The 72,089-nt window shown below is 33.7% G+C and overlaps 5 protein-coding genes across 5 annotated transcripts; 4 read left to right on the top strand and 1 right to left on the bottom strand.

The window, feature by feature from the left end:
* Positions 1–4,486: 4,486 nt before the first annotated feature.
* LOC131607234 (uncharacterized) lies at positions 4,487–8,637 on the top strand. Its single transcript, XM_058879253.1, has 9 exons — positions 4,487–4,730; positions 4,827–4,936; positions 5,044–5,162; positions 5,277–5,374; positions 5,774–5,861; positions 5,948–6,085; positions 6,203–6,323; positions 7,498–7,631; positions 8,295–8,637. The coding sequence occupies exons 1-9, from the start codon at positions 4,669–4,671 to the stop codon at positions 8,337–8,339; spliced, it is 915 nt and encodes a 304-aa protein (XP_058735236.1). The 5' UTR covers positions 4,487–4,668; the 3' UTR covers positions 8,340–8,637.
* A 4,490-nt stretch (positions 8,638–13,127) lies between these two features.
* Positions 13,128–15,398, bottom strand: LOC131607233 (probable O-methyltransferase 3). The gene is made up of 2 exons (XM_058879252.1): positions 14,603–15,398; positions 13,128–13,552 (listed from the first exon to the last, which is right to left on the bottom strand). The coding sequence occupies exons 1-2, from the start codon at positions 15,395–15,397 to the stop codon at positions 13,259–13,261; spliced, it is 1,089 nt and encodes a 362-aa protein (XP_058735235.1). The 5' UTR covers position 15,398; the 3' UTR covers positions 13,128–13,258.
* Positions 15,399–31,415: 16,017 nt separating this feature from the next.
* On the top strand, positions 31,416–32,439 carry LOC131608266 (uncharacterized). The gene is made up of 2 exons (XM_058880177.1): positions 31,416–31,760; positions 31,855–32,439. The coding sequence occupies exons 1-2, from the start codon at positions 31,416–31,418 to the stop codon at positions 32,437–32,439; spliced, it is 930 nt and encodes a 309-aa protein (XP_058736160.1).
* A 501-nt stretch (positions 32,440–32,940) lies between these two features.
* On the top strand, positions 32,941–33,975 carry LOC131605346 (protein ALP1-like). The gene is made up of 2 exons (XM_058877717.1): positions 32,941–33,406; positions 33,494–33,975. The coding sequence occupies exons 1-2, from the start codon at positions 32,941–32,943 to the stop codon at positions 33,973–33,975; spliced, it is 948 nt and encodes a 315-aa protein (XP_058733700.1).
* Positions 33,976–51,000: 17,025 nt separating this feature from the next.
* LOC131607232 (MLO-like protein 6) lies at positions 51,001–56,179 on the top strand. The gene is made up of 13 exons (XM_058879251.1): positions 51,001–51,123; positions 51,231–51,488; positions 53,606–53,722; positions 53,826–53,886; positions 54,053–54,141; positions 54,229–54,303; positions 54,489–54,583; positions 54,654–54,703; positions 54,788–54,828; positions 54,988–55,161; positions 55,246–55,281; positions 55,360–55,488; positions 55,608–56,179. The coding sequence occupies exons 1-13, from the start codon at positions 51,001–51,003 to the stop codon at positions 56,007–56,009; spliced, it is 1,650 nt and encodes a 549-aa protein (XP_058735234.1). The 3' UTR covers positions 56,010–56,179.
* Positions 56,180–72,089: the final 15,910 nt, after the last annotated feature.

Below are 72,089 nucleotides of genomic sequence, written 5' to 3'. Positions count from 1 at the left end.
TGATATTTTTGAGAATTATTGAGTGTTGGTGGAATTATTAGAATTTTTAATTAATTTTTAAACAATATAATTAATAGAATATGTGAGATAATTGGTATTGGGGAGAAAATAGAAATATAATGAATATTAAGGAGGAGTGTAGGATTAGTGAGAAATAAAGAGAATAAATAGAAAAAATAAAATTAGATTTTTTATTTATTTAAATAGAGGATTTGTGAGAAAATTGAGTCAATACGTGTTTTGGATGGAAAAGAGGCAGAAGAGAGAAAACCTCATAGCCAAAGCTTCATATATGCAGTAAATTGTAGGTAAGAGGAGAAATATCCATGTGTTGGTGTTTAGGTAGTTGCATAGGGAGGGTTTCTTACCCTCCTACCTTCTTCTTTTTTATTCTCCATCTTTATCGCAGTGACCTAAGAAAGTTTAGCCAAAACCTCGTGAGACGACTGTTGTGATATTATTTTAATATGTTCGTACTTGATCATCGGTGATTTTGTTTTGATAACCTTGTTGATGCATTTTGATAAGGCAGGATTGATTGAATGAATAATGGTTGCGCCTTATGATAAGACAAACATATATGAATCTATATATTTTTCTTTTGAGTTCTATTAACCTTGGTTAACTTGTATTAAGATGACTAGAAGTCAAATAGGCGAGGCGAGTTTAGATTTGTTCAATAGGGAGAAAATGGAGAAAATTGCAAGTAAACATAAAAGGGGATTGACCGCCTTGTTTCATGCGTAACTTTAGTTTCATAAGTCCGTTTGAGGTGTCGTCGGTTGCGTTAGAAAGCTAATGGGATAATCTTTTTGGTGAACTGGGGAAATTGGGTCTAGGAGCGCTACAATAGTAGTAGTTCTCTGGTTTTTATACCAGAGGCATAGTCAAATTACAATCATGCGTTTGTCATCTTGTTTCACACGTAACTTAAGTTTCGTAAGTCCCTTTGAGGTGCAGTTACTTGCTTTAGAAAAAGGCTTCAACGATCTTTTAAACTGGAGAAATTCATAGTTTATCATAAGTCCATAATTTTTGTGATATTTTGAAGTCAGGCATTATGATTTAGAGTTTGTGCAAAAAATATTGTGATATAGCTGAATTGAAACGAATATAACTGGAGTTTTGTAAATTCGATCGAGATGCAACCAATTGCGTTTGAAAGAAGGTTTAAAGAGTTAAGTCGAGAGTTTTAGGAAACCCTTTATCAATTTTAAGGAATTGAATATATTTATAAATAACTTTAATTAGAGTTATTTGTATGGATCTATGTGCTTGCAGGTAATAAAGACTAGTATATGAAGTTTTAATGATGACAACGCGTGAGGATCTAGGTGCTTGCACAATAGGACTCAAAATCAAAGTGACTATATAATCAGATACTATCTAGCAAGAGTCTTGAATCCTCTTTGGGGAAATGTGTGAAAGCTCGACAAAGTCATGTTTGTCAGTCAGTCCGAGTGAACTGAGTATTGTAAATATAAGGTAGTAACTCAAGAAGTACTAAGGGAAATATCACACACACAAAAACATTTTCAAATATATTTTATCAAGACAAAACCTTTTTAAAAATATCTTGAAGTTGTGCCAGATGACTTAGGAGCTGTAGAAATTACTAGAGGAAAATATTTGAGTTATCTAATTGATTGGGACATTGGTCTAATCGATTAGATCAATTCAAACTTTAGCCCCAAGTCATTTGGACAACGCCTTAATGATGTACATCAACTCTATATCCAAACATTCCCTTTTGGGCATCTTAACAGGCATATTTGAAGTATCTAACTGATTAAATTTGTTAATTCAGCCCATGGATCGTTGATTTTTTGGGGATATAACCTACTATATAAAGGGAGATCTCCCTCACTTGAAATCGCGTCACTTTCTGATATTTTCATATTTCTTTGGATTTTTTTCTTCTCCTAAGTTTTCTATTTCACCGTTGGTTGCCTAAGTGCTATTGAGCGAAGCTCTATATGTGAGGAGAATATTTTTATAAGTGGCTGTGCTGGTCGTTTATAGTCTTAAGGGTGCGATACCTTTAAGAGATTGAGTTTTGGTTTTTGAGATCAACCATAAATCTCGATTATTGGTTTATTAAGCTTTGCCGGAAAAAGCTTTGTTTTGGTTAAAGAGATCATCCATAAATCTCTAATTGTCTCAATAGAATAAGTTGAGGTAAAAGTCGTCTTTAGGTTGGAGATAAGTTTATTCAAAATCTCAAGATCCTACTGTATTAAGGTTCGTGGGCATAACCTTTAAAGCTCAAAAGTGTATAGTGAAAAATCTTAAAAAGACCTCTTAGGAACAGGACCAGGTCAACATTCGGCCAAACTTAGATAACTCTTTAGTGCAGTCTTTCTATCCTTATCCTCTTTATTTTCAAAAATTTACTTTCATGTACTTTACTTCCGCAATGCTTATTCACTTATAAACTTAATAATACTTTCTCAATCGAGAAAAGCTAAAACTAATCACGTTTTTAAATATCAAAATTCATACCACTCTTGTGCTTGAGGTTACTTGTTTAACAATTTGATGTGTTAGAGTTGAGTTTGATATGTTTTAGAGTTAAGTTGAATCAAGAAGGTTGAATTTTGAATTATTTGACTAGTTTAGAGTCATATTTTTATTTGTTTAAATTGTGCCAATAGAGTTGTGGAAAAACCTTAGAATCACATCAAAACATTTTTAAAGTTTAGGGCGAGGATTTTTGAGAAACCCTTGACAAAGACAAAATTAGAGTTTTTGGGAAACCCTGAAACAATTAAGGAATTTTGAGTTATTTAATTTATTAGAGTTATGTTTGAGAATTAAATGAGTTGGATTTGAGTTGGTGTAGTATTTAGAGTTAAAATTGACGTGTTTAGAGTTAGAGTTAAAGGTAATTGATAATTAAAAGTTGAGTTTGAGTTATGTATAACTAAAAGAGTTAAATTGTGAGCTATTTGATGAGTTAGTACTCAGTTTGATAATCAAATGATTTGAATTTTGTTTAATAGAGGAGTTAGAGTTGAGTTGAGTTGAGTTGATTTTTTTTAGAGTTGTTATGAGTAAAGGTTAGAGTACACCTTGTAACTCTTTAGTTTTTTGAATAAAAAGTGAAAGAGTTCTTATGAGTTATGTTCAGTTATGAGTTGACCCTATTGAATATTGATGCTTGTATAATGTTGTTTTTACCTTGTTGGTGAGTATTATTGGATGATTATATAATTATAAATATTGTTGAATTGTAATTATATATCACATTGAATTATAATGAGATAATTAGTTCAGAGAGCAACTATTATGGTGGCCTTATGTTGGGATATGTAGTTCAGAGAGAAACTACAATGGTGACCTTATATTATCGATGTTGTGGATTCAAATAGAACCGATGATGATTATTGTATTAATATTGTTTGTTGCATTACATGCATAATGTATATTAGAGATAGGTGGAACTTTGGTCCAGTGATGATCACAGATTCAGAGAGGAATCGTTGGTTCATAGAGGAACCAATAACTGGTCTCAGGTTCAAAGAGGTTGGTTCAGAGAGATATCAAAGGCGATGGAATCAATCAATAACATAACTCTGACATCCAAACTTTGTTACCATATGCATTGGAGTGGAAAAGAAGAATTGCATTGCATTATATATCTGCATTGTGATTGACTATTATTGTGAATGATCTTTGTGATTGGTGAATGATATTTTTGAGATATCCTTGTTGTTTTATGCACCATTAACATTTTTGAATGTATTCTCACCATCTGTTTGCTTCACGTGGTGTTCTTTACGCTTGTGATATAGATATTCAGGTAGAAGAGTCTTAGTTGTTGTCGTGTTTGGAGGATGACATAATGTCTTCTTCGTGATTTATTGATTTTGAGTTTATTTTAGTTTAGTTGTCGCTTTGATAGTACAATATCGGGATGAGTTACCTATTTCTATATTTTGTGTTTGAAGTTTTGAATTAGTTGTTAAAAGGAAGTGTTTTGTATTTAAAACAATTAAAAATATTTTTGATATTTGAAATTTTCGTAGCCATGTTTTATAATTTTGTTGAATAAAGATGTATGTTGAGAATGTATAACAACAATTTTTTAATTAAGAATGTCTTTTTATGTCATTTTATATTTATCAACTAGTGCAATGACTAATTTACCAAACACTTAAATTAACTTATCAACTTCCCGTCATCAGCTATAAGTTATCGGTCATCAACTACCAACTACCTATTATCATCTATTAATCAATCATCAACTCTCGACTATTAACTATCAGTCAATCATCAACTACCAGCTATCAATTAATTTTATCAGACAGAGCCGTAATGTCACTTGTTGAATTAATTTTGATGGGTTGAAAAATTAAAAAAAAAAATGATTTTTTTTTTTACAATTTTGTTATCGTATACAAAAAAGGTAAATTATTATTTGGATTTAAAAAAACCTAACGAAACGACATCGTTTTATTGATAAAAAAGAGAGAGAAGCGCAACATAGTGTAGCTGTGTAGAGTAGCAAGGTTTTCAAAACCTAGCTCAGTTTCTCTCCTTTATACTCCTCGTCGGCCGTCGCACTCGCCGCTTAACACCCTCAGCCGCACCGCCCTCCACTCCATTCCGTTTTCACCCTAAAATCTCACCCCCAAAGTAAATAACCCTAAAAATTTCATTCCAAAGATGCAGCACGACGAGGTTATATGGCAAGTTATCAGGCACAACCATTGCAGTTTCATGGCAAAGTAATCACGCTATTCATATCCATTCCTTTTCTTCTTTTTCGTTGTTTTTGCCACCACTTCCAATCGTCTAACGCCTCTTTTTGTTTTGTTTTGTAGAATTACAACAGGTATTTTTTGTAGAAACCCTTACAGCATCACCGGAATTTGTAACCGAAGTTCCTGTCCTTTAGCTAATAGTCGCTATGCCACCATTCGTGAAGACAATGGTACTTTTACTTACTCATAGTTATGAAATGCTTATGGAATATGAGAAAAACTGCGTAATTTATGGTAAAGAATGCGAGTAATGATGCAATTGGAATATGTGTTGTAGGTGTGTTTTACCTTTACATGAAAACTATTGAAAGAGCTCATATGCCGAAGGATTTGTGGGAAAGAGTTAAGCTTCCTAGAAATTACGAGCAGGCGCTTGAAGTCATAGACAAAAATCTGGTACTGAATTACATGTAGTCTTTGCAATGTTTATATATTTGATGCTTTGTTTGTAAGTAATTGCCGAGATTGGTTGCTTACCTCACCTTTCCTGCACTTTTCCTGCACTGACAGATGTTTTGGCCCAAGATTCTTATACACAAGATAAAACAACGATTGACCAAAATGACCCAGATGCGTATACGTATGAGGAAACTTGCTTTGAAAACAAGGTTTGTGAGTTTATTCTCTTTTGCTTCATGTTTTGTCTTGTTAAGCAGTGCCTTACAATTCTTGAAGTTGCTTGTGAAACAGATTCTCTAAATTGCATATTGTTTGATTTCTAACACATTGTCTTATTATGATCTGACGTTTGGTGTATTTTGATCCTTTTCTATCTGTGTATTTCTATGGGTGCATGTCAGTAGTGTTGCTTGTGATTTTTGTAATTCATCATTTTTTGTTTACAGTATCTATATTTTACACTAACACTATTATAGATTTACATCCACGTCACAATTCTCCGTCTCCTCTATCTACTATAATTTAGGATGTAGTCTTCAAAGAAAGTTATTATCAGTTTCTCTTTAAAAGTAGTCTGATTGATCATGTTGGTTGTTGTTGTTTTACAGGGAGAAAATCACGACGCTGCCAAGGAAAGAGGTTAAGAGAGAAGCTAGAAGAGAGGAGAAAGCCGAAAAAGCAGCTGTGCTAGAAAAGGTTATAGTTAATCCCAATGTTACCTATGTGCATAAAACTGTATGTTATCTTTGCTTTCCTCATTGTTGCTTTTGAATATTACGCAGTCTATTGAGAAAGAGCTATTGACACGCCTTAAAGAAGGACTTTACAAGCAAGATGATATTATCAACTATCCTTTTGAAGAATACAACAAGATTATTGAAATGGAGAAAAGTCAACCTGCTGAAGAAGAGGATGAAATGGTACATCTTTTATATCAAAAATGCATTTTGCTATTCTGTGTTGTCTAATCAAAAGTTTTAGTAACTTAACTTGGTAATGTGTTGACCTTGTTTTTTTTTCTTTTTTAAATTGAATAGGAAGAAGAAATAGAATATGTAGAAGGTCCTTATGACGAACTTGAAGAGGAAGATGACATAGAAGATTTTGGTGCTTATGCAATTGATGAGACACAGGGCAATGACCGCGATGATGAAAATGGTAACATTTAGTTTAGAAGCTTTACAATCTGCATGGAGTATTTTTTTTTTTCATGCTAAAATATATGTGAAATAGGTTATGAGAATGTTTCATGAAATATTGCTTCTCTCATCAAGGAATTTGCTTTTGCGTAACCAAAACCAAAATACAAAAGATTCTGAATTAGATGTGCATGGTATGATAGTTAAGTGTGTCACTGATATTGTTTAATTGTTTACATTGAGCCGTGTCTCGTGAAATCATTATCTCTGAGCTGCAGAAAGTCTTGGATGCAAATTTTATTTACTGCATATTTTATAATCTAGTTAGTGTCATCTTTTTCAGTTCTAAATACTGCAGTCAGATCTTCCTATTCTTTGTACTTTAAATGTTAGTATTACAAACACGACTCAATAGTCTTCTGGTAGTTTCTAGTCATTCATACAAATAGTTTCACATACTATGGATTATTTCATCTTTACTTTGTTTGGTATGGTTGAAAACGGGAGAAGGGAAAGTTTCTAATTAGAGAGGAATGTACAGTTTTTTTCTCTTGTGGCGTTGGTGAGAAGAAATATTAAGGGAAAAAAATAATGTGAGGCCCAGATTGAAGTTTTTTCCCTTAGAGTGAAGAGAAAACTCAAATTTCGAGTCAGTGTTGTAATATCAACCATGGTGGATATAAGTGAGATTTTGGAAAACCGATATGAATAATTTGTGAAGGACGGCGGCACCATGGCTCCACACACGGATATGGTTGCGCCATATGTCATCCTGTATGTCGGATTTTTTTGGCTTTTTTCTATGGTCTGTCATCAACAACATTCTTTTGAGTTGGCAACTTCCATTCTTACCCATCTATTTACTTTTGATTCTTATTTATTACAGTTGAAAGATATATTACATCAGTTATTCACTTTCACTTTTTTTTACTGTCAATCCAACCTAACAAGCAAAAAAGAAGATTATACTTTCTCATTTTTTTTTCAATTCAATCCAACCTATCGTTTTCTCATTTACTTTCTATCCATTTTGTTTTCTTCCATTATTTTTTTGCATTCAATCCAAATGAAACATATATGTTCGAGGTGAGACCATGTCACGTGAGAAGAACGCTCTCCTTGTTTGTGGTTTTGGAATAAAATGAAACATACACATTTAAGGAGCAATAACATGATGACATCTACTATTGCAGATGGAAGTGCTGAAGATGAAGAAACTAAAGCTCGTGATGAAAGAAAAGCCAAAAGGAAATCGACTTTAGCTTCAAAGAAACTTGAAAAGGATGGCCGTGATCCTAAATCAAAGAAAACAAGGGTCCTCGTCGAGGTAATTTAATACTGTTTCCTTGTGTAAAAATCTATCTGTTCTTGTAAATACTATTGTGTATTTGTCTTATACTGCTGTGGGAATTTTGGTGTATACAATTGTCAATATTTTGTTGCAATTTGAAGGTTCCTGTTACTGATTGTAAATATATATGATGCTTTAAACTGAGATTTCATTGCTTTGAACTGTCGAGATAAAGGATGTTTGCTAGAGTGCAGAAGTATTTTGTTTGAGTTTGAAAATAAAGCAGATGCCTCCATTTTTATATGTTGACCACAAAGCCAGTCTCCCATGACTTCTGTTTTTCTTTCTTGATGTATTACCTAATTTTGATTCTGTGTTTGGCTTACCAAAGTTACATTCTAAATAACAAATAATTATTCCAAGCACACACTGTTGTAACATTTTTATGGTTAGTATTCTCGTGTTTGAAATAAATTAGAAAAATAAGAGGCTGCAATCAATTCCAACCTTAAATTTAGGGTTAACTTAAAAAAAAAGTTATACTAAAGTGACTGCTTGAGTTCTGTATGGTGTAAACATAAATAAGTTCGAATTAGAGTTTTCTTCTTTGTTTGATGGTTATGAAGTTTAGAGATGTATGAGATACCTAAATTTGTTTGGTTCTAAAAGCCATATAATCTTGATTTTCATTGTTTTCAGGTGGAACGTGACGATGCTGGTGAAAGGCAAAGAGCAGTACTGTAGTTGCATTTTGGATTAGTTAGTGATAGGCTGCTAAATGAGAAACCAAATTTTGATTGTCATTTCTTTAAATTATTTGTACCTGAAAGAAAAAAAACTCAAACCATTTCAAATTACATACAGTTTATTTTTCATGTTTTTTTCCTTTTGTTTGGAAGAAGGGCGGTGTCTGAAAATGCAATGTTTGGTTTGGTTGAGCGAGATCATCATACTTAGTTTGAAGATTGTGATTGTTCAAATTTTGTATTCCTTGGATCTTCTGGAGTTAAGAAACATTATAATATTTTTCTACTGTTCTTTACTTAGATTCATGATATTTAAAAGAGGAATGCTACATTTACACCAAATTATGACACCTATCAATTTTACACCGTAGCTGCAAATGTCATTTTCACTTTGGCTTGAATTTTAATGCTCCATAAAATAATAAAATAAAATAAAAAGTGAATTGAACCGTACATACATATGGTGTAGTGTCAAAAATAATTGTAAGTTTAGCATTCCTCTATTTTAAAACTCAAGTTTAGCATTCCTCTATTTAAAAACTCAGATTTAGACATTGTATTTCATCCATAACAGGGGCGAAGCCTCATCCATAACAGGGGCGAAGCCAAGGCTCAGCTAGTCTGGGTAGGCGGCGTCTGGGCTTAACCCCTATTTTTGTTATACTCTCTTAATTTAATAGTCGATTTTTAGACAAAATCTTTGTCTAAACTGCATAAAATTTTTGGCTCCGCCGCTGATTTATAACACATACTAATTAATGTCTTTGTCATCTATCATTTGATTTCATATATTTTTAAGGTTTGAAAATACACCGAACAATAAAATAATAAAGGACTCCTTTTGGTGTTATAATTTTTGAGTGTTCACTTCACATGTCATTTCTCTTTTTCATTAGTACTAAGTTTATTAATATATACTTCCTCTCGATTAAAATATAAGCAAATTTATAAAAAAAACACCTTTTTAGAAGATTGTCTCAATGCATTTAATTTTTACCATATTTTTAATTTTATCCTTATTTTTTGCTTTGGAAATTGTTACAAGCATTTAAAATATAAAAAATTATAGGGGTATATTTAGAATAGTGATATTGATGTAATAAATATTAATTTTTTTTGCTTATATTTAAAATTATAGAATTTTTTTTGTTGCTTATATTTAAGATCGGAGGGATTTTTTTTGTTGCTTATATTTGAGACCGGAGGAAGGGAGTAGGCTCCATTGTTGTATGTTGACACTTTGGATCTTGCATAATTGAATCAATGGTTGCCTATTTTTTTTTTTTTTTAACTTCATTAAATTAGAAACAAACTTCAAAATTCAAAGAACGTCAACACAATTATTTTCAGATTACCTATTAAAAACATCACATCAATAACAAAAGTTAAATTAAAAAACTTTCAAATGAACTAACTTTTTATCAATTAAGCTTAAGTCAATTTTCTTTGATATATTCTAAATAACTTCTCTTTAAATTAAATCACATGTAAAATGTATTCCTCTTTCAAAATTATATCCTCTGCCGCATAATCTAAGCAATGTGTCCCATCCAGATTTTTTCGAAAAAAGAATGTCCCATCCATAGATTTTCCATTACAACCACTCCAGTCTCCAGCCATATCATGAGTAACCAAACCCACCATGAAATGCAAATGACGTGGAAGACAATTGCAATTGGTCACGGACATTAAAAAATCTCACAGGATTTGTCAATTGAATTCAAAAGTAATCTGTAAAAATAGACACGCTTCTATTCTAGTCTGTTTGAATATACCCCATTCATTTCAAAATAAATGTCGTTTAAAATTTTGCATACATATTAAAAAGTTAATAATATTATAAAAAAATATTGTATTTTTACCAAATTAATCTTATTAATATATTAAAAGTTATTAATATATTGAAAATTGTGTACATAGTAATAATTAAAGGACATAATTGTAAAAATAACTATCACTTTTACATTGAAAAGTAAGAATGACACTCATTTTAAAACAAAATTTTTCTTATAAAACGATACTCATTTTAAAACGGAGGGAGTAAGTTGCACCATTAATATATACTTTAAGTTCGATTTGATTTTTCTTTTAGCTTATACTTCCTCTATTTTAAAATGAGTGTTATAAGTTTAATATTTTTGCCCACAAATTAAATAATGTAAAAATATTGTAATGAGATATTTTATTTTTATCAAACTCATTTTTTTTTTGGAATTAATGTACAAAATAATAATTAAAGAATAGAGTTGGAAAAATAACAACAATTTTTATTTTGAAAAGTAAAAATGACATTCATTTTAAAACATATTTTGTTCGTTAAAACGCCATTTATTTTGAAAACGGAGGAGCACTCATGTGTTAGAGGGTTACGAAATGTAGTTAGATATTTTCTTTGAAGAGTGTTGGTGTATTGGGGACCGAGGAATGTTTGAAGACAATCTATATGTTGTAATAACTTTTATAATATTATTTGTGGCTTAATATCCTTTTTAGTTTGGTAGGTTAACTTCGGATTTATTTTGACCCCTTAACTTAAAAAAGTCCATATTAATCTCTTAACTCTTCATAACGTATCATTATAGTCTTTTTTTGTATAATTAGTGACCGAAAAATAAAAAAAAAATTGAATGCTAAATTCGTTGCTAATCAGACAAAAAAACTAACATGATACATCTGAAAGGTTATGAACCTCGAGGTTAACATATGAGACCAAAAAAGATATTAAAAAATTATTTGTTGGTTGTAAGGGTCGTTGATTTTTCTTCATATTATAGAATTTTCACGCATGTCATGTCATTGTTTTGTAATTGTGTTCTTTAATTTATCAATGCTCATTTACAAGTGGTACCAGAAACCTTTGTCTCTCTTGATGAGAGAATGATTATGTGTTGAATCCTGTTATATTCCCTCTGGTCCCATTTATAAGAAATTTTTTTTTTAGATACCTTGAATAAATAATATATCTGGACAAAATATTGTTCAAATACATTATTTATTCAATGTATCTAAAAAAAGAATCTTTTCTTATAAATAGGACCGAAGGTAGTTAGAGATAAAAACTCACACTTACGAGGAGGATTTTTGAATTTAACTGTGAGTGGTTATGTTTCAAATCTCATATGAATATGTGAAATATTGGATTTATAAGAAAAGTGATCCATACATCTGACGCCTTAAGATTTTTGATAAAGATGTCATGTCTCCCTTTCTTGTTGACCTGCAAAATTTGTTGCGTTGTTGTTCCCTCTTTCCTTGGTCTCCCCAACAAAAAGGTCACACAACGTGTAGTAGCTACACACCTAGCCAACTGCAGTTGGATCCCAACCTAATAGGTGATACAACCAAAACGTACTTTAGGATGCAACTAAAACCCATGGATATACCTATGTATACTTGAAGCATTATTTTGAGTGGGTGCATAAATTAATGCATTTTCCCGAAGACAATGAAGTTCTTGATTTTTCTCCCTTTTTTTGGGAAGATGGAAAATCAACTATGTAGTATATAAGACGATAATTCTACAATATGGTGAAGGAAACAAAAATGAATTAAAAAACCACACAAATTCTCGTTATTTTTAATAATAACAATGTTTATGTGGAATTTTTCTCTCCCACCAAACTCTATACAAAGCAGAACATACACGAAAAAATGTTTACACAATAAGTTTTATTAACCTCAACCTAAAGTGACATCAACTAGTAAGATGAATTTGAAGCTACAAATGGATGAATCACTTGGTGACTTTGAGAAAGTGCTTTGTCCATTTCTCTAATTCTGAGTATGCTTCAATGGCCAATGGTGGCATGCACCCTCGTTTAAGTGAGAAATTGGTGGGCACAAGCCTTCCACGATTTGAATGAATTTCCCAATCTTTATGTATTGAACACTAAGTTCAAGAAAAATAAAATAAACATGTTATATGAGGAAAAGATCCACACCCAATCTCCATCATAAAACATAGATGATTTTGATGGTGACATGTTAAGTGATTCCATGACAAATAAAAAAAAAAAATTGGTAACATGTAATAATAGGTGATATTATTATTTTATTTCAAGGAGTCGTTGCACTGCATTGCATTGCAACGGTTGGTCACGTTGGCCAACTCCAACAGATGAAAAATAAAACATTACGTTGACCACTTTGAAAGACAGTGAAAAAACATCCGTTGGAGACACTCTTAAAATTCATGAGAAATTGAAAATTTTTTTGCGATAAGTTAATTTCTCGAGGAGATTCATGACCAGCATAATCCCAAAACGCAACTCCATTAGTTTCGAGAAATTAACTAGTCGCAAAAAGATTTTCAATTTCTCATGAATTTTAAGAGTGTCTCCAAGCATTCACTAGTCATATAATCCTATTCTCATTCACATCATCTTAAGCCGAAGGTGACATGTCATCTATTACTCTCATAGTCCCTATTCAGGGGCGGAGCCAAGGCCCAGTTAGCCCGGGCAGGCGCCAGGGCTCAACCCCTATTTTCTTTGTATTCCACCTAATTTAATAGTCAATTTTTTTGACAAAATCAAGGGCAAACTTAGGAACAAAATTAGTAAAAATAAGGTGTAAATATTAAAACAGATGAATAATCAATGGTATAAAGTTTTTGCCCAGACTGCCTAAAATTCCTGACTCCGCCACTGTTCCTATTAGAAACCGAGTTGGGATCAAAGCGCAAGAATTTTAAAAAGTAAAAAATAAACCAAAAGATCCATTTATAGTATTATAACTATACCTTCTTTTAACGGATAAAAAATGGGGCTTAAAAATGTATCAAAAGAAGAAAGGAATAAAGAAACCCAAACTGTGCTCCTTTTTATTTCCATTATTGCAACATACACAACATACACACTGCAAAAAAAAGGACAGAACAAACACACAATTGTACACAAGAAGTTTAAGTTACAAGTACTATGGGAAAACCTCAATGAGAGACTTAAAACCAAGACCATGAGTGATCTTGTAGTTACTAAAACCAGCGGAGAAAAACAAGTTAGACCATTCTTTCTCATTTCTCTCTTTTCCATTAACCAACACCATCATCTCCAAATCATAGAATAACTGTGCTTCAATTGTTTCATTCTCTTCCTTCTCACTCCCTATCACTGCATCTATGATTATCACTTTTCCATTGCTCATTATTGCTTCCTTGCATTTCTTTAGTATTTTCAGACATTTCTCATCGCTCCAATCATGTAATACACCCTGCATGCAATGGAATAATGAAATAATGTTAAATTGTTAACAACAATCATAAACTAAAAATAATCTGGTCTATTTTCTCCCAAAGGTTTGCTTGGTGGTGAAGACTCATGTTCTGAGAGTGTGTTTCTCTCAAAATCTCAGATTTAAATTCTATTAGGTGATAACAATACTCCAGGGCCGGCCCAACACATGTTGAGGCCTAAGGCAAGTCTTAAAATAAAATATTTATAAAATATTTGAATAAAATTATTATATTTCTATCTAATTTTTTTATAGTTTATTTAATATCTTTTTATTCATAATAAAACTAATCTATTTAATCATTGTTGAAATATAATAGATTCTAAAGCTTCAACTAATTTCACTTATTTTTACTTTCTTTTATTTTTGTAGTGTTTTAAACATTTCAATTCAAAATTTTAAGATGAGATTTTACTAAAAAAAGCAATAAATATACACAGCAGACACAAAAAAAAAGTATAAACTAAGATTAAATGAAAAATATTAAAATTATAAAACTGAATTTTGAATATATTATTCTACATACCAATATATTTTAAATACTAGATGTATTGCTTTGCCAAAATAAAATTGTTGACTAAAAAATTGTTAAATAAATATAGTGGAAAATAATATTTTTGAAAATGTAACTAGTTACTTAAAACAAAATAAAATACTAACTACATAACAATATTATACAAGATTAAAACTTACAAAGATAAACAAATAAAAATAAAAATTATTTGTTTACCACTATTGACTATAAAACTAAGTTATAACTCAATTAAACAAATGTACAAGAGCGAGCACAGTGACAACCACACAACAATAAATATAATAGAACCTCAAAACTGTGCGCACCTAAAATTTTAATGATATAAACATAGTACTAATTTTTTAAAGTAAGTACTAATAGTTAATATTTTTACATGTATGGAGGCTGATTAAAATTAGAGGCCTTAGGCAACTGCCTTTGTTGCCTTACCCAAAGACCGGGCCTGCAATACTCAGACTCTATAATTATTGTAGTGACAAGTATGAATATTTTACCTTGAGTAAAATTGAATGAGTAGGAGGAATAGCCTCAAACATGTCCCCTCCAACATATTTCAAGTTCTCACTTCCTTGCAATCCACCAACAACATGTGGAAGATCAAACACAACACAATCAATATTTGGGAATGACTTAGCAATAGCCTTAGACATGGTCCCTACACCTCCACCAACATCAACCAATGATTCCATCTTTTCAAACACCTCTCTAAACTTCCCCATCACAACACTACAAGCCATTCTAGTTTCACAAGCCATAGCTTCATTAAACAACTCATTATGTTTAGGGTCATCACCAGCATAATCCCAAAAAGCAACTCCATTGTTTTCAGTGTGAAAAGGTGAAAGGTCATCATTTTTGTACCAACTAGAAAGTTGATGCCATGGTTTACTCAAAATTGGACCAAGTATAAGATGTAACAAAGATGTCATACTATAGGGATGATCCTTAAGCAATAATCTAGATGCATCATTAAGCTCATACATTACTTCTTCAACGTCATTATTTTCAATGGCGTTGAAGAAACCAGAATGTGTTAAAATTCGCATCAAACGATGTATGTCACCGGTTTTGGAATGGTGAATTGGTAATTTAGCAATGAGTTGTGAAAGGGGGATAGGTTGACCATAGTTTTGTATGATATCTGGTATACTCAATTCAATTGCACATTTAAGGGACATTGAGTTTATGAAACTGAAAATGTGATTGAAGACCTTGGTTTGAGCTTGAAGCATTTTTGTAAGATGGTCTTCGCTTTGAGACCCCATTGGTTTTGATTCCTCAATTATCATTCTACATAGGTTTATTTATAAGTGGAGCATTTTGCCACAATAATTTTTTTTTTTTTGAATGGTGCATTTTGCCACAATTTATTATTGAAAGAAAAAAAAAAACATGTCACATGGAATTATTATGAAGAACGTTTCTTCAATTTAGAAAAACATAAAGCTGCCAAATCATATACTACTTTTTACTATTTGAGATTGTGAGGGATCAGACATATTTGATATAGTAATTTAGAATAGGGAAAACAATTTTAGCGGGAGACATTAATGGAAAAATTCGGTGAAAGATAAGACATAAAGTCAATAAAATGAAAGAAAAATTTGTTGGTATTTGAACTTTAGTTGAGCACTTATGTACATTTAATTTTAAATTTAAATTAGCTTTAAAATAATCAAATAAAAATGAAATGCAATTATTAGTCTTCAGAATACTAAACATTTTTTCTTTCATAGCCCTTAGGGTATTTTTAATATTTTTAAATAACTAAGACCAATGAAAGAAAAAATGTTTTAGTATATTTGAATAACTACCTAAGACTAATAATTGTATTTCATCTTTTCCCACACAGGTCTTGCGCATCTGAACTTTGCTACTGTGTTTTAGAAGATTCTATGATTAAAGGTCGGATCATATTTTATTATTATTGAGTTAACAATATGATTATATGATGGAAAATGCTTATTAGTAAGAAAGTGGAAAAACAAGAAATGCAAGAATAGATCCCAACCATCCATTATCACCATAACCCTCATGATCCCTATTAAAAAGGAAGTTAAATTTAAAATTAATTTAAAATTTACCACTAAAATAGTGACACATACTCATTCTTGCATTTCTTCTTCAAATTGCTTCGTACTAAATAGCATTACTCTTATATGATTTGTTGGACAACGGTGAAGATCAAATCATATTTAAAGAGATTTAAATTTGAATTTGTAACAAAACAAATCATATCTCTTTTTTGGAGATATTCAAGGAACAAATCAAATATCCAACATAAAATGCATTAATTTAGGACGAAATCGAATCTCAAATCCATGAAGAAAAACCAGAAGAATTATGCTATATAAAAAGCTCACAACCTGCATTGAAATTCAAGCATCCACATTCAAGATCTTTGAGTGCTAGATTTTGTGTCTTGTATTCCTTACTAATGCCTAAATAGGATTAGTGTAAAATTTATATGTACACCTCTATGTTTCAATAACTTAACATAAAAGGTTTGTCTAGTTGAGTTGTAAAATTCAACATCATTCAACTTGTTGATTAAAGTTGATCACTAGGGTTTAGTGGTTATAATCACCTATCACAAGTTGTGTGATAGTGAAGAAAGTGAGTAGGTTCTCAGATTTAGGGGGAGACTCTAAATAAAAAGTCATTGAGTTGTGTTAGGAAGAGACATTGAACAACACAGACTTGCTATTTCTTGTAAGACTAATAGTACTAAGCTACTAATAGTGAATTTCCTTTGTTTGGGTTGTGGGCTCAACCCTCCAGACGTTGGTGTGGTTTCACCGAGCTACGTTACAAATTCTTTGTGTTATTTATCATTTTTCAGCTCCATCAACTTGTACAACTAATACTGTTATAATTATGAGTTATGGTTTAACTTGTCGAACCTATTGTCGGAGCATCGTGCTCGACATTTGTCCCTTGAGAAATAAAATATCAGCTAGTCTACTTAAACATTAGTTGAATTACTTATTTACCTATGTTTAAATGAAGTAGACTTTTAAATACGCTAAAAGGTCAACTAGACATTTGAAAAGGCCAGACCCAAATCAAAAAATAAGCCTTTGGTAAACTACATGTCAGATCATTATAGTTATTGAATCAATTACTTGAGTGAAGAATGATAAGTTAGTAGATTCAATAAATTTCACTTTATTTGTCGTGAATAAAATATATATGATATCATGATATGTGAAGTTATACTTGATAAATAGAGATTATATAGTCAATTGAGAGGTTGCATTTGATGAGTAAGTGATAAAATCTAATACCAAAATGTCTTCTTATTTGTGATCTTAATGCATTTTCAATTTGATTTCAATTGTAATCTGAATTTTTTTACAAACTCTACTTAAAATTATATAAATTATTTAAGGATTATAATATATCATAAATCTTTGTGGAGTCGATAATACTTCAACTATATATATATATATATATATATATATATATATATATATTCATTTGATCTATATTCACTTGTTGGCCGATCCCAGGTGTTAGTTGTAGAATTTTCTTTGTTTATGCGAGATAAAACTCTAATTGATCAACTTCTTTTTGACTCGAAGATTGAAAGAAAATTCAAGACAAGGAAGAAAAATAAACACGCTAAGTTGAAAATCCCACTTTAGAAACCATGGAAATAAAAAACAACAAAAACATTGGTGTTAAAGAAGCCAACATCGGATGTGGTGCTAACTTTTGGGAAAATAACAACAAAAAATTTATACGCTTGCGGAAGCTTATCCATAAAAGAAGAAAAGAAGAAAAACAAATTCAAAACTAAAACTCAAAACTACAATTCAACTTCTAAATTTAGAATGACATAATTACTACTCCTCTCACATAATTGCAATTTTTAAGGAGAAAATTGCAAACCCTCAAAACTATAATTTTTAAGGAGAAATTTGCAAACTCTCTCTCAATTGAACGAAAAAATTGCGAACTTTTTCTCAATTGCAACTTTTGAACGGAAAAATTACAAACCCTCTCTCAATTGCAATTTTTGGACGGAAAACTGCAAACCCTCTCAACAAACTATTTTTGAACAGAAAAATAGAAAATCCTTTCAACAAACTATTTTACCCTATCCTCTAGAAACACAACTACCAAAATCCCCAATACACCCAAAAGATTGCATTTTGTTGTTGCGTTTAAAACACAAACTAACCACCTCTACTTATATTAAATTCTAGTTTCTTCCTACTACTTGATGTGAGACTTGGATGAATATACTATTTAACCTAACACTAACAACAACAAAGCATATTTTACACCTACTAGTCCTTATAAGAAACTTAGACTCAGACACTGACACGAGATACAAACACGAGGATACTGTTAATGTAAAAAAGATATGACACAAACACGACTATATATATATATATATATATATATATATATATATATATATATATATATATATATATATATATATATATATATATATAAGAACTACGAACTTTTAATAATAACCATGCGATTTAAAATCAATGCTCAGATATACATTTATGTGATATGTATTTAAACTAGAATCTATCTATTAATTATTGTCTCTTAAAATTTGTGTCAAATCTGAAGCATTAGTTTTAAATCGTATGGTTATCAATAAAAGTTCACAGTTCTTATAATAACTATAGTTCTCTCTCTCTCTCTCACACACACACACACAAGCTAAATACCCTTTTTGGTCCCTTAGGTTTACCTCGGGGTCCATTCTGGTCCCTTATCTTTAAAAAGTTCCATAGTGGTCCTTTAATTGTTCAAAAAAGTCCACGTTAGTCCTTTCCGTCCAAATTTCTCAAACGGCGTCAAATTTTGACTAGGTGGCATCTGATGTGGCACCTGTTCGTACGCATGGCAGTTGTTCATCATCAAAGGTAATCAAAATTTTCAAAAAATTCCAAAGTTTTGTCTTGAGCAAGGATTCGAACCCAATACACTTTGGTTGCTCCACATCGTGCTTACCACTGGGCCAATTTAAATCACGTTAATTTAATTTACAAATAATATATAACTTTCAGAACATGAAATAACATCCAATCCATAATTACTGAAGTATCATTCAATCCATACTTAACTACCAGAACATAAAATAACTTTCCCAAACCAATATTTTCTCGTTGAGCACAAGCAGCGAGCAGACACGGAATGTGCATCTCTATTGTCACCATATTTAACATACATATTCAAAAGAAAAGTAGCCACCAAAGAATTAATATCAATCACATTCTTAATAGCATATCCATAAACCTATTTCCCCTGATGCAAACACCCCAATTTAGTGCAAGTAGTAACTAAACTTCCAACAGTAAACACATTCCCATCAACAAATACTTTCCTTATTCTATTAAACTAAATCAACCCTTCTTCAGCACAGTCATTTTGTACATAAGCAAGCATCATCGAAGTCCATGACACAACATTTCGGTTAGGTATTTCATCAAACACCTTACACGTATAGTGAGAACGAAGCTATCAGGAGGTTTCGCTTTAAGAATGTTGCAGTGAAGTCGTGTAGTGAGAACAAGGTCGCGTAAGTGGGAAGAAGTTTTGAGGAGAATGGAGAAAACGACGAGGTCGTTGAAGAGGCCGAAAGTGAGTCAAGAGAGGTTGTAGAACGAAACGACGTAGGCCATTTTTCTGGATTCGTTCCCCCATTCTATTATACTTTGAATCATGTCAATTGATGCAATCTGGAATCAATTAGACTTCTAGGGTTCATATGACTTCATTGGGTTCTTGAAATAAATTTTCCAGCATTTTAAGTTGTTTGATGTATTTGATTCATCGATGATTGGTATTGTTAATGATAATATGGAAGAAGAAGATAGAGAGCGCGAGAGAGATGGTTGTTGGGAGGTTTGATGTTCTTGGTACTTTTCTGGAAAAATCAGAGAGAGAGAGCATGAGATGAAGCAAAGCTTTGATGTATTTGATTCAACATATTACAATTTGTTTAATGGGTAACTCACAATAAAAAAGGAAAAGTGTCCAAGTGGTTAAGTGTTATGTTTCACACCCCTTGTGACTAAGGTTCAATCCTTGGCAAAAGTAAATTTTATTAAATAATTTGGTGAGCTTGATAGTTATCATAAGCCAAGGACTAACGTGGACTTTTTTGAACAATTAAAGGACCACTTTGGAACTTTTTAAAGATACGGGACCAGAATGGACCCCGAGGTAAATTTAAGGGACCAAAAAGGGTATTTAGCCCATATATATATATATATATATATATATATATATATATATATATATATATATATATATATATATATATATATATATATATATATATATATATATATATATATTATGAGTTAAATATGCAACAACTCTCTTTAATGTAGGCGAGATTCACTTTAACCCCTGTAAAAGATATTTTTTATTCCTCCCGTAATATCAAAATTCCATCGCTGTGGCCCCCGTGCGCACTATTTTAGCTCATATTCCTTTTATTTCTTCAACGTGGCTGTCATGGTGACTTTTTATTATTATTTATACTCTCTCCGTTCCTTTTTAAGTGTCTTTTTAGCATAAAGCTCTTCAACCAAATATAATTTAATCGACTTGCAATATTAATAGGTTAAATATAATTTTGATTCAAGAGAAAATAAGTTTAATCATAGTATTAAGGTGATTCTTGGGAGGGAGTTATAGGGAAAATTTAGAACACAATAAAATTGGATTACTAATAAGAGTATTGTTCCTGCAAAACACTTTTGATTACCTTCTAGAAGAAGATTCCGGTGAAGTCACACAAAAAATTGTAAGTGTTTAATTTTAGGGATTTGAGTAGTGTAATGGATACAGGCTCAGGAGTATGAATGTCCAGCTTATCCCTCATTCAGGAGCCCTATTTATAATTGCTGAAGCAATAACCACCCGCATTAATGGAGAAACCTTGGATTCCCTCCATAATGAGTGATAGTAGCAACCTCCGCCGTTAGCCATTAAAAGGCCGTAACTCTTGTAACGACAAAGGCCCTTCGTATATAGATAACCGTCTCGGCAGACTAAGGTGCACGATTCTGACCTTATCTGGGAAAGTGTCTGCAGAGTTAGGGAGTTTGTTCTCGCCGAGATGGAGATCATAGGCTGGCTGACTTGAAGGGTCATCTGCCTACTTGATGATTCTAAAAGTAAATACTAATTCCTATATGTCTTGATCTAAATCCGCCTCCTTTGTCTTATGCTGGTGTCATACCCCAAAATTTGCCCATCTCATTTCAACTTTCAAACTCATACCAAAGTTCAAGACTCAAAGGTATACTCTCCTAAACAATGACCTCCTGAACTAGGGTTTCGATTTCTCTAAAGAAAATGAATGAATCAAGATCTCCCATGGATTTCATATGGCTTATGATGTTTTAAACTATCTCTATGGCAGAGTACAAGCTTCAATTCCAAGGATTGCCCAGTCAACTGTTCAGAAAGTCAACAGTTGACTAGTTTGACCTAAAAGTCAACAGTGGTCAAAGTACAGTCAAAATTCCTGATTTTTGGTCAACATCCTCATTTTGAAGCATCATTCATCATTTGATCAAGGATTGATCATGATTCATCAAGGAAAGTTCAGAAATCAACAAAACCTAAAGTTTCTAAATTAGGGTTTTTTGACTTAAAGTCAACTGAACTTTGACCAGCCATAACTTTCACATGGAGCATCAGAAATTTTCCATACAAAGCTCAATTTGAAGAAAATTGAATTCTCTACAACTTTGTCTCTCACATGCCAAGTCTAAAAATGCTTCATTTGAGAGATATGGATCAGAAGATTATAGGTTCTTTTTGAAAGTCAACCAAAAGCAGTTTTTGTCAAAGCCCATATCATCAAGATAAAATCCTCAAATGGAAAAAGCTTCCAAAGTGGCTTGTAGAGGACATCTTGAGGTTTCCAAAAGTCCTAGAACTCCTCCATATCTTAAAAATTGAGTGAGATATTGTTAGAACAAGATTTGTTCTGATCAATATTCTTAGTTTTGATGATAACAAGCATATGAATTTTGTATGAGATAATGTGGTACTCTAATACTATGCAATTTCCATTTCAGGAATTATATAAAGAGTATGCACAAAATCAGCGCAAGTAGCACTGACTCAGAAGGTTCAGCATGCAACATCATAACATGGTCTGGCAAGACATCAGAAGATGGTCAAGCAGAATCAGAACATGAGTCTATGGAAGCATCAGAAGAACTTGAGATCAGAAGCAGAAGCACTGAAGTTCTCATGGTATCACGCTCAGAAGCACTTCAAGGTCAGAAGACAAGAAGATGCTTTGCACCAAGCTGTTTGACTCTGATGACATTCAAACTTTGTTACACAAACATCAGATCAGAAGCAAGTACTAGACTGGCAGGCTACTCTGACTGACAAAAGGAACGTTAGAAGCTATTAAAGGCAACGTCAGTAGACACAGCGTAAACAAGGCTCGAGGTAGTTGACAAAAGAGTGAAACATTAAATGCAATGCTGTACGGAATACGCAAAGCATTAAATGCTCCCACCGGTCATCTTCTCAAATGCCTATAAATATGAAGTTCTGATGAGAAGCAAGGTTACAACTTACGAATTACAAACTCTGAACCAACTTGCAGAAACTCTGTCAAATTCAAAAGCTCTCAAACTTCATCATCAAACTCACTACATTGCTGTTGTACTATCTTAGTGAGATTTAAGCTTAAACTTAAGAGAAAATCACAGTTGTGATAATAGCTTTATAAGAAGCATTGTAACTCTTAAAAGAATTTGTTTACATTAAGTTGTAAGTTCTAGAGTGATCAGGTTGTTGATCAGTATAATCTAGCAAGTCTTAGAAGTTGTCTAAGCAGATTGTTCCTAGAGTGATCAGGTTGTGATCAGTATACTCTAGAAGACTTAGCAGTTGGCTAAGTGGAAAACCATTGTAATCTCGTGTGATTAGTGGATTAAATCCTCAGGTGAGGTAAATCACTCCAAGGGGGTGGACTGGAGTAGTTTAGTTAACAACGAACCAGGATAAAAATCACTGTGCAAATTGTTTTTATCTTACAAGTTTTAAAGCTACACTTATTCAAACCCCCCCTTTCTAAGTGTTTTTCTATCCTTCAGATATGCCTTGTCAAAGTTGGACCATTTTAAGAGAAAAAATGTGAAGTAAAAGGCTTCAAAATGGTTTTCTTTGCAAATGGGCCCAAATTTTTATGATCCAATCTTGTTACCCAAGTTATCTAGAAGATCCAAACTAAAAGCCACGAATTATTGATAATTATTTGGTTTTTTAGTGAATTTTATTAATTAAAATTATGATTAAAAATCAAGGATTTGAGGAAAATATAAAAATATTTGATTCATCTTTGATTTCTAATCATTCCAATCATCAAGATACTCCATAATTGATATCAAATTCGTGCCCATGCATATTGGTTGGAAAAGATTGGAATTTGTTCAAAATTAGAAAGATTGAAAATCATATTTCAAACAAATTTCCAATCCTTGATTCTAAAGGATTTTGTCCAATATTTTAACCTAATCCTATCTCCTATAAGTACACAAACAAACCAAAGCATTAGGGGACGAAAAATTGGCATCCAAGAGCCATAGTGAAGCTTGAAATTTCAAGGAAAGTGAAAATTCGGATTCAAGCTTACAATCCAATTCAAGGAGCCTTGGTGATTCATAAACATTCCTGGAACGTCTCTGGAGCTTTTCCACTCATTTCCTGGTCCTGAAGTAGCCCGAACGCACCCCCTAATAGTCACGGTTTGCTCTTTAAATCTTGAGTTCGAATCCTATGAATTGTGATGCATAAACATGTTTCGGTTGCGTTTATTTGTTTGTTGTGATGCTCTAAATGTTTCTGAATAATTAATTTGATCGTTACTCGCTTATATTACGATATGCCATTGTTAGGGTTTCTCAAAATTAAGGTTCGGCCCCAATCGTATAGGCCGTTTTAGTACCAAAAGAAGGTGTCATGGTGTACGTAATAACTTGTAGAAGCGATCTGGGCTGGTTTTCTTTTCTTTCATGGCTGTTTTTGCAGGTTTGATGGTCGTGGGCCATTAGCTACGAATTCGATTGCAGAAATCGTAGCAAAACCGCAGTTAAATTTTGTAGGTTTTAAAGAAGGTTGAAGATGAAACCGTTGCAACGTGTGATTGGTGGGATTCGAATTGGGGAGCGCGCGTTTTCTATCCTCAGTCTGGTGCGTGTCGTCCACTTCCATACGATGCATCCTCGCGCTCTCTGCCGTCCGATCGTTCTAGCTGCTGATTCAACGCGCATGAACATGCAGCCTCACCATGGTCCTCTCAGAGCTCTCCGCACAGGAATATTCATGCTAAGTTTTTTAACTCTTCTTTTTATTTTTTATTTTATTCTTTTACTTCTTTAAACTTTTAACAATTATTTTTATTAACTAAAAAAAACTCTTTTAAAAAATTTTCTTTTCAAATTAAAATCCTTTTTAAAAAATAACAAGTTTTTTTATTTAATAAAATTAGTTTTATTTAGTAATTAATTTAATTTAGTTGATAATTAGATTATTAATTTTATTTTTAATAGTTTTAATTAGTAAATTAGGTAAAATAATTAGGGTAATTTAATTTAAAATAATTATAACTAATTTAGGATAGTTAAATTAGGGTTCATAAAATTAATCAGGATTAGCCGATTTTTTCTTAAAATTAATTAGGTTAAAAACCAATAATTAATTTTTAGGGTTTGTTAGCCTCGATTAATTTTAATACCCTAGTAGCCTTAGGTTTTTTGTAGGTAGGTCGTCCATTAACTAACGTGTCATTTTTCTCATAAAACCTTGTTCCCTAAAAAAATCAGGGTTTGCCCTGAATCTTTTTCAAAAACCCTTCCCTTTTATTTTTTATTTTTTACTGATTTCATTTAAACATTTTATTTTTATCATATAATAATTTTATATAAAATAGTTATTTATATAATTAATTATTTTACATAATTTGTTTAAATCAATTATTTTAAATTAGGGTTTGTTAAATTAGATCTTTAATACACTAACCTTTTCTCTTCCTCATTCTTAATTTTCAGGATTGATCGAAGGTTCGATTGAAGGCTCAAGATGTTTCAATATGTTTTAATTAATTATTTTTCCCTCTTATTTTATGCCTTTATTTCCCCTTCCCCGCAGGTGTTTATTGTAATAGCGTAAGACTATTAAACTATTTACTTTTATGCCGTGGTTAGTAATCCTAGGGAGTGCAATCCTGAATTGAATTAGGACAACTAATTACAAGATAAATAACTGAATTTAACCACATGATTGTGCCACACACACACTTTAGGGTAACCTCTCTTGTTGCCTGTTGCCTTATTACTGTTGTCTGTTGCCTTAATTTGTGAAACTAGTCAAGTCCCTCGATTTCGAGGATACCTAAAGCAAATGTTGCCCTCAGTTCATTCACCATCAAGTTTGTCCCTTGACGTTGCCTCGGTAAGTGATGATTTGTCCCCATTGCTAAGGTATCCTCGCATGATGCCTAAAAAGATTAATGACTATTATATCATTCCCTTAGACTACCTGCCCTCTTTATGGCAGGGTCAGTCTTATGGCGAACGATAATTTCGACGACCCTTTACATCCAATGAAAAGACTTCCTACCCTCTTATGGTATGGATAGCCTTTTCAAACTGAAAAGCTAAAATAACGATTTTTTTAAACTTAAGGGTAATTGCTTTTTAATTGCTTGCTCTTTTTCAAATTCAAATTCAAGTCAAAATATTTTCCCACTTCTTTTCAAAAATTAAATTCAAAAAGACTATGCTTATTTAGAAGCTAAAATTCTTATTCAAATTTCTATTCATACACTACTTTTCAAACAATTCAAACATTTTGAAAACAAAGTGAGCTAAGCAATTAAGAGCCCATGGATAACCATGGATACAAAGGGTGCTTTAAACCTTCCCTTTGTATAATCTACCCCCCGAACTCAAAATCTTTAAAAGGTCTTTTTCTGTTCCTTTAGCCTTTCTTATTGGATAAAATAAAAGTCGGTGACGACTCTTGCTAACTGCAACATTGTTTGCTTAAATATAAAAATTCAGTTCACCGTATTACAGCTGGTTTGCCTAATCGTCCTAAACATTCCAAATATGTACAAGCCCCCGATCTAGAATTCAGTAGGAATGAATAGTTTAGTCCACTAAGAGCCATTTTGGGACGATTTGGCAAGTCGGTATGCACGTTCATCAACAGTCAAAACTGCTTTAACGTGTGTTAGTGGGTTTTCAAGAAAAGTTATGACTTTGTCTTTTAGAATGTTCAGGTAATGATGAGTTTTATAGGGAGTATACCTCTGCGTCATAAATCTATTTTGACTATCCCCAAGCCTAGATTTAATAAATCTTTTCTTTGAACGTTAAAACTTCTTCTCTTTCTTTCAATTTTCAGTTTCAAGTGTTTTGTGCGCGAAGATCTTACCCAGAGAAACTCTTTCTTCCATTCAACATCCTTTTTCCAAGTAATCCTTCACTATCCTTTATCTCTTTTTATTGTTATGGTTGATTCTAAAGAGTGCAATGAGGCGAGGAATATTTTCATTCCCCAAACTGCTGAGGATATAAAAATCCTCTGGCAGCAATGCTTGGACTCATGCAAAGGGCACATGAGTCGTGTTGAATTTTATCAGTTTGTTCAAGAGGTCTATGGGGACTTCTACAAAACCTTTAGCGATTCTGACTCAGAGCTTGAATCATCGGGTTTAGCAGAAATTTTGATGGAAATGAAGTTCTAAGCTACAAGAAAAGTTCAGTCACCCATTATGATATAGAAAAACTCCGTGGTAAGCATCATATGTCCTCAACTGGAAATGAGGAAGATGTGATTTTGGAGACCTATGAGGAAGGTAATGGCATGTCTATTCCGTCCACAAGGTGCTAAGGACGAGTTTTTCTATTTTTACATCGGTGTCTTGGATGATTTCAAAATTAAATTCCCTTTCTCTAATTTCGTAGTCGACTTATTGACTACCCTGAACATCGTCCCGACTCAGTTGCGCCTGAATGGCTAGGGTTTTATACAAGCTTGATTAGTGCATTTTAATGCACGTTCTTCCATGTTTGTACTCAAGCATTTCTTCGATTTGTTTTATTTATTTTTATGTTTTAATATGTTTTTATATTTTATTTTATTTTTGCACTTATTTGTTTTTCGTATTAATTTTTCAGCATTAACAGTCTGCACGGAAACGATCATATCTGGAGTTCCAGGAGTCCGATTGAGGCGTTCTAATAATCGCCGGAAAGCTAAGAGAAAGAGCTACAATTCTTATGTTGGAGTCGAAGTCATAATCAGACTGTAGAAGGGCAAGAATATTCGTTGAAGTTGCAGCACTAGTTTTAGTTAAGTTTCGGGTCAATTAGTTTTGGGCCTGGGTCGTATTTTTGACCCAGTTGGATTGTAAAACGGGTCGTTCTCTCTCCCCTTAGGGTAGCAGCCGCGACACTGTTCATTCTATCTACTATTTCACGAAAAATCAAGGTTGTACGAATTGATCCATGGCGAACTAATCCCTGCTGAGTTAATCTGCTGTAATTCGGATTCCAAACTTGAGGTTTATACAATTTCGCAATTCATTTTCTATTCATATCAATTCTGTTTATGTTGTTTGTTTGCTTAATTCAAATCATCATATATAGTTTTTTTAATTTGATTGATTTATGTTTTCCTACAATCGAATGCGTATTATCGTTTGCTTAATCCGTTAATCCGCTGATTTTATTAACCGTTTGGTTAATTCGGTGAAAAGAGAAACATAATTCTTATAATTTCTATCTCGCTTGTGGATTGTTGTTATGATCAAATATGAATAGATTCCGCTTAGGACAGTGATATTGTAGTAATCGATGATAGATAGGAACCGAAACAGCAGATTAGCTTAACTCCATAATCACTTATTTTCAAAACAGCTTATTTCAGAATCACTTATTTTAAGCACTTTTCTTCTTAAAATCGAACCAAACCAACCCCCCCAATTCGATTTCAGTTAGTAATAATTAAGAGTCCTTGAGAGACGATATTCGAGTCACCTTACCGTCGTACTACAGTTTTACAAAATACTCGTTTTTGACCCGCGCGCGACAGCGGATCAAAGCTTTTGCATTTATTTGTGAAGCTCTAAACATTGATCCAACTCTGGGCCTCCTTTTCTCCTTTTTTGAGTTAAAGGGAGTCAATATGGGTAGTTGGGTATCTCTTAGTGGCTCCCCGGGTAGGAGCTTCCTCCGAGCTTATACCTCCAACTATAAACACTTCAAAGATCGGTTTATCTAGGTAAAGCGTGGTAGTAGATGCCCAGGAGTTTTGTATGGTCATGGTGGTAATCAGTGTTTGAGTTTGACTACGACAAATTAAGTGTTGATGAAATTCAAGCACTCTCATTTTTAGACTCCTTCTCAGTGATGAAAACTAAAGACATTATGGAAATGCGCGATGACCAAGATAAGCTCCTGGCCTACTTAGGTAATGGTCACCATTATCCCTCTAATGTACAAATTGTTTTATCCTTCCCTTTTAACCTAACATTCTCCTTTATTTTTGCAGAAAAGATGACAACTACCAATCTCAAAGAATAAAGAAAGCTAATGGCCGAGGCAAGGGCTAGGCGTGCTGCCAGACAATCAACTTTGAAGTCCGATTCCTCCGGTCTCCAAACTCGGATAACCCGTAAAAAGAAACAGGATGTAGACGCAGAAACTCAGGAGGCTCTAGCGACTCGCACCGACATTCTCGATTATACTACTCAACCTTCCCTTCCCATTAAGAAGGAGAAAACTATGATGTCCATCCTAGTTAATAGTGTTAACCAGATCATCTCGGAATTGATGCGAGAATTCAGTTATGGAATTCAATAACACCGATCTCCTTCCCAAGTCAAATTTTGGGGCAATAGTTTTGATGGTCTAAAGTTTCTTTACGACCATCAAAATTTTGATGAGGATGTGGCTAAAGTAATAACTATTGCCTCTCAAGAGTAGGCTGCCAATATTTGTGCCTACTTAATGAGGTGCGTTGTGATGACCCGAGCTCTTGTTTGAAACGGGAAGTGACTCCGAGCAGGCTGGATGTCTTTTTCAGAAGAGGTGATCAAACTAAAAGATGATCTAAAGGCACAAACTGAAAAGTTTGGCAAAATCAACAAGCAACTGGTCAGAATTACAGAGAAAATAAAGAGCTCTGAAAATTTATTAGCTAACCTCACAAAAGAAGTTGAAAAGCTCAAAGGAAAGACCCAAGAATTCGAGAGACTCAAAGAGTCCAACAAACAACTTAAGACTTCTTTAAAGAAAGCTCAACTCAACGCTCTGCTGGTGATAATGTTTTCGAAAGAACGAAAGCTCAAACTTCGGTCCTTCAACCCACATCATGTATGTTACCAAAGGTGTCCCTATTCCAATCCTCAAATTGGTTTTGAGAAGGTTAAGATTTTTGTTCAAAACCTACATTGACAACCAATGATAGCAGTGGACCAAACTTTGGCAATGAATTCCTTGTAGTGGACCAAAACCAAACGTTTCGGTTCTTCATTGAAATGATTAATCTAGTTCAAGTTGGCTAAGATTGAAGCGAATATATATTTGGTTGGCGGGGCGGTGGTGTGGTGCTTATGGCGAAATAGAAACGGTATTTTGTTTAATGAGAACAATGTTTCAATGTCTGATATAGGGTGGGAGATTAAGTTGTTTGCTTGGAAATGGTCTTGGATTGGAAACATTTCTACTACCAAGTATAACTTTTACGAGTTCTGTAAAGACCCTCTGATGTTTATTCGCCAAGTTTCAATTGGTAGGTTTCCCAAACTTTGTTTCTTAATTTTGTAAGCGGGTTAGAATACCCCTAGTACTCTCTTAATTCATCCCTTGCTTATATAAAAAAAAAATCGTACAAACCGCATATAGGTTATTGCAGAAAATTGAGTTTGACATTAAGTTTATTTACAATTAAAAGAAAAATATATAATACTCTTAAAAAAGTTAGAGATCTATTTAGTAAAAGTATGAAGTTAAAATTTTAGTCATTATGAGAGACAGATAACAAATACTTAGAGCTTGTTTGGCCAAACTTTTTATCTACTTCTCTTCTACTTATAAGGAGATGGAGGGTCAAACACATTTTTAATAAAGTACTTATTTAAAAAAGTAACTTTTTTTAAAAATAAAAATATGAATAAAAAGAGCTTATAAAAAAAGGTGTTAAAACCAACTTTTCAAAAACTTTTTCGGAGCTTTATCAAATTGGGCCGTGACTCGATTCCCAATGTGGACACTTTTTAAAAAAAATTATATATAAATTTCTCGTGAAATTTGTGCCCTACTTTATTTCACTGTTCCCGCAAAACGGCGCCAGAGCAGCAGAGTAAATTGCAGATTTTAGGTCAACACAGCAGGGCAGATTGCATTATTTTGCAGGTGTAGTTCAATTCTTTTTTCTCTTATTCTATGCTAGATGATTAGATAGTTCTTGTTCTGCTATTGACTGCTTTTTCTTTTTTATTTTGATGTGATGCCTTACATATAATACTATTATTACAATAATATATTCTATCATTTCTATGGCTTTACAGTTTACTGTATATGCAATACCCGATGAATATGAGTTCAAGAACTCAACTCAATCAATACCAAAAAATAATATAATATATTGGTTTACTTTATATACAATAATAATATTATTAATATATGTGGTACTATCTATTGCTTATATGTGTGTTAGTCTGTACAAACTTTTATGGAAAAAAATGCAAACATGTGCATGTACATACATGTACATAATAATCAACCCTTAAATTTCAAAAGAATTGTCATGATGTTTATTTGTTTTTTCAAACTAAAATATTAGCAAACAACAAAATACACGTTACTATCCAACCATATTATTAATTTTTTAAAAAAAATTACTTCTAATATATTTATACTATCCTTTTTAAATTATTTTTCTAACTCAACTAATATATATATATATATATATATATATATATATATATATATATATATATATATATATATATATATATATATATATATATATATATATATATATATATATATATATATATATATATATATATATATATATATATATATATATATATATATATATATATATATATATATATATATATATTGTTCTAACTAAGATTTTAGTTCTTTTTTTGAACGATTTATCATTAAGTAGAAATTTTTTAAAATAATTCTGAAAATTTAGTACTATTAAACAAAGCTTTTCAAATATTTTTCTGATTCATATATTTATAATTTTTTTTAACTATTGCAGTTAATGACTACTAAACAAAGTCTTCCAAATAGTTCTGAAAATGTAAGAAAAGCAAAGTGGGATGATTTTAGTACCAAAGTGTTACTTGAAAATTGTATAAATGAGATTCGTAAATGTGGAAAACCAGGAATTGCTTTTAGAAATAAAAAATGGGAAGAAATACGTGAAGAATACAATAAACGTACTAATAAAAACTATACCCAAAAACAGTTGAAGAATAGGTTGGATAGTTTGAGAACTGATTGGACTACATGGAAACAATTATTGGGTAAAGAAACTGGTTTAGGATGGAATCCTCATACAGGAAAAATTGATGCTGATCCTACATGGTGGGATGCTAAGATAAGGGTTAGTGTTGTAAATATTTTAATTTTTAATTATTTAAAGTTAAGTAGGAGAATTTAGATTGTCTAAATTTTATCTCTTGTTATTGGTTACACAGGAGAATGTGAAATATGCTAAGTTTCGTTATCAAGGTTTGGAATTTCGTGATGAATTGGAATTTATATTTGGGGAGATAGTGGCAACTAGTCAATGTGCTTGGACGCCAGCTATGGGCGTACCATTAGAATCTTCAAACCAAAATACTACTACAGATGTGGCACACGAAATTATTGATTCTGATGATGAATTTAATATTGATGAATTAAGCCCTGTGAGAAACACCCAATCAAAAAATAAAAGAAAAATTTCACCAAACATGGGTGAAAGATCAACAAAGGGTAAGGCAAAGGTTGGAACTGCGCCAACAATGAGGAAAACATTAGAAAGATTAGTTCAAGCAGCGGAAGGTCATAATGAAGTTGAAAAGGCTGAAATTGCTGCAACATCTCATTTTAATGGACAATATTCTATTCCAACTTGTGTTGAAATATTAAAGAGTGCAAAGGAAAAAGGACTTTTGAATGGTCAACAATTTAGTTATGCTTTAGAGATGCTTAAGGATGAGCAAAATAGAGTCCTAATAATATCTTTAAAAGATTCTATTAGCGATTTGATAGAGTGGATTCTATACAAGTATGAGTGAAATCCTCTAGTATGATGTTTAAGATTTAATTTTATGTTTTATGTTTTTATTGACTTTTATGCTTTAAGTTGAAACTTGAGTCTCTAGATGTATCCTAAAGTATTGTATATTTTAGTTTTTAACTTCTATGTTTTTGCTTAAGACATTTATGCATTTCAACTACTTCAATGAATATGTATTTGCAATTTGTAATGTTCTTGTTTTCAATTTATTTAACAGATGCATTCTAAACAAATCAATGAACGATCAAAAAAGGTTAAAAAAAGACGATGCAAGTTCTATAAAATATATTACAGTGCAATAGCAATTGCATTTGACTATCATATGAGGTACTTACTCAAACAAGGTAATAGATTTCTTTATTCTCATGGATGGACTTGGGTTAGAGAAACTCTTAACACCCCGGGTGAAAGTTATAACATGTTTAGGATGGAAACTTGCGTTGTATTGAAACTTGAAAAATTATTAGTTAGTAAGGGATGGCTACATCCATCCAAAGAAATGACATCATTGGAGGCTTTGACCATGTTTCTTTGGAGTTGTGCACATAGTGAAACTAATCGAAATATCCAAAATAAATTTGGAAAATCAGGAGAAACTGTAAGTAGGAAGTTCAGTGAAGTTCTAGAAAGTGTATGTTTATTAGCAAAGGAAATTGTCAAGCCTCCTGATTTTAACTTTGAAGAAATTCCATCAAAAATTAGAGACGATAATAGGTATTGGCCTCATTTTCAAGGATGCATAGGTGCTATAGATGGAACACATATTCCTGCCATTGTTCCTACTAAGGATCAAATACGTTATATTGGTAGAAAGGGATTTCCAACACAAAATGTCATGTTGGTGTGCAACTTCGATATGTTATTTACTTTTGTTGTTGTTGGATGGCCTGGTACTGCACATGATACACGTATCCTTTCATCTACGATTGAAGAAATGAAAAATGTGTTTCCTCATCCACCAGAAGGTAATCATAAAATATCATTTTGTAATCAAATTAATATATTTATTGATTTAAATTTGCATATGAACTAAAAAATGTTTAATTTGTTAGGCAAGTACTATGTAGTTGATGCTGGTTATCCAAATATGAAAGGGTATCTATCACCATACAAAGGTGAAAGATATCATATTCCTGATTTTAGAGCCGGTGGTCAAGCAGAAGGCATACAGGAAGTATTCAATCATGCACATTCTTCACTAAGAAATGTAATAGAACGAACAATTGGTGTCTGGAAGAAAAAGTGGCATATTTTATGTGATATGAGACCATTTCCGCTAATAAAACAACAAAAAATTATAGTTGCAACAACGACACTTCATAACTTTATTCGGATTTGTGGCTTCGTAGATGAAGATTTTAACAAATACGATAACATTTCTGAATATATGACTGGCAACATAGAAGAAAGAAATATTCATGAAGATTTAGGTTCATATAACCCAAGAAGAGTACAAGATGGAGGCTATATGGATAAAGTTCGAAATCAAATAGCCATTGAATTGATTGAAAATAGAAATCATTTGAGTTTATGATTGTTTATGTTTCTAGTCATGAATTATATATTGAATATTATTGAAATTTTTTTAGATCATTTATTTTTAATTAAATATATTGAAAAAATATTTTATATGATAATTTATGTATTTTTATTCATATTTGTATTTCTTTTAAAAATATATTCATTTATTTATATCATATTTATATCTTATGTTGTCCTACAAATTTAATTTGTTAAAAATTATTTTATCAAACAACTTTTAGCTTAAAATTAACTTTGGAGCTTAGAAAAATAATCATAGCCAAACAACTTTAGCTTTACTTTAAAAGCTATTATTTTTGACTTGATTATTTCAACTAGTGTGACATAAAATTAACTTTATTTTCTAATTTCATTTACTTTTATTCGTTTGAACAGATAACAAATACTTACATCACATTTTTGCAACTCTTTTAACCAGTAATATTACAATAATAAACTTAACAAGAATTCACTTTTATTGCATGATTTTCCTTTAAAAATAATACATCCACATGCAAATTGTAATAATTATTATATATTTAATTTTTAAAAAAAACAGGAAGACTTATTATACGGTATCCAGATACGCAGGAGCATAATCTGTACTTATTTTTCTTAAAATTCAAACGTCAACGAAATTATCGACTAAAATATTGACATGTCTTCGTGGATGATAATATCTCCACAAGTGCAAGTCAAAATATGCCAAATTTCACGGAATAATTAATTAAGTACGATAACTTGCATTTCTCAACCAACTGAAAAAAAACTCATTTCTCAACCAACTGAAAAAAAAAGTCAAGACAGTTTGCAAGCTGCCACTATCATCAGCTGCCAGAATATTGTGTCAAAATGGGTGTTGATTTAATTTTCGTCTCGAGTAAAAAAAAAAAAGGAAGAAAATAATTATTTCATGCTAAAAGAAGAAAATAATTATAAATTAGGTATTTTAGTCCAGTAGTTTAATTAAAATAAAATAAATACTTCAAGTTAAAAAACAATTTTTAATTTAGCGATTGAACATTTTAAAATATAACAATACAAATATAATATAATTTGAATTTATATTTAAAATAAAAGTATTATTAATTTAATTTAATATTATTGTTATCTCCAAAGATAATTCCTGACCTTTGTGTCAAGATACATATGGGTGTAGTTAGGGTGAACAAATTTGAAATGTGATTAAAATTGTTTGATCCATCATATTTGGTTGAGTCAAGTGTCCGGTTGAATCAATTATTTAATTTGGGTAGGTCGACTTAATATGACTCTTTTTGATAAAATTAGCGGTTCGGTGATAAGTTAGTTGATAACTTAGTTGATAACTTATAGCTTATGGCTTATAGTTGATGATTGATAATTTATACCTTATAGCTAATGACTGATAATTGATATCTGGTAAACTAATTAAAGTGTTTGATAAAATTAACGGTTTAACTAACTGATAAATGTAAAATGACATAAAAAGATATTTCTCAATTAATAATTAAATATATATTTAAAATTATTAAAATTTATAAGGTTGATAATGGAAGAAAAAATGATAAGCTATAAGCTATAAGTTGGTGAAAAAACTATATACTCCTGATGAAAAGACTGTTATCAAACAGGTCTTTTATTATCATACGAACTTATAAGCTATAAATTCAAAATAAGACTTACCAAACAGAACCTAATTATTTTAGATCCGTGAACCCCATCAAATTCAACTAATATTTATTTTACTTATTTTTATTGCTATAGAATTTATCCATTATAAAAATAGAGTTCATAATCTTAATTATATTATTATTATTATTTTTATAATCTAATAAATCTAATGATGGCATTTTATATTTACACGAATATAAAAACATGTAATAGAAAATTTTGAATATTATTTAATTTTTGATTTAAAATATGATAATAACCAAATTAATATTAAATAATATTATAATTTTTATTACGTAATAGTAATTTTCTTAATAATAAAAAGTAATTTTTCTTATGACAAATGTAAAATTTTGATAGTTTTTTTTTATTTAAAAATGAATGACAATGACAGTTATAGGTTTTGTGCGAATAACTTTAAAATTTTGCAAAAAATGGTGCCTTACGTACTACTATTTATTATTTTTCCATACGTAAAACTATGAGTGGTGAGCAAATATGAATTTGAGGATTGGTAAAGAAATTCCTGAAATGTCTCAACCTGGAAGAAACCAAACCCTTTCCCAGAACAACGCTCCAAATTCAAGGGAACAACATATAGGATCGACCGTTGACACTACGGGGATTTCAACATGTGTTGGAGAAATCCCTACTGTCATAAGCCAAGTATCGACTTCGGCTATCCCTTCAGAAGTGGTAATTTTGCCACCACAAGTATCGGGAATACCCACCACACCTAGGAGTTCACAAACATTAGAGACCAAAGGCATTCTTTTCCTTTAAGGTTTACAATGCTTCAACAGGATTGGGAATAACCATATGGCATGCCAATTTCGATGATGGCCATCTTACACCCAATGCACTAACATATGCAGATGACACAATGGTTATATGGTCGCATGTAAATTCCTATCTAGTATTAGGATCGATCATGAATATCTTTGGTCCGATGTGGTTATAGCCAGGAGGATTATGATACTTTCCACCAAACATGCCATCCTTAACCAATAACTCTCTCTAGTGCGTAAGGCAACATATGGACGAGAGTAATCATGAAATGACTAATATGCTTTAGGGGTGTTCAAAACTGGACCAACCCAATAGAAAACCACTAACTAAAACAAATCAAATCGAAACTGCAAAAAATCACATTTGGATCAAATCCTTTTGTGACATTTTTTCACAAACCACACCGTTCGGTTCGGTTTGCGGTTTGTATTTTACAAACCGAAACAAACCACATTATGTTACAACCCAAACTTCACTTAACCCACATCCAAACCAAACTCAGACCTATTATGCCTTAGCTTTACGATTACTAATAATTTTCTCTTCTTCACAGTTAAGGTTTAGGTTTAATTCTTCTCAAATCTCTCCTAGTGGTATCACGCCTTCTCCTCGTCTTCTTTCACATGTACCACTCGTTTCTTCTTCTGTAGCCTCTCATCTCTTATGTTCTTTCTTTTTCATTTTCTTATTTTTATAGAGCATTAAAAGAAATAAATTTGAGGTTGGTTCAAAAAAAAACCAATGGAAAATAGTCCTTTAAAGCTTACTTCTTGTTTGATAAAAGGTAAGTCAATTGGTAGAGAGTGAACTCAGAAAACTCTAGTTATTCTTATAACAAGGGCTAAATTATCATTTCACTAACTACGTATTTAAGTGTGTACCTAAAATAAAAGAGGTTAGAGACTTAAATGGGAAGTATATAAAGAAAATGAAGATTTTTTATTCCACCCCATGTTTTTCTAGCACAGCACGTGAAATTCAAAAAATGCCCCTTAAAATCGAAAATATATTTTCGGTGCGCACCAAAAAATGATAAACTAAATATTGGAGCCGCAAATGTATTTCCGGTTTTGAACCGGAGATATAACTACGGTTTTATGCTATACTGAAACTAGAAAAAACATCAATGAATAACGCCATTATCACAAACTAAAAATAGGAATCATAATATAAACATAGGAAATACATTAAGGATTTTAACACAAAGCAAACATTACAAATCAACGTTCACGTGAACGTTGCAACATCATGATAATATCATCGATCGATCTTGAAATAGTCGCATTTAGCTCAATCAGAACTATCCCCTCAAATCTGGTATAAGTATTCCACATATCATAGTTGATGAACACAAGCTTCCCCTCTATGTCAACAAATGGCGAGGTACTCGATCTTCCCAACTTTGCGATTGTCGCCATAAGGTCCAAGTTCCTGCAATGTTAAACACACTTTTTCAATTGGGGTGTACACGGTGAGCTTAAATTCCCGTGATGGTGTGGCGCTGGTAAAGTGGACAACTCCAACATGTCATTCAATGTTCATTTTCATGTTCATTTCTTATTTTTGGTGTGTTAAGAAAAAAGTATGACAAAGAAGCGTATTTATAGTAGGTGGATGCAAACATGAATCTTACAAATCCTATCCTTTTGTTAGAGGGAAAACTGGAAGTGCAACTACGGTTTTAAACCAGATATATATTTCCGGTTAGTTCCCTGAAGCTGATAAAACAAAAACATAACAAAAACAACATTATTAAGAAAAAAAATCATGTACTGAAATATTGTATTTAATTTGGCCAAACTTCAAAAATGGCTATATTTCCACACCATAATACACGAATAACATGATATTTATAATAAAATGAGACCTAACTACCCAAATGACCCAAAAAAATTATCGTCGTCCAAATTCACCGGAGGCACCCTGTTTGATTTTTCTCTATTTTTTCTATTTCAATTTTGTTAAACTTGTTGTAGTCTTGCATCCTTTCAATGAATCGCCCACTCTGATGATGTAGGTGGTATAGGGCATCCTAGTTTGAAATACACTTGAACAAAATTCCGCAAATTTGAAACCCACCCAACACATATTATACGATCATTTGGGTTTGGTGTTGGAGCAGTGCGTAGAGGGAAAAAAGTCTCTAAGAAACTGGATCTCATAATATTAATAAACACCCTCTCAAACACACTTACTATTAGATGACCCATATCAGGGGAACACATCCACTTATCCTCCGGTGCGAATCCACTCATGCTTGGTACAAGAGCGTTATATATTTCTTCAACTCTCTCTTTACTCCCAAACATACGAGTGTATAAATCTCTATTCCCGCTTAACTCTTTGATCAGGGTATGTCAGAAAATAATGTAATCCTTTTCCCCTTTCCTGACCAAACCAGAAATAGCTCAAAAACCACAGTAACCGTCGCCCCCCACATTGACAATCTGTTCAATGTACTTGTGCATAAAAACTGGCAGGTGATCGATGAATGGTATTTTTGGTGTCGTCGGTGTTGTCGGTGGTTTGCTAATACGGGGGCCTTTGAAAGCATTTTTTTGAAATTTCGGAGTAGGTGAATCGGGAAAAACTTTGTCAACGTGTTCAATATATGATGGACTCCTTGTGGTTGACCTGTCGCTCAGTGTTGATTTCACCTTCTTAGTCCCCCTTTAGTTTTCACTGGTTGAGATGGTGGTTTCAAGTATGTGGTCTCGGGGAACACAATCTTCCGCAATTCCTCTTTGATGTGGAGTTTGGTGACGTCCTCGGCTTTCAAAAATCTTTCTTGTATAACTTCCAACTCAGTCAAGATGCAAATACTTGATTTATCGCCTTTCATTTTACCGTCATCTTTAAAATTGAATCTCTTCCAATGACTAGAGACCTCGTCCAGACGTATCGGGAAATCAACTTTCATCTTTTCAGATATTACACAAGCATAAGGGAGACCATATGTTTTCACAATTGTATAACTACACTTTGAGTTGTCGAAACCGACATTAGAAGCTCGTTTGTCTTCGTGAAAAATATAATTCAGAGCTGCCCGAGACAAATTACCGGCCAAATGAGAATATAAGGTTGTGTCTTTGAACCTTTGTTCCAACACCTTGACACTACGACTAAATGATGTTTGTATCTCGCTATGTTGGCTTAGTGAAAATTCTGGTATGACAGACTCGGATGTCATTCACGATGTCAAGACATCTGATCTGTTATTATTGTAGCCGAGGCAGAATAGAGAGATCCCCCAATTTTAATTACACCTAAACAGGAGCCAATGAGACCTGGGATCACATGTGTTTAGTCAACATAACCAGATTGTAAAGACTATATGGTTCTGTATAGGAACAACTAACACTTCTGAACCTGATGTTATTTATGATGTTATAACATCCATGACTGAACAAACAACATAATGCAGAAGATAAATAACAGTTAATTGTTAACCCAGTTCGGTCTAACTACCTACTCTAGGGGCTACCAAGCCAGGAAGAAGATTTCACTATCAGTAGTACTATTTTATGTAAACAACCTCAGGTTTACAGATAAACAACCTCTGGTTTACCTAGTCACTACCCAATGCAACCTTTATCTTAGACATCTGTAACACGGTGAACTGACTTTATTTGAAATGTGCGGATAGCAAGAGTCGCCACCGACTTTTATTTTATCCAATTGGAAAGACAAAAAGAACAGGAAAAACCTTTGAAAGATTTTGAGTTCGGGGGGTAGGTTATACAAAGGGAAGGTGTAAAGCACCCTTTGCATCCATGGTTATCCATGGGCTCTTAATTGCTTAGCTCACTTGTTTGTTTGAAAAAGTTTGAAGTGTCGTGTGTGAATAGTAAAATTTCGTTAGGGACTTTAGCTTGTAAATAAGCGTAGCCTTGTTTTGAAATTGTTTTGAAATAGGAGGTGTGAAAAGTATTTGATTTTGAATGTGAGCAAGCAATTAATAGCTACCTACCCTACGTTGTCTTTCTTGTTCTTTAAGTCTTTCGTGCGAAAGGATCTATCCATACCATGCGAGGGCAGGAAGTCTTTCAATTGGATGTGCGGGTCATCGAAGGGTCATCGTGGGTAATCGTTCGCCACAAGACTGTCCCTTGCCATAAAGAGGGCAGGTAGTCTCGGGGAAGGATATAATAGTCAATTAGGCAACAGTAAGGATACCTTAGCAATCGAAGGGACTATCATCATTTATCGAGGGACGAGATCATTTTATTCATAGGCAACTCGGAGGGACTATGATCTTTATATCGAGGGACGAGATCATTTTATTCGTAGGCAACTCGGAGGGACTATGATCTTTATATCGAGGGACTATGATAATTTGTATTGAAGACAGCAAGCTAAGGTATCCCTATATCCGAAGGGACTTGACTATTTAATCGAGAAGGCAACAGGCAACAAGAGGGGAAACCTTAGAGGTGAGTGTGTGCATCAATCATGTGGGTTAGATTCAGATATTTATCTTTGAGTTAAGGTGAGCTATCGATTGATTGATTATCTTGTCACTCCCTATTTTACTAACCACGCAGTTATATATCATACAGAAAAATAAAATGCGGAAAGTAAATGTCCTACTCTATTACAAAGCTTCGGGAATGGGGAATACATGATAAAAACCAGGGGAATGCGGAAAGTAAAATGCGGAATGTAAAACCTTAATTACTATTACATCCAAAAAATGTGCAACCTATACACCTTCTAATATTTAAATAACAGAAATTAAATAAATAAATAGGTAAATGGCGTAATTAAAAAGGAAAATTAAAATGAAGGCAGAATTAAATAAAAGGCAAATAATTTAAATAAATAATTAAAAACATGCGACATACATTAGGGTGGGAGATGAGAAGAAAAGTTCGCGAATAAGTTTGTTTAGAAAAATCAGGGTTAAAAGCCTTATGGGGAAAGCCTAAGCCCGTAGTTAGACAACTCTTACATTATTGAGACAAACCTACAAACCTACCTAAAGGTTTCCCTTAGTTATCTATAGTTTTTGAGGTTAGAGGAAAAAACCTAAAAATACTAATTTAAATTAAACCTAAAAATTAATCAAAAATTAGTTAGCCAAAAAATTAACCTAAATCAAATATTATCTAACTATCCTAATCTAAATTCAAATTAAATCTAAAGATAAACCTAATTATATTATTTTAACTAACCTAAGTTAATTAATTTGTTTTTATTATAAATGGTTTTTGTTTTATTTATAAAATAGATATGTAATTAGTTTTCCTAAAAAAGAAAAAAACAAACAAAGGAATAAAGCAAAATAAAATAACAAGTAAAAAATATAAAAATAGAAGAAACCTGGGCGCTGGGGATTGAGTGTGATGCTCCCTCGAGGCTACACCATGGGACTGCCCGCTGTAACCTTCGGATTTGGCTCTCATGAGATCCAAGGGCAAGGAGACGAGGGCGCATCATGAACCCTGGTTGACCGTGAGTACAGGATCTGTGGGTGAACAATTGCCAAAACAAGTGGCGTCGGAGAGATTCGAACCCCTGCCACTATGTTTGAGTTATTCACGTTACCAGCTGGGCTGAAGATTTTTATTGTTAAAAAGACAATCGGAGTAAAATAAATATAAACAAAAGAGTCAATGGTAAGAAGTCAAACAAGCCAGCGCGGATCCCACTAATGCGACGACGAGCCAATTGTGGGAGGAGAGAGAGAATGGAACAATTGACCAACAAAGGAGACAACGCCACACATGGTCAGCCCTTCAACGAACACTGTTCATTATCTTCTTCACTCGTACCTGCGACTTTTCTTGCGGAAATTGCCATGAAGTTTCCTGCGGAAATCTTTGCGGATTCGTCTTCCCCCATGGCAGCTATTCAAAACCTGCAAAATCAAAAGGGAAAAAGAAAAGAGACAACCCAGTCCTGCATAAAAACGCGCCCTGAGTTCAAATATGGTGATAGTTTTGACTGAAAACTCTTGGAAGTACGAACACGAAGCTTGTATTCTCTTATGCCCTAGTAATGGCAAGTCACGGATTCGATGCCCATGTTTTGTTTCAGACGTTCATTATTGCTCTAAACATTACCAAGAACTCAAAGAAACCATTAGCTGGGATTAATATGCAAGGAATTACGAGATATGCAAATCATAACTTATGCATGAATATGTTAGTCGTGAACTTGAATTTTTACGTACCTTCCATTGTGATTAATGGTTGAAACTTATCTCATGACGCCTCTGGAGACTGATGGGAAGAAAATCATGCTTTGGTAATGGCTGTATGAGTGAATCCGAGTCCCTCACCTTTTGAAAACTTTCATACTTCTTAGGGTTTTTTGGAGGCTGCCTCCTCTAGGGTTTTTTCGTCCTCTAAAGTCTGTACATGTTGTGAGTATATATGAGTCCATTAGGGTTACCAAATGGGCTTGGACTTGAGATTTTTTTATCATTTGAAAGTTTGCATGAATATGCATGATATCTTTCTTTTTTTTGTCTCAATATTGTTTCCAATCTTTTCAATACTATTTACCACGATTTTCTATCAAAATAATGATGTTTGAATGATTGGATTTGATTGGGAATCAAAGTTTCTTGATTAAATCTGATTATTTCATATATTACTTGATTTATTTATTATTTAAATGAATAAAATTCAAATAAATAAAATAAATGTCATAAAAATAAAATAATAGATTTATAAGTCTTGATATTGTCCACGGATATGTTTGAGATCCAACAATTAGGCCCAATAGTCCACAACATCAAAATTCTCCATTTTGCATTAAGTGTATTTCCTCGAAATCGCCCAACTTACGCAAGCCATAACTCTCTCAATATTTGTCATATGAAGATGTTTTAGAACATTTTAAAAAGCTCAAGATGTCCTCTAAAACCTCCTTTTGGTTTCATCTCGATTGAGTTTACCATGTTCAAGTTATGAGCTTTGAGAAAAAATGACTTTTTGCGATCTTTTAGAAGGACCTGTAATGTATTAGCTCATATCTCTCAAATGGTGCATTTTTAGACTGGGCATGTGAGAGACAAAGTTGTAGAGAATTCAATTTCCTTCAAAATGAGCTTTAGATGGGAAATTTTTGATGTTCCATGTAGGAGTTATGGCTGGTCAAAGTTCAGTTGACTTTTAGTTAAAAAACCCTAATTTAGAAACTTTGAGTTTTGTTGATTTCTGAACTTTCCTTGATGAATCATGATCAACCTTTGATCAAATGATGGATGATGCTTCATAATGAGGATGTTGACCAAAAATCAGAAGTTTTGACTGTGGTTTGACCATAGTTTGACTTTTAGGTTAACTAGTCGATTATTGATCGTTTGAGCAGTTGACTGAACATTCTGAGGAATCAGAGCTTGAAACTTGGCATGTGGATTATTTGAATCTTATGAGAAGCCATGGAGTCCGTTGGAGGCATCAGAACCTGATTTCTCTTGGAGAGAGACAAAACCCTAGTTCAGGGGTTCATTGTTTAGGAGAGTATGCTTTGAGCTCTGTGCCTTGACTTGAGTTTGAACAAGAGAAATAGTATGGGCAAATTTTGGGGTATGACAACATCCATCCAAGACAAGATAACCTCTGCTCACTCCCTAGTGATACCTAACTGTTACAACCCTGCAACAACTATTTACACAATTAACAATGAACAATAACTTGATCTTGCTTCACAACTTCAATCAAGAATACAATACTCAACTCTTACCTACAGGTTTCGTGTGAGGACAATCACTTCTCTTACCTACAGGTTTCGAGAAGGACATGGCAGCCATCCCATAACCTGGGTGGTCTACCTATAGAAACCCTAATGACTACATCGTTTCTAAACAAGGTTTTCTATATCAAACTAGGTTACAAGGATTTCTATTTATAACCTGATCCCAGTTGGACTTGGGCTTACAAATCGCAGCACTCCTTGCTGTTACAAATCTGCATAAATCTTCTGCTACAATCAATGTCTTTTTAATCATAAGTTTCCTAATTTATCTCCTAAATTAGAAACTGCTGAATCTTCAATCTTCTGATCTGATTCTCCCTGAATCTTCAATCTTCTGATCTGATTCTTCAAATATTCTTTAGACCTTTAAATTTGCGCCACATAGGATTACAAAATATTCCACGAATATCCTGTATCTGTTGAGTACCAAACTGAATCTTTCTTCCAATTCTGCAGGCGCGATGTCAAGAGTTGATGTCATGACATTCCATATAACATCTTGCTTGTACCTATTTTGTTCTTTTTATATTTGCAATATTCACAATACATTATGTTTTGCTTCTTATTATGTTTTAGTCAAACATGGATGCCAATCATCCAATAAAAGCACTAACACTTAGTATCATTTGGTTCACCTTATCCCTACCCGTAATAAAATCACCCTGGCTATTTCCCTACCAATTCTTCAGACAAGCATAAGCAGACTAATCTCGGTTTGTTGTTGTATTTCTGAGATGCATGACCTAATCGGTCTAAGCATAAACAAACTTCTCCTTTACCATATCAAGTATTGTGCTTTCGACATATTTCACTAGATCGGGATATTTCACGCAAACATTCCTAAATTGTAAAACAGCATCAGCGTATCGCTCTTTTGTAGATGCATTTACTATCACATTCCATGCATCCATAATTTTCTCAACAATAACTTCCGGCTTGACCAGTTTTCCATCTTCACTTGCAATTTGTTTTGTCCCCACCGCAGGTTTAACCCGACTTCTCACATTTTTAGTAATGTGGTACTTACAAAGTAAGGCATAATAAGTAAGAAATACAGTTGCAACCGAATTCATTAATGCTATATCTCAGTCGGTAACAATGACTTTCAGCATATCTTCTTGATCCTTGAACATTGACCTACAAACCTCTAAAGCCCATGCAAAGTTGTCCTCTTTTTTCGCATTCTAGGAATGCAAAACCAATATAATATGTCTTCTCAGTCGATGTAACACCAACAATTTCCAGCAATGGAGTCCTGTACTTGTTGGTCTTATACGTTGAATCAATTATGAGCACAGTGAGAAACATATTAAAAAATTTAATGGAGTCGAGATGAGTCCAATAAGTATCTCTTACTGTAACCCCACCATCACCTCGTCGGTGCCTACAAACATAATTGTTTTCATTTAAAAGTTTCATAAGGTGTTGCATCTCAGTTCGATCCACTAAGTGCTAACTTGGATTGATAGCGCCTATTGTAAACTTTCTTGATATTTGATGTATTCTTAGGTCTTTTGCACTTCAAGGTGGCAAGTATGTGTTTGGGCGGTACTAAGCCCAAAGCCATGTCAGAAACACATGTCTTCTCATCCAGAAGAAGCCGACATGCAATTGGATGACCGACCAACTTTTGACTTAGGTCATGGTTGTGTAAAACATATATCATATTAAATATCCATTTGTTATTTTCCAAATGATAACCACACAACCTAAATGGGCATTCACATTTTCTTGAACCGATGTTATCACGTTTCAATTTTTGGATACGAAGAATATATTTCCCACTTCTTTCGCATGTCAAAGTCACAAATGCATTTCTTCTAGCCGTACCATTATCGGACCTTCCAATCACAACACCAAATCCTAGTTTCGTAGGCTCTTTACGAATCCAATGCAACATGTCGTCAGGTAATTCAAAATCTTTTCCTTTTTCAAAATGCTCGTGAATATCTACCACCTTTGCTACGATAAGAGATACGAGTGGTTAAACAACTTGAGATAATTTAGGATTGGGAATGTTATCGGGATGCACCATACTTAATGTAATAGACAACCTAATTATCAGTTCTGCTGGGAAAATAAACACAGACAGAAAACTGGAAATTTACATCCGGTTTAGTTCAACTGTAAACCGGAAATATATCTATGGTTATCGTGTGACCTATTTTTAAATTCAAAAACATTAGAATGCGTGGAATGGGGATTGAATAGACAAAAATTTACCTTAAACTTCACTTTCTTGATCTCCTTTTGATACGATGAACCACAAAAATGAACATTTATAGTGAAAAAATGGATTGGGTATGGAAGGGTTTTTGAGAGGTTAAATGTAAGATGAAGAAATAGAGTGATTAAAAGGTGACCATGCTGGTTACTGTTTTGAGCTATATATAGTTGTCATAATACCTGAATTATACTTTCGGTTATATATAAATTGGCAAGGTGGCAGAAATTCCTGCTCTACTAACTTAAGTTATATTTCCGGTTCCTAACCGTTGATATATCTCTGGTATGATTTTTTACATTTTGAGGGTCTAGACCACATTTGGCCCATTTGTGACAGATGTGGTACGGACCGGAAATATATTTCTGGTTTTTAGAGGGACAAAAACAAAATCACAGAGGGTCTTTCTTAAAACCATGGGGTTGGAATAAGAATTCCCCAAGAAAATTGGCGCAAATTTCTTATTAGACCCAAAAGAACTTTGAAGTTGTGAATCTTATCAAAATTCACATGTCATTCAAAAGTTAAGGATTCGATTAATTCTAATATCCAAGACAATGATATATTTGAGAAAAACATCCAAGTTCAGCATGCCTATTAGTCTATAGTGCAACTAGATTCTCAGCAAATAGGCCCATCAGGGGGAGAAGTACGGTTTGATGTTTCTACTTATTAAATGTGCATGTAAAGTGCTTATGTTTCATCAAGTAACTTATCTTTTTATGTGTCATTATTTATAGTGATATATGTGGTTGCATATTTTCCCACCGTTTTCATAATGACAAAGGGGAAGAAGTATATGTTCAGGGAGCCGAGTATCCTCTATCTATATTTGTTAAGAGTAGTTTAACTACTTCAATATTTTATACATCTGTTTTATGTTTTACCACTACCCCAAGAGATAGGATGTTATCATTAACAAGAGAGAAAATATGGACCAATGTGCTTGTAGGTAAAATTGTCTACAACCATTAGATGTAGATTACATTGTTGGTTTTAATGATGACAACACCTCAAGTCAAATGACATTCAGTGAAGTCTCCTTTATCAACTAATCAATAATCTCTAATGATGGAATTATATCAAGAAGATATTTTAAGCCTAATTGGTTAGAAGATTCAAGTTCTAGTTGAAAGGATTATCCAATGATGAATTAAGAAAGGAAACACGAAACTATGAAATTGTGAAAGAGAAGAAGTGTGAAATTTTGTTTGATCTCGCATTTATCACGTGTATGAATGATCAGTTAAAATTTAAAAGGTCAAGGGTAAATCTTATCGTGCTGTGGCAATCACACACATAGAGAAAAGGCTTTTAAAAATTGTCTATTTTTACAAAAAAAAAAGAAAGTGAAAGCCTATCAAGGCTTGTATGGAATTTACTAAGAAGTATTTCTTATCAATTGGGAAATTTCTCCACTGCCTAACCAATTAAGAACATAATCTAATCAATTAGAGTATTGTAAATGACTTCTTAATCACTTAGAAAATCTTTTAATTGATAAAATATGTAGTTGGTTTAGGTTTTCCTTTTTTAGATTACCATTGTCGTACTTTGAAATGGTTTTAATCAATTACTTGGGTAAATCAATTAAAAAATTAAAATGGCCAATGGATCATTTATTTTTTAGCCAAATATTTTCCTATATAAACGAGACTTCTCGTTATTTTCCTTTTCACGAGAATTGCCATAGTGTCGAAGACCGAAAAGCCCTTGTAAGAGTTTTGTTGTAATAGGTGTTGTGCTTCACTTGATTTATTCAAGAGTGTAATTCTCTTGTGGATTATATTTTTAAATACTTAAAGGTTGAAAGCTAAATATGATAAAATTTTGGTTGTAGGTTCTTGAGTTTGCTTTGTCTTAAAATTTCAGTTTGGTTCTTGAGCTTGTCGTGTATTTAAAGATCTATTTGTTTCTTGAGCTTGTCGTGTGTTTAAAGATCTATTTTGTTTCTTGAGCTTAGCCTGCTAAAACTCTTATTTGGTTTGGAAATCAGGTTGTGTAAAATATCATGTTTGATTTGGAAGATAACTAATGTTAAATCTTTTGTTTTGTAGGAAGATTTTGTCATTGGTGTTCTTAGGATATTCTTGGCTAATCCAAAAAAAGAGCATTAGAATGTTGCGAAGTGGACCTGAAGATATCTCAGAGGAACTTCAAAAATGAATTTATTTTTTGGAAGTAGAAAACTCGAATTGATTGCATACACACTACATAGATGCAAATGCATACATAAATTATAGAAAATCTACTAAATTCTTAATTACATCTCCAAGGGAGTTGTACTGTGGTAGTGATAAGTGCCAAATTGTAGTTATTTGTGTATATAGTTTTGCGGCACTTATCGTCTCCTTTTCCTCAATTTGTGCGTGAACGCGTGCATTTTTGTTATATTTGTACATATTAGATATTATTTGCGTTTTTGATTCATTTATGTACCTTTTGATAGTTTTCTATTCATTTTGTAGGTATTGATGCGTATTTGGAGCATGAGCAATAAAGTGTCTAAGACACTACTTTAAACGCGCGATTTTAAGTAATTCATCGTGGATAAGGCTCAAAATAAGGATGATAAAAATCATCAATTTGGTTGCCATTTATTCATTTTTAGATAGAGCATAGAATAAGCTTTCCAACGCTTCGAACCGGGCGCAAATCGGAGTTACGGTTCTCAAGTTATGGCCAAAACAAGATTTCATTTTTCTGTTGAACGGGCTTAGCGCGCTAAGCGCGGTCTGGGCGATTTGGAAAGTCATTAAATAAGGAAAAATCATATTTTTAGGTTACGTTTTGAGTTTTTTTGTACCCAATCCATCAACCATCATTTTTTGGATAGATTAGCTTAAAAAACAACTATGGAGCTTGCATCTAGTTGATCGGAGGTGGATTGATCATCGATCGGAGCTGACAAACCGGGAGATTTTTGGTTCATTTATCTTCTTCTTTGTGTATTCTCTATTTGTTGGATTCGAACTCATGTATATTTGTCGCCCATAGCGTTATATAAAGCTTGCTTTACAAATCTTTGTTGATTATTGTCTTAGATTTTTTCTCTGTGCTAGGGATTTTGGTTGTTGTAGAGATAAACTTCTTGAATCCTTATCTAGGATGATTATCTGTTAGTTTCTGAACTCTAGATATAGATTTAGAGCTGAAAAATCTATATGGATGTCGAAGCTTAATGCTTTCGTGTTGGTTGTGTCAGTTGAGAGATCATCTATACGATTGATATGGATGTCTGCTGTGTTGTTGAGGTTGGCTGAGAGATCGTCGCCGATATGATATAGTAGTTCTCTCTACTTTGGGTTAGAAATGACTTAGGGTGTGAGTGATGGCGGGTGACATTGACGAGTATTGTAGGTTGAGTATAACTGGTTGATAAGTTTAAGTTTGTGATAAGTTGATTGTATGCAATACTTGATAAGTCTTATCTTTCCGAAGAATGATTTTTTTGTGTGTTAATATTTACTTTTCCGTTTTCATATTTCAATTCATTTAAACCGAGCTCGAAAATATAGAAACCGTTGAACGACATTCTAACGACCATCTCTGTGGACATGATAATTCCCGGATAAATATTTCCAAATCTTTTGTTGCTTGGCGCTACCGCTTCAACAGGTAGTCAAACCTACACAAGTGTGTTACTTCGTCTACCATAGAAGCAGAGTTCATTGCAACAACAAAAACTTACAAATAAATATTATGGATGAAGTAAGGGCAAGAACAATATAAGTATGACATGCATTCTGATAGTCAGAGCGCTATTCACTTGAACAAGAAATTGATTTTTCACTCGAAGTCAACTAAAATCAATCTTAGATATCATTGGATACGTGATATATTGGAATCTTAGAAATTATAACTTGAGAAAATTCATATCGATAACAATTGTTCATATATGATGACCAATATTTTACCTACAAAAATATGAATTATATTTACCTAAAATGAGTAAATATAAGTAAAAGAAACACGTAAGAAAATGAATAAACCTCTCCATAAAACCTCTCTATAAAAACAACTCATGTTTCATTTTAAATAGTCACATCAATAACAATATCTGAATAATATATTTGAGACAGAGGGAATAACACCATATATGAGATTAGGCGTTTTGGAGAAAAAAAAAATTTCCAACCACCATATTATACAGGCCAGATTCTAATAATTTTTTTGCATTCTTATTAATTTAAAAAAAAAAGATATTTATGTTTTTTTAATTGTTATTATTTATAACGTGTGAAAAGCATAATAGATAACCAATTCTTATCTCTTGGCCCTGTTGTATTATGTGTATTTTATTTTCCAACAAATTTAATTCAATATATTATTCGTTTTACCAAATCCCAAATGTGTGTTTCTTGCATGTATATTTTTTTGTCGTCATTCGCGTCGCACGTTACTGAAATGTAGGCATCATCAAGTTGAAGATGGACAGTTCTGACTAAATCAATAAAGAAGCCAAAATTCGTATTCTGTACGGTGTACGGTGTTTTGACATTTCTACAATCATTACTTTATACCTTAAAATACTATTTCCTGATTAAACAACTACAGACACAAACATTGACGTTGTTTGCAAAATGGTCTTTAATCTTTATATATAGAAAGGAAGAAACATAAATAGTAATTAGCAATTTCATTGAAATTAACAACATCTCTCATATGGCCTCAGAAACAGAACAAAGATCTCTTGAAGATACTCCAACATGGGCTGTCTCAATTTGTTGTTTCTTTGTCCTTGTTATATCTTTGATCATTGAAGGAGGTCTTCACAAATTCACTGAGGTAATTATAATATTATTATTATTACTATTACTATTACTATGAAGTGCATTAATAAAAAAATGTGTTGGATTTAATTTACATCAAATATATTTGTATGTATGATTTAGGTTCTGAAGAAACAGAAAAGAAAGTCTATGGGGAAAGCTTTGGCTAAAACTAAAACAGAAATGATGAAATTTGGTTTTGTGTCATTTTTGCTGACAATATCGGAAGTGCCAATATCAAAAATCTGCATCAATAAGGATATGGCAAATTCGTTTCTACCATGTAAAGATTCTATGGAGAAGTTAGCAGTATCATCGGAATTAGATCAAATACCTTCTACCAATGAGTTGGGAAACCAAGTCAACTATTGTGAAGCTAAGGTATTGTCAGATTAATTAATTCATTAATTTTTATATTGGTTATCATTTTAAGTTGAAGTTTTACTTGATTTAGTCATTTTTTTAATATTTTTCTATAATATTTATTTTTGTTAAAATGTTTAAAAATTAAACATAACATTTCAACTGTTTTTTTCTTTAATATTAGTAGTTGGACAATATTTCAATAGTAGTCCGTGATATGTTAAAACTATTATACTCCTCATCTGGCCTTAATTAGTTACACATCAAGTTGGAGAATAATATTTTTTTGATAATGGTTTCATTGAATGAAATACCAACTAAGAAAACTTATGATTTTAGAAATTGTATTTGTTGAATTTAAATTAGGTCAAAGATAAATTTTGAAATAATATTAAGGTTTATCTATTATAAATCAACTCTCTTTATAATAATAATAATAATAATAATAATAATAATAATAATAATAATAATAATAATAATAAAACAACAAGTTCATATGTTATTTTTTTAATAGAAAAATCAATCCTATTAAAAACTACATTTATTATTTTAGGATAGACAACATTATTATGCATGAGTTTTCGCACTTTCTATGAAAGATTAATTGATTTTGGTGCTAATGTATCAAAAAGTGTCAAAGACAAATGATATGAAAGAATGTTGATTGTCGGAACACACATTTTCATGCTTGCTCACTTTAATTGAAATGACTTTGAGAGTTGTCTGTTGCACTCTAAAACCTCCGGTCATCAATCCCACTAGTGGAGAAATCTCAATCAAGTCTACCTACACATGATGTTTCACTCCTACCCCCTTGACATTAGAACATCTATTGGCCTAAGTGCCAATCTCCCCTCTTGTGGGTCAATCAAAAAATTCACAAGTGTCTCTTTATTGATACTTCAACACGCTGAAACATATCAAATATGACATCCTAACAAATGCATATCTTCAATATTTGAATTCTTGAAGTTCTTCACAATGAATGATATGTTCCCCAAATTTATCAAAGCATGCCTTGTAGAAAACAGGACAAGCCTTATCAATTGAAAATAAGAAAATTATAAGTTGATATTTAAGGATGGTACGATACTCTACCGGAGATATGTTGACCTAGACCATCAATAATGATAGCAAAGATAAAATCTTGAGCATTTGCTCAAACAATTAAAAACTACTTTCTATATAATAATGTTGGTTTTTTCAAACACAACACAATATGAAAATTTAAATGATGACATTCAATATAGTAATGTTGGTTTTTTTAGATGAGTTAGGCGGATGTTAAAATATAATATTTAATAAAATATTATTTTAAGAATAGTAAATTGATAAAAAAAAATTTAAGACATTCTAATTAAATTGACACATTAGAAATTACTCCTTCTAATCTTATTTATAAAAACAACTTTAATATATTAAATATTTTAAAAAAAATTAAATTTGTTTAAAATTAAAATAAAAAAGATTACTCAAAAAACACTATAATTACACATATTTTAAAAAATAAAATAAAAAACTAAAAAAGTCTGTTTTAAAAAACGAAAACTCTATTGATGAAATTTCGGAAAATATGTATAGGTAGTGAGTGCACTCTAATACTCCGTGTAAACTAGTATTACACCATCATCTAATAAAATTATAATATTCAACTATATCACATCATTATTTTAAAATGAAAAGTATAACTTGACTCAATACATATAAAAATATTTTACATTGAAAATGCATACTCCTTTTTCTCATATTATATACTTCTTCATTTGATGAACACACTTCCCCAAATACCAAGCATAACAATTTAAAAAATTAGTTTGAAAATTTCTGAAGACATTTCTACAAGCTGCAATCTCAGAACTAGCATGAACTACTCAATTTAAATCGCATTTTATCCAATACATTATAGAAGGGTGTCCCAAAATTTATTTAATTTCAAAAGCCTTAGGATGATAAACATAGTTTTAAGAGAAAACAATTGTAACGATTTAAATAGATTTTGTAGAAGTTGAACAAGGCGTAACACAAAATCCTAGACATTTTCCATTTTGTGCTTGCTTGTTCATAAAAATATATGTATGGAAAAACAGAAGTCTTATGTGTCGTGAAGTAATTTATGATTGGTTTTATAAATGCAGGGCATGGTTAGTCTAATTTCAGATGATGGAGTCCTACAGCTAAATGTCTTAATCTCAATTTTGGCAGTCTTTCATATCCTTTACTGCACATTAACCATGTGTCTTGGAATGGCAAAGGTATATTAAATTATTAAGTCAAATTTTTTTTTTTTTTTGAAGTTATAATGTCAAATTTGACTAGTAATTATTTTTTATATGAGCTTAATCCCATCTCTAACAGATGAGAAGATGGAAAAAATGGGAAGAGGAGACACAAACACTAGAATATCAGATAGATAATGGTAACCTTAACTTTTCATGCTTTATTATTTCTTGTTTGTTGTCACTCTCAATGGATGCATACTCATCCAAAAGAAATAGCAGTGTAGTTTATTGTCTGTTTGTCTTTTTCTGTATAATCTTTATTATATATATGTCGTCTAATTAAATTGAGGTTTGTGAGTACAGATTCAAGAAGATTCCGGTATATAAGTCAGACATTAGGCGGCAAACGTCATCTTAAATTCTGGAATAATTATTCTCCCTTGCTTTGGATAGTAAGTCAATTTTGCAATATAAACATGAAACATTTTATGTGCACTAATTAGAGTAACATATACAACCTTGTTCTATTCTATGTATAGGTCTGTTTTATGCGACAGTTCTATAATTCAGTCTCAAAAGATGATTACTTTGCGCTACGAAATGGGTTCATTGCAGTAAGTGAAACTTCCTCCATGGGATTCCATGCATGGTACTCTTCCAAAAACAATAACTTCATTGTCAAGTTTACTTTTTCCATAGTTGCGGTTACAATTGCAGTTGCGATGATATAACGGACAGTCGGACACAATCTATGTAACATATTGTGGTATCAAACAGAACTTATTTTTTTTCCCTGCAGGCAAATATTTCTCAAGGCAGCAATTTCAATTTCAACTTCAAGAAATTTCTTTCGCGCACTTATGACGAGGATTTTGAAAAAATTGTTGGAATCAGGTAATATATGATTACAAAATTATACAAGATCAAACAATCATGATAAACCAAGCTTTTGACAATCTTGCAGGTTTTGGATCTGGCTTTTCTCCATCTTTTTCATATTCCTTAGTGCACATGGTATATGACTTTTTTTTTTCTTTGACAAATGGTATAACATGTTTTTTATCAGTATATTTAACAGTGATCTTACTTTATCTGCAGAGTTTTATAATTACTACTGGCTTCCATTTATTCCACTTGTGGTAAACTTCATACTATTTCTATCTTCTATTCCTTTTTTTCTCTTTTCTATCATCCTTTTTCTCTTTACACCACTGAAAAAAAATGTCTTTGTGTCTGTCCGTGTCTGGTGTCTGTGTCTGAGTTTGTGTTTCATAATTTTTTGTTGCTTGTTATTGAAGATTTCTCTACTTGCTGGGACTAAACTACAAGTGATAATAACAAAGATGCATCTAGATAGTTGCAAAGAAAGTTCTGTGATCAAAGGAACCTTACTTGTAAAACCAAGTGATGAATATTTCTGGTTTCATCGACCGGAATGGCTTCTCCATATACTCCAAATCATCCTTATCCAGGTACAATCAGTTACATCACAGCTTAAAACTAATTTTATTATGATAATAAAATTGTAATTAATTAGTTATGATATTCATATGCAGAACTCCTTTCAACTTGCATTTTTCACATGGACTTGGGTGAGTAATTAGTTACTACTAAACATTGATGTTAATTAACTTTTTATGATGATTCTATACTAACTCAACAAATAACAGTATGAATTTGGTCCAAGGTCTTGCTTCAATAGAGAAATAGAAGATATTGCCATAAGGATTGTATTGGGTTTAGCTGTTCAGCTTCTTTGTGGTTATGTCACTCTTCCCCTTTATGCACTTGTCACTCAGGTAAACGTAATAAGAAGTGACAGTGTCGTGTCAGTGTCCAACACAGACACAGACACGTCTTTTTTAGAAGTGTCGGTTCTACGGAGATCATTAATTGTTTTTTCATGAAATTATGACAGATGGGGTCTAACATGAGAAAGGAGATTTTCACTGAGCATGTGACTCAAGGTCTAAAAAATTGGCATAAAAAGGCTAAGCGATCGCTATCGAAAAACAGCAACTCAGCTTCTTTACATTCCAAAACAAGTGAGAATTCAGTAAGGGGGTCATTTGAGGAGTTGCAGAATAATGAAGACATCATAACACCTAATTCAGGTAACAACTCTGGAAGTGGAGAGGAGGAAGAAGTAATTGTAGTTGCTGTTGAGAAGGAGATATCAAGTGAAACTACTTCTGAAGATAATGGTAAGGTCATCACCAGAGGAATCTATGACGGTGAGATCTCGTTTGGAATCTATGTGGGGAGTAGTAGCAGAGGTATAGGGGAAATTGTTTCAATAGCTGAAGAAGAAGAAGAATAGATGATTACATTCATCACAAATTTGAAACTAGAGGTACTGGACTTGTATATTGTAATATTTATTTGAATTAAACTCATTGGTTAAGCAATGTCTATAAACTCTAGACACTTTGGCTATATACGTGAGTATCTGTTTGCATTCCCAAATCAATCTCATTTTCCCTTCCTATTCACACAGGGATGTATCGATCTTGGTTGTCTCGTTATTATCTCTTTCAAATTGTTAGATGTAACAGGAACAGAATAGAAGCAAATAGAAGTTCTGGAAATGACTGTTCATTCTTTGTGAAATGCAGTAAAATAATTAGAGAATGAAACGAATGTGTTGTAACAAACTACAACCCACTTCTAGCTAGAAATAAGGAAACAAACTTGACTAAATCAATTAACAAACTATCCTAAAAGCTAAGACTCTTATTTGACTAAATACTTAACATTCCTTCTCTTGAACTAAACTGCATTTGAAATAGAGAATGAAACGAATGTGTTGTTAACATGTGGTAGTTCACACACTCCAAGCCTCCTTCTTAGCTCCTAAAATAGCTCCAATTTGAGCGGTTTGGTGAAAATATCGGCTATCTGCTGCCCTGTACCACAGAACTGAAGCTGCACAACTCCATTATTCACTAGCTCTCGTAAGAAATGGTAGCGCACATCAATGTGCTTGCTCCTGCCGTGCATCACCGGATTCCTCGCCAACTTAATTGTTGAGTTATTGTCACAAAAGATGACAGTACTCTCGCTGCCCATGTAGCCAATCTTCTTTAGCACCCTTTGCATCCATATTGCTTGACAACTACTTCGTGCAGCTGCAATGAATTCAACCTCGGTTGTGCTTAGTGTTACGATCGGTTGTTTTCGAGAAGACCAAGTCACTGCTGCTCCACTAAGCATAAAAACATAGCCCGAAGTGCTTCTTCTATCTTCCACTGACCCTGCATAATCGCTGTCAGTAAAACCAATCAACTCATGATTCCTTCCCTTCTGTAAAGAATGTCAAACGTTGTTGTACCTTGCAAGTAACGTAGAATTCTCTTGGCTGCCGAATGACGAAGTTCTGTAGGCCCTGACATATACCTGCTTAATAAGCTTACTGCATACATTATATCCGGTCTCGTAGCGGTCAAGTATCATGCTCCCAATCAGCTGCTTAAAGAATGAACCATCCATCTCAATACCATTTTCATCTTTGGAGATTTTGAATCCTGGAACCATTGGATTTTCAACGGAATTGCTATGCTCCATTCCAAAACGTCTCAACACTTCCATCACGTACTTCGACTGACTGATATATATATATACCACCATCAAATTGAACTACCTCAATACCAAGAAAATACTTCATCTTACCCAAGTCCGACATATCAAATTCCTTCATCATGGACTCTTTGAATTCAATCATCATATTCTCATCATCTCCGGTATAAATTAAATCATCAACATACAAGCTAATGATTAAATGTTTACCTTGTTTGTTGACTTTCGTAAACAAAGTTTTCTCGCTGTCCTCCTTCCCAAAACCTTCCTTTCGGAAATATGATTCAATCCGGCTGAACCATGCTCGTGGTGCCTGCTTGAGTAAGTTCAAAGCTTTGTTGAGCTTATACACCTTATGTTCCTCATTCTTTATTCCATAACCTCTTGGCTGCTGTAACACCCTTCTAAACCCCGTGGAAATTAATAAAATAATTCAGAGTAAACATGAAAACAAGGGTGCCACAATTCAATTTAAAACAAATTATCATAAATCAATTGTCATGCTTCACTTAGGGGCAACTCATCCATTTAACAAAATCATGTTTCTACACAACGGAACATTAATCAACGGATAAGCATAACATCATCTATGCAATATCTCACAAAATTACTCCAATAACAACAAAATAAAGTATCATCATCAACTCTAAACTAGCGTTCCCCCAGTGTTACAATATCAGAGCATGACACCGACGCTATACTAAACGAACTAACTCATGAGCTAATCCTCACCGAGTCAAAAGCCGCTATCCTCAATCTGAAAATATCAACAGTAAGGGTGAGTCTCATTCACAATTAACAAATGTTATCGAATCATAAACAATAACACATCATAGTCACATTATTCATCCAATTTCATTATATTCAGATTGTCAGGAAGTACTCATCAACATACAACAACAAATAGAATACATTACCAAGAGACAACACCATAATTCATCCAAACAATTCATAACCATTATACAATCATCACATATTATAACATTGGACAATCTTCCATTCATGTTATAATAACACAAGTAGCCTAATGCAAATGCAACTATATGCATGTGGTACCAAAATCTGGGATAACCCATCTCACCGATCCACCATCGTCAAGGATACGGCAACACCCACTCACTAATTCCACACAATGGGAATTAGCTACCACTGATCCACCATCGTCAAGGATCAGCCACATAATGATTATGAATGCATGTATCAACCATAACATGCTCATCACCCACATAAATCAACCAAATGTCATAATCATCAACCACCACAATAATCAATAGCCATACACAGTTATGCTATTTCTCAACCATAATAAAATACATATTTTACATCAACAATATATGTATAACAAACACCAATTACAACCACAACATCATAACAGGTAAATCATTCATTATACAGTGCAACAACAATAACACCCCTCACAATCGTGTACCAAGTACAACAAAGCAACTCATCAACGACAGAGTATTTACCTCATCATTCATCAAAACACATGATAACCATATTTACCATGAACAACACCCATTTGCACAATTAATAGAAGCAGCCACATTATCACAACATACATCATTGCACATATTCAATTATGCACACCACAACCATTGCACCTCATCAACTATGCAAAACCAGGATAAACCACATTTGAAGAAAATGATACTTTTAAAACTAAAATCAAGTTATTATTGTTTTATTCATTTCATATGGTAGAGCATTCAATTTAAGGAACAACGTCCAAAACGGCGTCTAAAACGGACTTACGGTTTGAAAGTTACACATCTTTAACTTTTTACAAGAAAACAATTATCGCTACAGCACGCGGCGCCACACCTAGTCCGCAGCGCGTAACGAATAGAAACACGCCTTCGCGGCGCAAACAAAGGTTCGCGGCGCGGAACGAGAAAATCACTACGCCTTCGCGGCGCGCACCCACCTTCGCAGCGCGAACTGGCAAAAGTCAGAGCCTTCATCGCATTTTACAGCATTACGGGATTTACCCCAAAATCCCCAAAAATCAAACCAAGTTATGTCATGAACCTCAAATACCACCATATCAGCCACATACATGTTATAACACAATTATAACACACAAAGAGGATCATTCAATCATCATAACAATCATATAATCATACAATTCATCAAATCATACAATTCCCCTCAAAATCGTCCCAAAACCCCAATCCATCTACCATTTAGCAATCCTTACTCACATCCAACGAAAACCAATTCCTGATTTACTTCCTCTATTTAAACATCCTAACCATCATAACAAGTACACACTCATCAGCCTCAATATACCATCGCTTACAAAATAGCTCAACTAAGTCACGCTCTCTACTAAGAATCAAATCAACTTCGTCCTTCATAGAGTGTAATTCCTCATTATATCTGGAATTTACAATATCACCTCAATAACAGCACAAAATTATTACAGCATCATATATTATCAATCCTTCGTTTTAATTTCGCCGAATACATACTCGTTAACTACGTACAACCGTAATGACATATTCATCATCTCGGAAATTATTCAAAAGAGTTAAAATTCTTCGACACGACATCCTTACATCCACTGGATTCTAAATCCAAAATATAGATCAATACATATTCTCTATGTAGGCTTCCGACATATTAATTCCTCACTGCTCACGAATAGTACTTGCACACTACTCCACATCATACTTTTGCTGTGCGACTCCGATCACCCGTCTTAAGTCACCGTCCAATATGTTGCACTCTTTCATATTCACTTCTTCATAAGCTCCCACAACATAGTGAGTGCTTATTCTCACGGTTTAATATCCATCACATCTTATACCATTAAGGTAACAAAACAAGTTTATCCCATCTATATGATTTCCGTCTACTATCAACAAGAGATTAAGGGTGATCAAGTCCTCAATTTGTCAATAGATAGTCGACAACCATATTTTAGCATAAACTGTCGTTACTACATAATAGTGTCCTTCCTGAGTTTGCACTCAAACTCATTAATATCATCATAATCCAATAATTCACTTTGAGTCTTTACAACTCGCACACTTCCTCCTCTTTGGATCTTGTCGGTGAGACACCAATGTCCAAACATTTTACGCAATCCGCTTCATAGTCACTTAGCATCACATACTTGTTAAGTACTTTCAATCTTCATAAACACTAATATACTTGTACATTACTATTCATATCGTTCCAAATCAAAATCCTCATCTTAGCAAAAGACCAAGACAACATTCATAACTCGTGGTTTTATTCCAAATTCCATGACATACTTCATGTCCAAATATCATTCCACTCGGAATCTCAACAAAGTCTTCCCCACATCAACAAATGTTAGAAATTCTCTACAATTCTTCTTTTATACCTGTCGTTGCTTTAGCATCACAAATATGACTTCAACCGTTCTAAAGTTTATTTCACCTTCCCTACTAATTCACTCCTCACTAAAATCCATCGGCACTCAAATCATCTTTATTACCGAATATCTCATCAACTTATTCGTCGACAACATATTCTACTCAATTTTGTTTCAAACCATCGCGGTAGTAGGTAGCCTTATTCGACAAGTTTCACGCTTCCTTAACCGGCTTCACAATATCTCCTCATAGGATAAATCTACTGTATTTATAACTCTCCCATAATGTAGAACATAATCTCTCCTCTTCATAGGTTCAAACGGCACGTTAATCCAACACTCAGAACTCAAGATATGAATTTTCCAATCGTTGTCTGAAAATCCAACACCGACATCATGCACCGACACTCTCTATACGGTATTCTCAATTCTCTTCAAATGGTATATTCAATTCTTAAAATCACTTCTCAACAACCTTCTAATCATTCCTTCAATCCGTTCAACACTGACACTGACATCCCGTGCAGTACCAATAAACAAGTCTAGTTATAAGAACAAGAGTAACCGCAACTTCGCCTCCTTCCAACGTCATTCTGTCACAATTAATTATGTTACAGCTGCTGCAACTATTTTTATAACAAAGTTCATCTCGTTAGCTTTCCGACGCTTCAAACGGAACTCAATTCGGATGTCCAGAACTCCAGTTATGAATTTTCGAAGTTCTGCAGCTATTCAGCAATTTTCCTGCGTTTTTCTTACGAAAATCTCACTCAAAAACTCATTCTCTTCAACTCGACCACATTCCAAACAGCCCCTTATCATATCTCTTCACTTCCAAACATTCTTATGACTTGAGCAACACATCCCATCGTCGAAGTGCGATTTCTGAAACATTACAACATCAATCCTCTTTGCAACTTGCAGCTGAATCTCTTCCGAGGTGTAAGGCTACACAACTGACAACTTCGCAGCACACCAGCAGAGCTGACACATTGCAACTCTCTAATTTTCCCCTCCTCCAAATAATCATCAATTACCTCTAATCATCTTCTTTCAAGATGTTCCAACTCAATTACCAGTCAAGTCTTAATTCCAAGTCACCTTCAATTCGGGAAACAACAAACTCCAACAACGATTGCACTGTTGCCAACAACAGCCTACTGAATCAATCGTCTTATAACTGAAACATAACTGAGAAGCGAAGCTTCTCCCCCACCTGTTTCAATCCCACACCTGCAACAAACAACCAAGTACCGACAGTGATTCACTCACATATCGCGTACCAAGGAATAAAACGCCGACAGTATTCAACTGTCGTGCAACTCAACTGACTCGACAATTGGCCGGACGGACTGACCTGCTCTGATACCACTATTGTAACACCCTTCTAAACCCCGTGGAAATTAATAAAATAATTCAGAGTAAAACATGAAAACAAGGGTGCCACAATTCAATTTAAAACAAATTATCATAAATCAATTGTCATGCTTCACTTAGGGGCAACTCATCCATTTAACAAAATCATGTTTCTACACAACGGAACATTAATCAACGGATAAGCATAACATCATCTATGCAATATCTCACAAAATTACTCCAATAACAACAAAATAAAGTATCATCATCAACTCTAAACTAGCGTTCCCCCAGTGTTACAATATCAGAGCATGACACCGACGCTATACTAAACGAACTAACTCATGAGCTAATCCTCACCGAGTCAAAAGCCGCTATCCTCAATCTGAAAATATCAACAGTAAGGGTGAGTCTCATTCACAATTAACAAATGTTATCGAATCATAAACAATAACACATCATAGTCACATTATTCATCCAATTTCATTATATTCAGATTGTCAGGAAGTACTCATCAACATACAACAACAAATAGAATACATTACCAAGAGACAACACCATAATTCATCCAAACAATTCATAACCATTATACAATCATCACATATTATAACATTGGACAATCTTCCATTCATGTTATAATAACACAAGTAGCCTAATGCAAATGCAACTATATGCATGTGGTACCAAAATCTAGGATAACCCATCTCACCGATCCACCATCGTCAAGGATACGGCAACACCCACTCACTAATTCCACACAATGGGAATTAGCTACCACTGATCCACCATCGTCAAGGATCAGCCACATAATGATTATGAATGCATGTATCAACCATAACATGCTCATCACCCACATAAATCAACCAAATGTCATAATCATCAACCACCACAATAATCAATAGCCATACACAGTTATGCTATTTCTCAACCATAATAAAATACATATTTTACATCAACAATATATGTATAACAAACACCAATTACAACCACAACATCATAACAGGTAAATCATTCATTATACAGTGCAACAACAATAACACCCCTCACAATCGTGTACCAAGTACAACAAAGCAACTCATCAACGACAGAGTATTTACCTCATCATTCATCAAAACACATGATAACCATATTTACCATGAACAACACCCATTTGCACAATTAATAGAAGCAGCCACATTATCACAACATACATCATTGCACATATTCAATTATGCACACCACAACCATTGCACCTCATCAACTATGCAAAACCAGGATAAACCACATTTGAAGAAAATGATACTTTTAAAACTAAAATCAAGTTATTATTGTTTTATTCATTTCATATGGTAGAGCATTCAATTTAAGGAACAACGTCCAAAACGGCGTCTAAAACGGACTTACGGTTTGAAAGTTACACATCTTTAACTTTTTACAAGAAAACAATTATCGCTACAGCACGCGGCGCCACACCTAGTCCGCAGCGCGTAACGAATAGAAACACGCCTTCGCGGCGCAAACAAAGGTTCGCGGCGCGGAACGAGAAAATCACTACGCCTTCGCGGCGCGCACCCACCTTCGCAGCGCGAACTGGCAAAAGTCAGAGCCTTCATCGCATTTTACAGCATTACGGGATTTACCCCAAAATCCCCAAAAATCAAACCAAGTTATGTCATGAACCTCAAATACCACCATATCAGCCACATACATGTTATAACACAATTATAACACACAAAGAGGATCATTCAATCATCATAACAATCATATAATCATACAATTCATCAAATCATACAATTCCCCTCAAAATCGTCCCAAAACCCCAATCCATCTACCATTTAGCAATCCTTACTCACATCCAACGAAAACCAATTCCTGATTTACTTCCTCTATTTAAACATCCTAACCATCATAACAAGTACACACTCATCAGCCTCAATATACCATCGCTTACAAAATAGCTCAACTAAGTCACGCTCTCTACTAAGAATCAAATCAACTTCGTCCTTCATAGAGTGTAATTCCTCATTATATCTGGAATTTACAATATCACCTCAATAACAGCACAAAATTATTACAGCATCATATATTATCAATCCTTCGTTTTAATTTCGCCGAATACATACTCGTTAACTACGTACAACCGTAATGACATATTCATCATCTCGGAAATTATTCAAAAGAGTTAAAATTCTTCGACACGACATCCTTACATCCACTGGATTCTAAATCCAAAATATAGATCAATACATATTCTCTATGTAGGCTTCCGACATATTAATTCCTCACTGCTCACGAATAGTACTTGCACACTACTCCACATCATACTTTTGCTGTGCGACTCCGATCACCCGTCTTAAGTCACCGTCCAATATGTTGCACTCTTTCATATTCACTTCTTCATAAGCTCCCACAACATAGTGAGTGCTTATTCTCACGGTTTAATATCCATCACATCTTATACCATTAAGGTAACAAAACAAGTTTATCCCATCTATATGATTTCCGTCTACTATCAACAAGAGATTAAGGGTGATCAAGTCCTCAATTTGTCAATAGATAGTCGACAACCATATTTTAGCATAAACTGTCGTTACTACATAATAGTGTCCTTCCTGAGTTTGCACTCAAACTCATTAATATCATCATAATCCAATAATTCACTTTGAGTCTTTACAACTCGCACACTTCCTCCTCTTTGGATCTTGTCGGTGAGACACCAATGTCCAAACATTTTACGCAATCCGCTTCATAGTCACTTAGCATCACATACTTGTTAAGTACTTTCAATCTTCATAAACACTAATATACTTGTACATTACTATTCATATCGTTCCAAATCAAAATCCTCATCTTAGCAAAAGACCAAGACAACATTCATAACTCGTGGTTTTATTCCAAATTCCATGACATACTTCATGTCCAAATATCATTCCACTCGGAATCTCAACAAAGTCTTCCCCACATCAACAAATGTTAGAAATTCTCTACAATTCTTCTTTTATACCTGTCGTTGCTTTAGCATCACAAATATGACTTCAACCGTTCTAAAGTTTATTTCACCTTCCCTACTAATTCACTCCTCACTAAAATCCATCGGCACTCAAATCATCTTTATTACCGAATATCTCATCAACTTATTCGTCGACAACATATTCTACTCAATTTTGTTTCAAACCATCGCGGTAGTAGGTAGCCTTATTCGACAAGTTTCACGCTTCCTTAACCGGCTTCACAATATCTCCTCATAGGATAAATCTACTGTATTTATAACTCTCCCATAATGTAGAACATAATCTCTCCTCTTCATAGGTTCAAACGGCACGTTAATCCAACACTCAGAACTCAAGATATGAATTTTCCAATCGTTGTCTGAAAATCCAACACCGACATCATGCACCGACACTCTCTATACGGTATTCTCAATTCTCTTCAAATGGTATATTCAATTCTTAAAATCACTTCTCAACAACCTTCTAATCATTCCTTCAATCCGTTCAACACTGACACTGACATCCCGTGCAGTACCAATAAACAAGTCTAGTTATAAGAACAAGAGTAACCGCAACTTCGCCTCCTTCCAACGTCATTCTGTCACAATTAATTATGTTACAGCTGCTGCAACTATTTTTATAACAAAGTTCATCTCGTTAGCTTTCCGACGCTTCAAACGGAACTCAATTCGGATGTCCAGAACTCCAGTTATGAATTTTCGAAGTTCTGCAGCTATTCAGCAATTTTCCTGCGTTTTTCTTACGAAAATCTCACTCAAAAACTCATTCTCTTCAACTCGACCACATTCCAAACAGCCCCTTATCATATCTCTTCACTTCCAAACATTCTTATGACTTGAGCAACACATCCCATCGTCGAAGTGCGATTTCTGAAACATTACAACATCAATCCTCTTTGCAACTTGCAGCTGAATCTCTTCCGAGGTGTAAGGCTACACAACTGACAACTTCGCAGCACACCAGCAGAGCTGACACATTGCAACTCTCTAATTTTCCCCTCCTCCAAATAATCATCAATTACCTCTAATCATCTTCTTTCAAGATGTTCCAACTCAATTACCAGTCAAGTCTTAATTCCAAGTCACCTTCAATTCGGGAAACAACAAACTCCAACAACGATTGCACTGTTGCCAACAACAGCCTACTGAATCAATCGTCTTATAACTGAAACATAACTGAGAAGCGAAGCTTCTCCCCCACCTGTTTCAATCCCACACCTGCAACAAACAACCAAGTACCGACAGTGATTCACTCACATATCGCGTACCAAGGAATAAAACGCCGACAGTATTCAACTGTCGTGCAACTCAACTGACTCGACAATTGGCCGGACGGACTGACCTGCTCTGATACCACTATTGTAACACCCTTCTAAACCCCGTGGAAATTAATAAAATAATTCAGAGTAAAACATGAAAACAAGGGTGCCACAATTCAATTTAAAACAAATTATCATAAATCAATTGTCATGCTTCACTTAGGGGCAACTCATCCATTTAACAAAATCATGTTTCTACACAACGGAACATTAATCAACGGATAAGCATAACATCATCTATGCAATATCTCACAAAATTACTCCAATAACAACAAAATAAAGTATCATCATCAACTCTAAACTAGCGTTCCCCCAGTGTTACAATATCAGAGCATGACACCGACGCTATACTAAACGAACTAACTCATGAGCTAATCCTCACCGAGTCAAAAGCCGCTATCCTCAATCTGAAAATATCAACAGTAAGGGTGAGTCTCATTCACAATTAACAAATGTTATCGAATCATAAACAATAACACATCATAGTCACATTATTCATCCAATTTCATTATATTCAGATTGTCAGGAAGTACTCATCAACATACAACAACAAATAGAATACATTACCAAGAGACAACACCATAATTCATCCAAACAATTCATAACCATTATACAATCATCACATATTATAACATTGGACAATCTTCCATTCATGTTATAATAACACAAGTAGCCTAATGCAAATGCAACTATATGCATGTGGTACCAAAATCTGGGATAACCCATCTCACCGATCCACCATCGTCAAGGATACGGCAACACCCACTCACTAATTCCACACAATGGGAATTAGCTACCACTGATCCACCATCGTCAAGGATCAGCCACATAATGATTATGAATGCATGTATCAACCATAACATGCTCATCACCCACATAAATCAACCAAATGTCATAATCATCAACCACCACAATAATCAATAGCCATACACAGTTATGCTATTTCTCAACCATAATAAAATACATATTTTACATCAACAATATATGTATAACAAACACCAATTACAACCACAACATCATAACAGGTAAATCATTCATTATACAGTGCAACAACAATAACACCCCTCACAATCGTGTACCAAGTACAACAAAGCAACTCATCAACGACAGAGTATTTACCTCATCATTCATCAAAACACATGATAACCATATTTACCATGAACAACACCCATTTGCACAATTAATAGAAGCAGCCACATTATCACAACATACATCATTGCACATATTCAATTATGCACACCACAACCATTGCACCTCATCAACTATGCAAAACCAGGATAAACCACATTTGAAGAAAATGATACTTTTAAAACTAAAATCAAGTTATTATTGTTTTATTCATTTCATATGGTAGAGCATTCAATTTAAGGAACAACGTCCAAAACGGCGTCTAAAACGGACTTACGGTTTGAAAGTTACACATCTTTAACTTTTTACAAGAAAACAATTATCGCTACAGCACGCGGCGCCACACCTAGTCCGCAGCGCGTAACGAATAGAAACACGCCTTCGCGGCGCAAACAAAGGTTCGCGGCGCGGAACGAGAAAATCACTACGCCTTCGCGGCGCGCACCCACCTTCGCAGCGCGAACTGGCAAAAGTCAGAGCCTTCATCGCATTTTACAGCATTACGAGATTTACCCCAAAATCCCCAAAAATCAAACCAAGTTATGTCATGAACCTCAAATACCACCATATCAGCCACATACATGTTATAACACAATTATAACACACAAAGAGGATCATTCAATCATCATAACAATCATATAATCATACAATTCATCAAATCATACAATTCCCCTCAAAATCGTCCCAAAACCCCAATCCATCATATAACCAATTGACACAAACAATGCTTCTAAATCAGTCCTTCTAAATCAGTCCTATTATCTAGCTCAATTGGTAGCAGGAATTGCTATGAATATGTACTTAACCCCTAGGTACATGGTTCGATTCCTGCGGGAGGCAAAAACAATATTTCCTAGGCAGCCAATAAGCGGACCTAGGGGGGATTATTGATTAAGCCGGTAACATGCTCGGTTGGCCGACACGGTTGATGCGTGCAGCGGATATCGGGGTGTTACCAGCTGCTCCACGTACACGTTCTCCGTTAACTTCCCGTGAAGGAAAGCTGATTTCACGTCCAGCTGAAACACACACTATCTTCTTTGTGCTGCAAGTGCTAAAATCATTCGAACCGTGTCCATGCGAGCTACGGGAGCATATACTTCTTCATAATCAACTCCATATTCCTGAGCATACCCTTTTGCGACCAAGCGAGCCTTTTGTTTATCCACTTCTCCGAGCTCATTCAATTTTGTTTTGTACACCCATTTAACTCCTATTCTTTTAGCTCATATAGGCAGCTCAATAAGATCCCACGTTCCATTCTTCTCAATTGATCTCATTTCGACATCCATGGCTGTTCTCCATTTCTCCTCCTTTACTGCTTCGTCAAATGAAATTGGATCAGAATGAATGGCACTAGAAAACAAGGCTAAGTGAGTTTGTACCTCTTCCCCTTCATCTGAAAGACCCTCACTAGAGACAAAATCACTCAAATATGTTGGTGCTCTTCTAACTCGGCGTGTTATCAGAGGAGTCACTTCATTTTCTTCATTGCCATCACTGGATTCATCCCTCACCGGAGAAGCTATGTTTTCTTCTTCACTACCATCGTCAGAATCCTCCACCTCTTCACCGTTGCCATCTTCCCATTCCAAATTAAACGTGTTATCTTCTTCAGATTTCTTCTCCCAATTCCACTGCCTATCTTCTTCAAAGACGACATCGCGACTGATAATAATCCTCTTAGAGGTAGGATCATATAGTCGATATGCCTTTGATTATGCACTTACACCAAAAAATACACAACAACGACTCTTATCTTCAAGATTTGTTCTCCGAGCATCCGGTACGTGAGCATATGCTATACAACCAAAGACTCTCAAGTGCGTAGCTGAAGGTATCACCCCACACCAAGCTTCCTCTGGCGTCGTTTCCTTCACCGATGATGTTGGACATCTATTGAGAACATAGAGTGCCTAGTTTACCGCCTCTGCCCAGAATTTTCTTGGAACATTTTTCTCAACCAATAAGCTCCACACCATATTCATCACGGTTCTATTTTTCCGCTCGGTGACTCCGTTCTGTTGGGGTGTATATGCAGTAGTTAATTTCCTCTTGATTCCATTCATTTTACAATATTCCTTGAACTCGTCTGATGTGAATTCACCTCCACGATTTGTTCTTAAACATTTAATGGACATGCCTGTTTCTTTTTCAACAAGAGCTATAAACATCTTAAAGATAGTGAATGCATCTGACTTACAAGCGAGAAAATACACCCACGCCTTCCTACTGTAGTCATCAATAAAGCAAATGAAATACCTCTTGTTTCCCTCTGAAAACAGAGAAATCGGGCCGCAAATATCAGCATGAACCAGCTCCAATTTTTCTGATGCTCTCCATGTACTTCTCCTTGGGATTACGTATCGATGTTGTTTCCTTTTCAAGCAACTTGTGCACACAATTTCAGCCTCCGGGAAACTTGGCAAGCCTCTCACCATGCTTTTTGTTTGCAAAGTCTTCAACCCTTTGTAGTTGAGATGACCAAATCTTCGGTGCCAGAGGTGAGCCACGTCTTCGGTATCGTCGGTTGTTGCTTGGAAACACTCTTCTTTGCTTTCACTTTTGATTGATTTAGTGCTCGAAAACAACACAAACATTCTATTTTTTGTCATGTTGGTTTGGAATACCAAACCCTTTGTGCGGTGATAAATCCGACACTCATTTGACTGCATTAGTACAGCAAAACCCCTTTCTTGTAGCTGCCCAACAATAAGAAGATTATTCTTCAAATCGGGAACATAATAGACATCCCGTACAAGGTGGTTTACTCCTTTTATTGTCAATCGAACACTTCCTTTTCCGAAAATGTTCATGCTTGCATAATTCCCCAATCTAACCACCTTGTTGAACCCTTCTTCTAACTCACAAAAAAGTGAAGAATCACCACACATGTGATTGCTGCACCCAGAATTAATATACCACATAACATCTCGATCGTCTCCAAGCGTGTCGACATATGCCATTAGCACCATCTCTTCTGATTCCTCCAAGCCAGCATAATTTTCTTGGCACTCGTACTAGAAGTGTCCAAGCTTATGACATTTGTAACACTCAATTGTTTCCTTACTCCTCGGTTGGCTGCCCCTGCGTCTGCGTTGTCCCCGACCTCCTCGAAAAGTAGCCCTTCCTCGCCCTCTTCCACCATAGCTCTCTTCATGAATTACCTTCAAAGCATGTTCCTCTTCTCCACTTACTTTGAATTTTTGCTAATGAACGAGCAGAGAACTTTGCAAGGCATCCACAGATAGTTGATCTATGTCCTTGGCTTCCTCAATGGAACAAAAAGTATAGTTCCATTTCTCAGTGAGGGTTCTCAAAATCTTCTCAACGATCTTGACATCATCCACATCTTCTCCATAATTCCTCATGTCATTTGCAACCGTCATTACTCGACCAAAATAATCAGTGATCGATTCACCTTGCTTCATTGCTAAGACCTCAAAGTCCCGCCATAGACGATTGAGCTGAGCTCTCTTCACTCGAGAATTGCCTCGACACTTCAACTTCATGGAGTCCCAGAGCTTTTTAGATGTCTCCTTCTGTGTGGTCGTCTTCAGAATTGACTTGTCAAGCGACTGAAACAAGTAATTCTTAGCCTTCAAATCCTTCAGCTTCATCTCCTCCAGGTTCTTTATTTGCTCTACCGTCATTCCATCTATACTCTTCGACTCTGTGTAGCTTGATTCAACAGCAACCCAATACTCCTTGGATCGAAGGAGATTCTCCATGACCATGCTCCAATGATCGTAGTCGCCGTCGAACTTCGGAATTGAGGCTGTTGCAAAATTTGCTTCTGAACCTATCTCTTAGGTCACTGCTCTTGATACCAGAATGTTAGATGTAACAGGAACAAAATAGAAGCAAATAGAAGTTCAGGAAATGACTGTTTATTCCTTGTGAAATGCAGTAAAATAAATAGAGAATGAAACGAATGTGCTGTAACAAACTACAGCCCACTTCTAGCTAGAAATAAGGAAACAAACTTGACTAAATCAATTGACAAACTATCCTAAAAACTAGGACTCTTATTTGACTAAAAACTATCGATCTTGGTTGTCTCGTTATTATCTCTTTCAAATCTGGTAGAATTTGGAATTATATGGTTGGTGAAAATGGAGGTTTTGAATGCGGAGAGAGAGAGAGAGAGAGAGAGAGAGAGAGAGAGAGAGAGAGAGAGAGAGAAAAATAGAGGATGGGAATATTTTTATTGAGAAATACTTGCATGGATACGACCTAAATCCATAATTTTAGGAACAACCAATAAGAAGAGAGGGAATTTAAATTTATTTAAATTTTAATTTCGTTTTTAATTGGCATCATGGGGGTGGTTGAGATAATAGAGGAGAGAGATAATTTTATTTTATTTTGTAATTAATAAAAAAATTGTGATTGGTTGTGTGTAAGTACAGGTGTTATGGTTGTGTCCATGTAAGTATTTTTCGTTTTTATTTAATATTGATAACAACACTTTCAAGATATTTACGCAATTACCAGGTGTCATACCCCAAAATTTGCCCGTACTATTTCCCTTGTTCAAACTCAGATCAAAGAACAACAACTCAAAGACATTCCTCCTAAACAAAGGTCCAAGAAACTAGGGTTTGTGGTCTCTTGAAGAAAATCAATGAACTAAAAGCTCCAAGGCATCTCATATGGTTTATGATATTCCAAACCACCTCCATG

This window comes from Vicia villosa, linkage group LG5 (genome assembly GCF_029867415.1).
Source record: "Vicia villosa cultivar HV-30 ecotype Madison, WI linkage group LG5, Vvil1.0, whole genome shotgun sequence".
NCBI classification, from domain to species: domain Eukaryota; kingdom Viridiplantae; phylum Streptophyta; class Magnoliopsida; order Fabales; family Fabaceae; genus Vicia; species Vicia villosa.
Note: the sequence above shows the minus strand (reverse complement) of the source record. Positions and strands in the feature narration are given on the sequence as shown.

What these genes read in the sequence shown, in the direction of transcription:
- LOC131607234 (XM_058879253.1), top strand. Translation starts at nt 4,669, where the DNA reads ATGCAGCACGACGAGGTTATATGGCAAGTTATCAGGCACAACCATTGC. An exon ending in CACCATTCGTGAAGACAATG is followed by an intron (nt 4,937 to 5,043) that starts GTACTTTTACTT and finishes TATGTGTTGTAG; the next exon opens with GTGTGTTTTACCTTTACATG. An exon ending in AAGCAGCTGTGCTAGAAAAG is followed by an intron (nt 5,862 to 5,947) that starts GTTATAGTTAAT and finishes AATATTACGCAG; the next exon opens with TCTATTGAGAAAGAGCTATT.
- LOC131607233 (XM_058879252.1), bottom strand. Translation starts at nt 15,397, where the DNA reads ATGATAATTGAGGAATCAAAACCAATGGGGTCTCAAAGCGAAGACCAT. An exon ending in CTCATTCAATTTTACTCAAG is followed by an intron (nt 13,553 to 14,602) that starts GTAAAATATTCA and finishes CATTGCATGCAG; the next exon opens with GGTGTATTACATGATTGGAG.
- LOC131608266 (XM_058880177.1), top strand. Translation starts at nt 31,416, where the DNA reads ATGACTACTAAACAAAGTCTTCCAAATAGTTCTGAAAATGTAAGAAAA. An exon ending in GGTGGGATGCTAAGATAAGG is followed by an intron (nt 31,761 to 31,854) that starts GTTAGTGTTGTA and finishes TTGGTTACACAG; the next exon opens with GAGAATGTGAAATATGCTAA.
- LOC131605346 (XM_058877717.1), top strand. Translation starts at nt 32,941, where the DNA reads ATGACATCATTGGAGGCTTTGACCATGTTTCTTTGGAGTTGTGCACAT. An exon ending in GTTTCCTCATCCACCAGAAG is followed by an intron (nt 33,407 to 33,493) that starts GTAATCATAAAA and finishes TTAATTTGTTAG; the next exon opens with GCAAGTACTATGTAGTTGAT.
- LOC131607232 (XM_058879251.1), top strand. Translation starts at nt 51,001, where the DNA reads ATGGCCTCAGAAACAGAACAAAGATCTCTTGAAGATACTCCAACATGG. An exon ending in GAAAAAATTGTTGGAATCAG is followed by an intron (nt 54,584 to 54,653) that starts GTAATATATGAT and finishes ACAATCTTGCAG; the next exon opens with GTTTTGGATCTGGCTTTTCT. An exon ending in CATATTCCTTAGTGCACATG is followed by an intron (nt 54,704 to 54,787) that starts GTATATGACTTT and finishes CTTTATCTGCAG; the next exon opens with AGTTTTATAATTACTACTGG.